Here is a 72089-nt window from a genome sequence, read left to right on the forward strand (position 1 = left end):
TTTCAGCGATCTCCGATGAATGGTCAATAGTAGCGGCTTCCATAAGGACAATGGAGATCAAATGCAAATTACCAAACAAGAGACCAAGGAAACATGCATGGTAGGTGATACTGAGGCATAGATAATATACAAATGTCTAATCCCATCCATTATGGAAAATGTCAAACAAAGCTTAGAACATGTATGCATCCACATCCACATCTTCAGTTCAACATCCACATCTTCAGTTCCATAAATATATGCAAATCTTATTTACATGGCCAAGGAAATCTAAGATTTTTGCCCTTAAATAATTCAGATCAACAAAACAAGAAGGGGCTCAAATTGCCACGATGATGTGCCTCTCCCATTCAATACGCATTTAGCAAGTGTTCACATCCGAAAGTTCAGTCAGAGATAACATGGAACCAACCTCTGAGAAAAGATAACAAGAAATCATTGTTTATTGGCTTCCGAATACATCCTCATGTCATTACTTTTGTGTGCCCAAGACATCATCCTTATGGTGAAGTTTGTATAATAATCTCTTTCAGCTATGACATGCTCCTGGAAAAACCCGCTTTGACTCTTCATATGCTGCAAGGAAATTCTCACTCTGGTCCAGCCAACACTAAGTTCAGACGAAACTGCATGGAGAGTCAAGATCCCAGATCCAAGAAGGTATATCCTTGACGCGCCATTTTAAGTTGCACCAGGGAGCAGCCACACACAAAACAGCCAGGGCCGAAAGGCAGAAAGGCATGACACAAAAAATCTCTTCCACAATCGCAAGAGAACCCAGTATACAAAGATCAAAGAAATAATCACATATGAATCATATGTAAAGATCCTATAGAAGCTACCACTGTTTTATCTTTTATATCTATTGGTGGAAGTGCTCTATAATAACATTGAACATGGCTGTCTACCCACTAGAGAAATAAGGGTGAAAAGGGGCTTTGAATAGAGAAACTAATCCCTTAGCCACTATGTGTCAACAGAAGAGGGGGAAAATTCAGGCAAAGATATACATATTGCCCCTTCCATTACTAGACTTTACAGTTTAAAGTTGGGCTAAACTCAGACACTGTTAGCACATGTTTTCCTTTTTCCACTGTTCGTGATTGGCCTCTATAGGAACCTTATAGGATGCAGTCAGAAAGAAAGAGGTGGGAAGTCTTCATCTTTCAGGTGATATGACTGCGGAGTCCTGCATTTCAAAATGGAAAATGTCAAACAGGTCCCCAGGTTAGGCAACAATTGAGAACCAAAGGAAAAATATAACGGATCTTGCACTTACCTTTCTTGGTTCACACCAAGCACTGGTCTCTGTGCAGATGAGATTGGTAACGTATCCCCAGAAGCCTGTTCCTGCTTTCTATTCTGTTCTCGATTTAGAGAACTCCAAGGTAGAGGACCTAAAGTCCCAAATTCAAGACCCTCAGTCGATGGAGGCAATCCATTTGTAGTGGAAAGATACCTCATAATTGGCCTACTGCTTGGGACTTCTGCTGTTACCAGCTTTCCCCGACCATTACCTGATGGATAAACTGGCCCTGTTGCTGGAGATGCCACTCTTGACCAACCAGTGGCATTTGGGGCACTGAATGCAGGATAAGATGATTTCGATGTTTCTTGCCTTGGGGACTCACTGTTAGCTTTTTCCTGTAAGCCTGAATCAATGCCTCGCCCAGTCAAGTTCATGTCAGATGGAGAGAATGCAGCACGTCCATTATTACGAGGCCTCTGAGACATGTGGTTGGGCATGACATTGTATCTACCTCTACCAGAGGGTTGCCGCTCCTTGTACATGCGTTGGTTCTGTACAAGTCCAAAGCATGAGAAAATAAAACTGTCAACTACTAAGAGTTGGACTCAATTTTCAGAGAGAACATACCATATTGGGGAAGTATGTGCCAGTTCCTCTTGGCTTTGGTAAATCCTCAATATTGAAGCCACCGGAAACGATGGGTGAATTTAAAGGATAATAGCTACCAGTTGGAGAGAAAAGAGGACCCATTGTCCCTCCATTTGTGGGAACATATTGAAAAATATGCTTTGATTGGGCAGGCCGATGTGCACCTTCATATGCCTGTCTATTGTGAATATAAGAATTTGATATTGCTGGGGAAGGAAGGACAGGCCCAAACAAGGTAGACTCATAGCACCAGCGACCACATGCTAGGCTTTGCATATGGCTTTCAAAATCACCAATTAAATCTGATAAGTGGTTGACAGCCTCATAATCTCCAGCAGCTCCAATTCTAAGACCAGCATCATTGTCAGCACCACCCGTACAAGGAACCATCCCACCAGAAAAAATTCCCTCTGACTGGCTGGTCTGACACACAATATCATCTGACGGATAGGACCCTAGATCAGGGAGCAAAAAACCATAGGAGCTCTCACTGCTAGTGCAAGGTTGAGGTGCATCACTTACTACAAATATACTTTTCTTTGTTCCCCCTGAGGAAAGGAAGACTTGCTCATTGGACATTTGCTGCAAAGAAGACACTTTCTTAAATACATTAGAGGGGAAAGCTCCACATTGATCAACATGAGCAGTTGCCATCTTCCCTGGGTAGGTATTGGACCGGGAAAAACGGTCAGGAACTCTCCCAGACGATGAAGCGCATGACTCATTGATGGACCCTGTGTCAATCTCTTTTCTAGAACTTGGAACCATCAGTCTGCTGATGGTAAGATCTTTTGCATCTCCCACCAAACAGCTTCCTGAAACGGGGGTTCCCCCAACAGATTCATCAAATTCTGAGATCATGGAATTGTGGTCCATCTTATAGCTGTTACGGGACAGACTCTGTAGATTGAATGATTTTATTCCTCTTTGAAGCTTAGTATCAGAATCACCTTCCTGGTCTTGTATCTGAAGCTTAGCAGTGCCATCACATAATGTGCTGCAACTATCAGATGTCTCTTCAGCAGCTGCACTACTTGTTTCAACGGATATCATTTGGGAGAACTGATCCTCCATATATCCTTCAGGATCAAAGTTAGATACAGCTCCATATGCACTGCCACCAAAAGAAGGTGTTTCAAGAAAACTAGGATTAGGATCTTGCACATCTGGTCGTTGCCCACTGCCATGCCTATCTAATGTGTTCATGAAGAATTTATTGATTTCCTTTGAAATGACCTCATCAGGAGAAAGAAGAATTCTCCCAAGCTTTCGAGCACCATATGTGAATGCACTTCGGATCCTGTAAAAATTTCCTGCAAGAGAATGGGAACTACATCAAGTACCAACCACTCAAAGGATAAAAGGCACAAGACAATGATTCACTTACCATTTCCAACCACTCAGAAATGAACCTTCCGGGAATAATGGAAATGAAACAATAAAGAATCTCCAAATCCAGTTAAACCAGAAATATTTGGGCCACTCGATAAAGCACATCATGCAAATGTGAAAACAGGCAATTAATCATATCTTCTTTGGCTTATCTATTTTTCTTGATAAACATACACAGTTGCGGTTGAAGGTAGGTAAAAGATGATTATATATTCTATTGGGTAGTTGTAATGCCAAATTATGTTTATTTGTGTTCTCACTGGTACATGCAGAAGAAGCACATGCAAACCAAGAAAAGGGTGAACAATGAAAAGAAGTAAACTAGGCTTGCTAACCTCTGCTGACACTGCGCCCAAGATTGTTGTTTTCTTTCAAAGGATCAACTATGTTTAGATGCTTTAAAGGAAATGGGCGTGAACTCTCTGACATTTTCGCTGGCACTGAATAAGTTTCCACACAACTTCTAAGAAAGTCTTTTGTGAGCAACAAATCAGCTCCATCTGTTTCAGGTGGCTCCACTGCCATCATACAGACAACAAAAGCAGATCAGATAATTCAAAAACTGAGATTGTACACTTTCTGCTGCCAACTATACATGTAACTGGGGCATTACGTCATGTATTGGCATGAGAGGTATATGTTAAGAATCTTAAGATATATCCAACACAAAGAGACACAGACACAGGCAACACACACATATGTATCCGTACATGCTTACATACACACATACAGTATATACATATATTTCTTCTCCATCTCTATTTTTGTATTTTTCATTCTTTATGTATTACACTTTTCTTTTATTTTGAATTTTCTAGCCATTGAGCTACCCAACAGCTAGTTTTCAAGCCATTAGACTAAATTAACAGCTAGCCCATTAAACACTTCTTTTGTATATGCAGGGGCAGATACCTATTTCCATTAATTGCAAGTAACAGTGCTGTCCATCAATTACTAAGGTTACTTTGTTCTTTCCTATTTACGAAATGAATTAGAATAGCAGGAATCTAAAGGGGAAGGAAAAACTATTATGAAGTAAAGACAACTCAGATGAAGAACATTATTTGAGTTTCTTCACAGAATTGACCTCAAACTCAACAAACTAGGGCATCTATTCTTTCATCATTGAGTAGGTCTCCCTTACATGAGATTCTCATGAAACCTAGTTGTGAAGAGACTAGAAGCAATGTTTAAAGACTCACTGAGTCAACAAACCGACTCGGTTTGACTCGGCCCTCTACCAGGTCAACCCAGTAGCTGGACTCGTTTTTTATTGAAACTCAGCGTGACTCGGTCGTGACTCAGCTTGACTTGGCTGAAACTCGGTTTGATTCGGCCAAAAAGTCATTTCACTTGGTGTAGTCTAGTGATAAATTTTGTATTTTGTAATTAACAATGTGATTTGTTTATTAATTATTTAATTTTTGACATTGGACTCCTTACTTTTGGAATTGTAATTTAACATAATATTAACATACATGTTGAGTTTGTTAACCTTTAGATAGTTGTAAATGTTGAATATATTAATCTTAATGTTTGACTTTTATTGACTTGTTTTTCATTGATATATATTGAAATATGCAATTATAAAGTAGGAACAGCAGCTTGATTGTCCAATTTCTTATTATCAAAAGAGAAAATATAACTTTGACTACTTAGTTATTATCTGATGTTATGAATTATACATGTATCCAAGTCATTTTTCACAACTTTTTTATGTTTAAATGACAAGTTACATATATTTTTCTTTCAAAAACAATAGTTAACAAAACCCAGCCTCAGTCACCGAGTTGATCCACCAAGTCATGAGTCAAGAATAGATAAGCTAAGTCCCAAGTCACTCGGTTTTAAAACACTGAATAGAAGTATGCTAAAAAAGAAAGCAAAAGAGTCCTTAATTAACCAAGACCAAAATGATTCCAAGAATACAAATGGGAGCACATTTGTTGCATCGAAACCTGGAAACAAGGTGAGGTTTTACAAGTCTCCAGGCTTTGGAAGACCATATAATGGAGAAAATAGAAAAATTATCCTCCTCCTTCGCAATGAGACTGGACAAGTCAAAACCAAATATCCAAACTTTAAGAGAAGGGTGTCGATCATTGAAGCACCAAGTAAATCATCAAAGAAAGCAAATGACTTTGAAGGATTTTTCCATCACTGAACATGTCAAAGCATTCCAACGATTTTCAAAGACATCCTTTTCAACAGCAGGAACCATGGTTTCAAAATCTACATATCTGGGTATGCTGCCTTGAATCCTTTGACTCTGGAACCTCTTCTCATCCTAACAAATGCCTTATTACTGAATGTATTTCAAATGATGAAAAATTCTTTTCTATCAGCTGCGGATGGAACATCAGCCAAAAAAATATACTTTCATGAAGGAAAAAAAAATAAAATCCAATACAGAAAAGGAAGTGGCTCACACACTGAAAGACAAAGCTCATAAGTGCAACACCAGAATCATAAGTGCACTAAGGCACAAGAACATAGAAAAAAACTTCTACAGATAAAATGAAAAGCATGTAAGCAGCGTATCACAACTAAACACCAGCTCTCATACATACATATACATATGTACATGCGTACATACATACATACAGCATACACTTAGATGGATAAACAAAAAGCATGTAACCAGCATATTACAAATTTACAAGTAAACACCAGCTCTTATACATATCAAACAAATAGTCAATACACTCACAAATTATAAAATTGCTTATTTGTTTTACTAATTATTAGCATAATAATAAAAAACCCTCGTTGTTCACATTCACAATTATGAACTCATTCTCAGACAATACATTGAAACAACAAACAAGTCTTGTAACAAAAAGTTATTTTGTACTTCTATTGTTTCAATGACTAAGATAAAAGACTCTTTTCCAAACTAACAAGGCAAACTAAAATTGGTCTTAAAAGAAATTTTATTTTCACTTTACAAACAAAATTAGACTGGGTAGAAACTAACCACATGAAAAATGGACCAAAATAGAATGAGTGTGTTGACTGCACCCAATACCTACCTCACACAGATTGTTCAAAAGGGGATCCGCACCCACGTTGATGCAATGTGGGAGTGGTTGTGGATGTGGGTGTGGCTCCGACACATAGGGATGTTCAATGAGTCAAGCCAACTCGGGCTCGACTCTAACTCAACCAGTTAAGATGGACCTGAGCTTGGCTAGTTAAATAAATGAGTCGAGTTCAAGTTGAGAAATGAACTTAATGAAACAAGCGAGTCAAGCTCGAGTTAGGCAAACTCGACTTGCTATAACTCGCTTAAACTTGCAGTATAACATATGCAAAAAATTGTAACCTTTATGTCAACAAAAAAAAAGTGTTCTCAAGGTTGCCCTTGCACCTAACAAAAGGCAGGTTTAAAATTCAAATCCCCTTGTAGCCTACTAATTTTAAAAAAAAATATATTCTTTAATTAATGACTTGGCTATAAGCTCCAGCCAAAAGTTGGCTCATGCTTAGCCGAGCGAGCTCGAGCTGGCCCAGCTTGGCTCGAGGATGCTGACCTCTCTCTCTTCTATATTTGAAAAGGACAACTACATCTAGTCATCCTTTTTAAAAGGACAACAGACGGTCATCCTTTAAAAAGGGCAACAGGGTCTGCCAATATTTAAAAAAAAAAAAACTTATTTTTATTCAACGTAGAATTTTAAGAATGGACTAAAATAACCTTCGAATAAAATTTGATTTTCAGAAAAAGTGTATGACGTTATTAATTATACACTGACACACACACATATGAACTCTTGCTGCAGTTACACTTTAAGTTTTTAATTAAACATGCTTCCACACATGCATATGCAACCTGCACCCATGTGACGTAGTGTTGTTTTGATGATATCCAATAGAAAAGCTAAAAAGAAGACACTCCTACCCTTGTGAGACATGGTCCTTCCAATAGGTTTTGAAGAACTTCTATAAATGCTTCTAATGGTGTTGATTTCTTTGCTAGATAACTTCAATGACTTCTTATCCTCTCTTTCCAACTTTGAATATAAAGGCATTATGTTCCCAAGTTCATTACAATAATGACATACTATCTAACAAGCCCCTCCTTGACTTGGACAATTTTGCAAAACTAGGTGGCTTATATGACTTAATGTGAGACCTAGGACTCATGACAACAAGGACACTATCACTGTGTTTCTCACTTGGATCCATGGATGAGGCCGTAAGTTCCCTCTTTGTTCAAGTTGTCTCATCACTACACCACCAAGGCTAATAAGTACACTTTCATGTGGTGGAGGTGCAAACAACAGGAGAAGTGAAGTGTTTGCCAAAATTTGGGCATATTGCCCAACAAGAAAATTAAAGAAGTGTTCTTTCACTTGCCTCATCTATATAGTACTCCCTTCCAATTTTGTACAAGTGGCTCATCCCAAACAATGAAGAGCTTGGAGTATAATTCCTTATGCTTCTTTTTTTTTTTTCTTTTTGCTTGGAATACTTGGTTTTCTTTGAAGGCAATGCCAAACATATCTTCTCAAGTTTTATCAGAGGAGGTTCTTTTTCAAGTAACAACGAAAAGGTTTGTTTTTCTCAGAAAATCTCAGAAACTCAAAATATTAAACAATATAAATTTTATTACAAATTTTATGAAAATTTTATTTTATTGCCAATTTTCTTACAAAAAAAATTGACAAATATTGACAGTAGTTACTAAGACGTTAAAGGAGACTGCGAAGAAAAATAAACATATAAAATAATATTTTGTTAAAAAAACGTAAAACAGTGTGAAAAGAAACATAGTATTTTCTAGTGAAAAGCAAACAATAAAATTTTTTGAGGACACAAGTGTCTATCTAAATTCCCCATCAAGGCACCATGGCAATAATAAGGTTATATCTGTATTGGAAGCAGCAAATACTTGCTACGAACAAACCACACATATACAAGGAACCAAGCATATAAAGATGGATTCGAAGTTTGTTCAAGAAGAATATTTGAGAAGACACATTGACTTATGGCCGAATATCAAGTTGCAGACTTCTTCACGAAAGCTCTACCATCTATTTGCTTTCAGTTTCTAAACAAACTTTCATTGGTGACACCATAAGTTTAAAGCGGAATGTTATGATATATCGAATAACACAGACACGGGTTACAGGTAAGAGTTAAGACACTTATTTTTATTTTCTCCATCTGTGTTTTTTCATTTTATATTCTTCATGTATTCTACATGTTTCGTAGTTCTCTATCTGCTAGTATGGGCTTCTTTTATTATACTGAGGGGCTGAAGACCCATTCTGTTTGTTGAACTAATAGCAGTGTTGTACATCAGTTATTAAAGATTACTTTTGCAGTTTTGTTATATCTCAGATGTTATGCAATTTGTGCAATTGGGAGCTGTTTGTTAAAGACTTGAACTCCCCTATGCTTCATCTTTCTTCAATTGGTGACTGTGAAATATTGAGGCTGGAGATTTTGTCAATACAGATGTAATACAGATAAGCCAAGACAACCAAGAGGAAAGCTATTTCCTAGTTTTCATCCTCAAACAGCACGTAGACTCTGTCACTTGTTCTAGCCGGTATGGGCACAGACATGGGTTTGGGTGCAGACAATGGTGTGTGTGTGTATGTGAGTCAACAATAAGCTTTTAAATGAACAAATATATATTCATTATTTATATTCATAAAATATAAATTATTAAATGAAAAGTAGCAAAATATACCCCAAAACATTGTCAAAAATTGTTTTTAGGTATTAAACGGCGAGGTTTTTCTCAGGTATAATATAATAGAGTTGTTTTTCTCAAGAAAATATTAGGAAAATCTCGGGCAAGTTTTTAAAAAGTTAAAAAACGAAAGATCCTAAAAATAGTATGTTTAAAATGTGAAAAAAAAAATCTGATAACTAAAAAATGTAAAAATGCAAAAAAAAAAATCAGAAAAATGAAAGAAACTCCAAAAAATGTAATTTTTGTGTTTTTTCATTTTGACTTTTTTTTCAAAAAAACGCATTTTTCCTTTTTTGGCTGACCTAGTTTTAACATTTTTTTTCACGTTTTTTTCGAACAAAGCAGGTTTTCTGTCAGAGTGCCAAAAAAAAATACAAAATATGAGTCTTCCATGTCCATGTCGTATCCTGCTCCTGTACTTGTGTCCAATGTTGACACAGGCACAACACCCTTCCAAGAGTGTCCATGTGACATAGCATCTAGACACAATTGCATGTCTGAAGGCCATTTTTTACCTGTCAATTCTGGAAGAGAAGATATTGGAACAGGACCATTTAAACTGACACAGTATTTGTCCCAATCAAATTTACTAAAATAGTCCAGGAACCTGTACAGAACCTGCAATAATTGCAACTTTCATAAGTATCATGCCTGTAATATGTACCATAGATATGCATCAATTAGTCGTTCATAAGTTGCTTTACCTCTAAAGGTCCATGCAAGGAGGAATAGAAGTGATGGAAAATATACAGGACCAGTGTTTCCAATGCATATGTAGAAATAAGGCCATGGTGAGCACCAAGGATGCGGCTCTCATAGTAACACCAAGCCTTAATCAAAATGATACTTCGCTTGAACAAATGTTCCTTAGCAATTAATCGATCGACCTGAGTAAGCAATATATCATCAAGTGCCTCAATGCCAATTAAGTATCACAAGGAAAATCTCAAGATCCCTTGCCTGCTCAAGAAAGCATAGAGTGCATAGCCCTCCTAGCTGATTAAAAGAGATGTCAACAACAATGTTCTGAACAAGGCATTTCACTAGCTTGACCTGCAATCAGGCATAAAAAGAATCAAACAAAAGTTATGAGAAGTAATAACATCACAAAAAGGTTTAGTAATATCATTATCTGAAAACCAAAAGATTCCAGACAAATGTGACATGCAGTGTCTGTTCAGATTCATCAAAGACAGGGTAAAGTTGGACAAAAGCAAAACCATTCTCAAGTTTTTTTTTTCTTCGAGGAAAGCGGAAAGTCTCCTAAAACGAAAGATAAAATAATCTAATAGGGAAAATATGAAGATCATACTCAATGAGGTGTCTTAGAGTCATCTGATCATGCATCTCTTAACACTGTCCATAAAGGAGAACCTTTCTAACACTATGTATGACTCATCTAGATGGAAGAATAACTAATAGTATGCTTAATTCTACATTCATTTGGAACTTGAATATAAAGTCATGAGACATATAAAACCCTCCCATCATCATCATTGTATGCCTAGGACATACAAAGGTGAGACACATCAGTAGTCTATGACACACTCTGGCTCAAAACCTACCATCTTCAGCGGAAAGCATTACAAACTGTTCAAGTAGGTCCCAAAAGCACACTAAACAGTCAGGGAAGGTCTGTATCAGCAGAAAAACTTTTTATTGGAATTAGGAAATCAGAAGCTATTCAAGTGAACCTTCTTTAAGATTATTCTTGCCTGCTTGGTTTAACAAGTCTCTCAACAGCTGTGTAAAGATATATTTAAAAGCACAAAGCAATAGATTATGGCTTAAAAGTGCTGAAAATCTTAAGTCAGATTAAGGATGCCTTGCAAGAAAGTAGTTACATGTAGAATTTATGAAAATGGATATACTGCTATGTTGCATTCAAACAACATTAATACTTGCAGAAATCATATACATTGTCAACCCAAATCTACTAAGGTTTGGAAAATTTTGACAAAATCTAAATGCACAAACCAAATTTTATGAGAGTTTTAGGATCTACAGCTTTTGACTGATTGAAAATTGGAGGGACTATAAGACCTAATATGTGCATCAGATTGCAGTGATCAATGTGAATCAAAACAGAAAAAATGGCTGGAATCCAGCCAAACTGGCTGGACAGCCATAATATTAGTTGGTAAATTTCACAAATTCCATATATATAGAGTTACCAAGTTCTAAAATGATAAACCTTCATCAAAAATGGATAATCCTCGAATTCCTTCACACCTATGTCAGATGGGTGCAGGAATGGTATGGGTTCAGTATGGCGGTATGGGTTCGGACACAGCAATTTTGAAAATTGTGGGTACGCACGTACGGAAAATTTTATATTCTCAAAAATGATAAAATGAAAAAAAAAACATTAGAATCGACAAAAAATCTCAAAATTAAAGAAAAACGGGAGGAAAATACAGAATCTTAGTGGAAGGGAAATATAAAAGAAGAGAAAAATCAAAATTAGAGAAAAAAATTAAGTTTGAAAATATAATTTTAAATGTTTTAAAATGCAGCCATACCCAGCCGTATCCATGTACCGACACGGGTACCTGGGCACATTATATGTACCCGTGTCACATAGCTTCACACAAAAGGATCATGGTGGAAATGAAGAGCCCTTGACAGAAACTAAAGGACTCTTCACGTTCTCTGCAGTTTGACTGAACCTGTTCAGCAGGACTTTTTGGTGAGTTTTTCAGCCAAATTTTGTTTCTTCAATAGAACATTCTATATTTTTTTGTTTGTTTGAAGTCTTACTTTCTCTGTACCCAAATTTTTTGAAAGTGCTCCACACCCGTACCCATCCTGATATCCATATTGGCACCCATATCTATACCTATGTAACATAGATCACAACATTTTGTTGATATTACACGCCGGCTTTGAAACAACATCAGAATATGTTCAACTAATGAGATATCTGTGACTATGAATAAGGGGAATTAGAACCACACGCTATGATGCAAAAATAAAGTAACAGTTTTAATTCACTAATCAATGGGTCAATGTAGCTAAATCAAAACTGAATCTGAGAACTTCGATATTACAGTTGAAAAATCAGAAAACATGAACAACCAATCAGTCAATTATGTAAAAATAAATTAGTGAAACAACTGAGCTTATGACTCGTTTAGGTGGACCCAACTTGGGTAAACTGAGTCCTCTGTGCAACCAGATGTCAATAGATTGGGGTGGGTATGCTTGATTACATCCAATAAATCTATAATAATCCTATAATGAAGAAATTTCCAATGCTCAACGAGCATCTCATGACACACGCTAATTAACAGTTCTTCTGCAAATTAAAAAAAAAGTCAAATGAATGCACTTGTGATCATTAAAACGTTAGAAGTTAGAACCAACTTAACTATAGACACAAATAGAAAAACAGAAAAATTGAAGTAAACATGACCCACAATGAACACAACAAAGCACCTTAAGAGGACCATGAACATACAAGGTAGCTTATAAAGAAAAAGAATGCAAACCTCAGCATGAATGTACTGAACATCCCTTACTTCAAATTCTGAAGCTTTATTTTGTTCTTCTCCTTCAAGGACAATACGAACATCATTCGCTAAAGCATCCTCAACATTATGAAAAGGGCTAAATGCACTCAGGTCAATATCCCCATCTGGAAGATAGGTTTTCAATGGTACTGAACCAAATGGAAACACCTAAAAAAATATTGGCAGCATGAGCATATTTTCAAAAGCAAAAGGATTTATTATTGAATCTAGAAAATAAGCACCTTAAAAACCTATTGCTTCCCCTCTAGGAGCATTGGTTCTGAAACTCCCTGGCATTTATGTCTGAGACCTCCAAAGGGAGTTGCAGAGCAAAAACAAACAAATTCTAATATAGAAGAATGACGGAAAGAGAGAGGGTGAAGAGGTACTTAAGCTGGATGGTACACTCATTAGGTAACCAATTAGAACAAAGGAACTACCCAAATGTATCCATGCCATATCACAGTAAGAGACTATGTCTATATTAGCATTTTTTGAATCAGTGATCCATGAATCAACTTAAAGCTTTGAATCAAAGTGAAAGATTCAAGCATTGTTCGCTGAAATAGAAACATGAAGGGATAAAGGAAAATGTTCTTGAACTTCAATGGGCTATGCACAACATTTATGCAGCATCTCATGGTAGAACAGCCATATATATCAATTTATGATACTTAGCTCATCAGGATAGATAGCAACTTCTCAGGACAGTCAGGAAATGTACGTTTAACTATAAGATGGACTCCACTCTCCATGCCACGCTGAAGAAAAATGGTGAACCAGAAGGACAGATACATCACGTTCCAATCCTTTCTTCCCAAGCTCGTCCTACTCAGAAAAACCCAAAAGGGGCTGGTTTGCATATGTTATCTGCATATGCATATGTTAAATCTGCATATTGAACTTCATCATTGCTTAACCTAAACGTCATCTTAGACACTGTCAATCTAAATGCAACAACAACCATGCAATGATGTGACATAAACTGTTGAGTACTCAGAAACAAGAAAGAATCGCCGCCGCTTATCGATTCTCACATGCTCCAACGAAAATCCAAATTGAACACCAACAACCAAACTGAAATTCTATGCAGAAGTTAGAGAACCATTTCAAATGGGTCGAAGTTGGCTTTGGCGGGATCATCGCAATCAAGCAAAACATATTAAAAAAGAACCCAAAAACCAATTCCGTTCTTGTTAGAGGAAAAAATAGAAGACGACCATGCATAAATACAAGACATAAGCGAAAAGGTAAAAACAAAAAGACGAGATAGTGAAAAGAAGAAAAATCTAACCTCGGCACCGAGGCATCCACGAAGAAGCCCCTGCATATAATCAACAACGGCCTTCCTCCTCATTTCCGAGACCGCCGTCGGCTGAATCCGGCATATTATCTCCAAAGCCCGGTCCTCCGCTCGGTTCCACCCATCACGAGTGATTGCGGAGGGATTGGGGTTTGCACTGCTCGGGTTCTCCTCTGCCAATCCGCCATTAGGCTGCCCCCAAGCTTGGTAATCGCCCATGCAATTTCACCAACAATTAGAAAATAACCTAAAAGCCGTTAGATATCAAGAAAACCCTCCTCTTTCCAGGCTAAAATTCCTTCGGCCTACTCCTCGAATAACCGAGAGCGCGGACAAACACCACCACAAAGGTGGCTTCGTCTACTGGGCAGTGCACAATTGGAAACCAAAATGGGCCTTTTGGCACAGAAAAGAACTGCCCATAAGCAACTGCCCGATCGATTGAGAGACCCCAATTCAATTCGACAACAAAGCAGAAAATACCCCTCGGATTTCTATTAAGAGCCGCTCCTGCTGGAGATGGTAACGCAGGGCTCTTTAGGAGGTGTAATCAATATCCAAAATCTTGTCATGACATGGCATCTTCCTTTCCCAGACGGCCTCCTGCGCTTCCCACACCTCTCTCTCTCTCTTCCCCCTCTCTCTGAATCTTCTAAGCTGAAAAGTAGGACCGAGTTTTACCTCCCCACTAAACCTTGGTCCATTTTTTTGTTTGTCCTGGCGTTACATGGCAATTGCAATTCTATCTTACAGGCTCCAGTGCAGCCATTCTCTCCCCCCTGCCTCTGTTTGCGTCAACCCGTTCTGACCAAACCGAACCCTGGATCTAGTTTCACCACATCTCTTTTTGTGACCTGACCTCACAGTAGGCCCTACGTCTCTGGCTTCTGCTTCCCGCCTGAAACTCTCTCAGAATAAGAAAGGAGCCCTTTAAGTGGCCATTCAAGGTCGAGACCTGCAGCTGCGATGACTCCCATCTGCCCTTCATATTCTCATCCTTTTGACATTTGCAAAGTCAAAGGGAGACGCCCTTTGCATTAAAGCACCAAACCGGTTATATTGCAATTTGAAGCAGAGCTAGAAAATTTTTGATAAGGGGAACTAAGTTTAAATTTCAAACTTTAAAAGACATTTATATGTAAAAAGCTGAAAATTAATAAAACTTCTATTTATAAATGCAGCTCTGCCACTGATTAGAAAGTGTATGGTAGAAAGGTTGTTTTTCGATTACTATGGTGCAGTTCTGGTTGAGCTAAAAATCATAGTTGGCAAACTCACTGGGCTGACTCGGCAATCACCTAAGTCAGCTCAGATCGCCAACAAATGTGGCCACAAGTCAAGGTTGGCCCGACTCACCTCTAACTCGGCCTGATTCGCCCCTGACTTACCTAATTCAGCCGTCATGATTTACATTATGATTATTTGAATACTCGATTAAGTCGACAAGTCAACTCGCTGACCTAGTGACCAAGTCATTTGTATATCCAAGTCTGAGTCACAGATTTGCCAACTATGGTAAAAATGTAAGTGGATGGTCAAGTTGTGTAGTGTGAAAAGTTTTTACTAGTATAGGTGTTTGTTACTTCAGTATATATGTTAGCCCGAACCTTTTGCCTAGTAAATGTTGAAGTTTAATTTTTCAAGCCCAGCTATTTTTATGTTAGTGTAATTGCATCTGTGTAGAGTTAGAGTGAATCGCTATTGTTAAGTTTGAATTGCTGTGAAGTGTACTTTATCGTTTGTATTTAGGTCTTTTGTTAATGGGGAATTATGCTTAAAATTGTCATCAGTTTGTGTTTATGGTTTTAGGGTTTGTATCAATTATTATAATAAACCTGAATTTTTGTAGTTATTCATTGCTTTTGGTTACATGTCTTAGTGGAAACTGTGATGGCTATGTGTCGTTGCTAGATAATATCTCAAGTGAGACATTTGTCATTCCAAACCACAAATGTTTTATGGGTTGGGTGGCTTTAATATTATAATTGATAAATTGCTATATAGCTCATGTTTGTAAGTCATAATAGGTCAAGCACCATATTGGTTACATTAGTATGGTGGAAAGCTGAAGCACTTGCGTATACTAATGTCACAAATCAGTTAAGCCATTAGCCGTTGGCTACATGTTGAAACCTTTTGTATAACTATTTGTATATGTTGTGATGATATTTTGTTTGTTGGGTAATGCAAGAGAATTTGCACTGGTTCACATAAAAAATGTTTGGAAAAAGCCTGCAAAAGCAATCATCTAGTAACTATAGGCATGCTAAAAGAGAGTGAGGGAACTCCAAAGGATTTGAAAATTATATCCAACCTTGTTGTTGCAAAATAACCACATAAGAAAGGAAGGGGAAGAAGAAGAGAAGTGCTTCTCTGCAATACACGCCTATGTAGTGGAAAAACCATTTCCTAAGCTTTGGATGTCAGACTACTATTAGTATATAGCAAGCAAAGTCTAAAGGTAAATATGTTATATCAAATATAACGATTTGGTTTGGTTAAGAACAAATAATAGGAAAACAAAGTGGAAAGCATGTTGAATAGTTAGAAGAAGGATGAAACAGAGAGAAAGTGGAGGGAATGAAGCAAAAAGAAAAAGAAGAACAAAAAAGGTGGTAGGAAGAGAGATAGGAAAAAATTCAAAAAAATGATAGAGAACATAAAAAGGAGATAAATGCTAAGAGATGGAAAATTAATATGAAAAGTAGGTCAAAGAAGAGACAACAAAATTGGTCAAAAGAGAAGGAGAGAGAAATTATTAGAGAACAAAATGTGGTTTAGAGAAGAGATGTAAGTGTAATGTTGAATTCTAATTTTTTGCTTGTTTGTTCAAATATTGCTTGTCAGTTAATTAAATATTAGTTGCATATATTATAAAAAATGTATTTTGAGAGCTTAGACATTGTTAGGATTTGTGTTATAGGAGAGAGGTACTCCTACAAAGATTGTGCATAGTAGTTGACCTATGGTAATGAACATGAGTTGTTAACTAACTTTTATAAGAAAAAATTGCATAAAATTTACTTTGACAACATGTTGGACTAGATGTCAATCGAAGAAGAGGAGTGGTTTGATTGAAGTCATAAAAAATTGCATAAAATTTACTTTGACAACATGTTGGACTAGATGTCAATCGAAGAAGAGGAGTGGTTTGATTTAAGTCATATGTGATTACAAATACATTATACTTTGATCATTTCAAATTGACAATCAGATTGGAAGGTAAGGCACAATTACTAGTCTTAAGTCCTATGGCTAGGTTATTCTATGAGCTATATCATACCCTTGCCAAGAAGACACATGTTACATTTAGAGGTCGTTTGATGGCCACTGGACATGCGGCACGTGTCTTGTCTAATCAAATTTTTCATCAAACAGCGTCCACAGGACAGGCTGGACACGACAAACGACTAGACAAGAGTATAAATCATTTTTTTGTTCCATTATGTTCCGAAACTAACCCTCAAAACAGACTGAACTCTCTCCCGCCCCCAACGCGAGCCCCCGACCCCCGTCTCCGCCCCCGTCTCTTCTTCTCCTCTGTCGCCCTTCCTGTTTCTCTTCTTCTCCTCTGTCGCCCAAGCCTTTCTGTTTCTCTCCCTCGTCTCTTCTTCTCCTTCGTTGTCTACACGGATTCTATTTGTTTCCTCTTGCAGCATTGCTTGCAACCCATTAGCGGGCGTCCTCAAGCAGCTCCTCAGTAGGGCGTCTTCCAGCAGCTCTTGGGTTGTGGCTTGCGGTGGTGATAGGTAAACTCAATCTCTCTCTCTCTCTCTCTCTCTCTCTGCTCATTTATTCCGTCCCCTGTCTCTCCCTCGGCCCATTTTCAGCACGCATTTCCAGCTGCAGCAAAGGGGTTTTATGGTGTTCTTCTTCTTTGTGAACAGATGCAGCATCTCCTACAAGCGTTGCATGTTCTCCTTCTTTTCCTTCCTTCTTTGGCGTCTTCTTTGTCCTCTGTGGTTCAAGGGTTTTCTTTGAAGAGGGATGTAGATTTGTTTGAAAGGGGATACCGAATCAGGCATGGTTGGAGGAAAAAAAAAAGTTATTTCCAGCATGTTTAGGATAAAACATGCTTCTTTTGATTTCAAGGAGGGTCATGAGTAGGTTCGGTCAGGCTTTGGAGGTCTTAAATATAAGTCCGTCCTTTTGTTATTGTGATTCTGAAGGCTTATTGTTCATTACACACAATCAACCTTTCAAATTTCTGCAGGTTTACAAAGTATTGCAGAAGGTTTACTGAAAGAACTGAGAATCTACTGTTAATCTCTCATTTTCCTTTGGGATTATTTGCAACAAATTTTTAATTTTTACTGCTTCTTACGTATCTGAGTCACATGCCAATACTTGGGCCAGAATATAACTGCTGCACTAAGCTCTTGTCACTTTATGTGAGATCACATCATTCCGTTGTGATAGGTTTAGTGTGTTGATAACATGGGATCCTCCATATGGCTACTTCAACGAGGGTAAAGGATACTGTGAAAGAATACCTAGTGGCATGTGGAAGGAATAAATTTTCTCTGTTGTGTCCTTTCATGTCATGTATTTCTATCTTTTTCTTTGTTCGGTCCGAAATTGTAGCCATTAAATGTTGGGCATAACTGGAAAATACTGTGACACTGTAGTTGGATGAATGAAAAGTCCTGTCAAAATTTGCCTCGTATTATTTTGTCCATTTTCCTGAGAGAATGGCATACAAAACACATTCTTTGTGTTCACATTTTTGTCTTGTGAGGAGGACAATGAGGATCCAGAAACCAATCACAAAACATCCTCTCTAGAGGCTTCTTAGAAAGGAGACGGGAAGATGAGAACATCATCTCATGCTCCATCAAAAAAGAAAGAGACTGCTTTTAATTTTTTAATATTATAAAAGAAATAGAAATTTGATGTTGCAAAATTGTAGCTTATAAATTGTCTGAGGGTATGCTGATGAAATATGTGAGCTTATAACTTGAGAATGCCCCCTGTCAAAGTTGAGTATGCGATTAAAATATTTTCATAGTTTGCCTTATGACTTGTTGGCATTATTTACATGTATGTCCATGAGGACATGACAGTAGTGTAATGGACAGGACGTCCTGTCTATCCTATCCCAATGGACAACAATCAAACAACCTCTTAAGACTTAGCGCTGATGAATATGAGTACATAGCTAAGAGATAAATGGAATCTTGGCATGAAACATCTTGGTGAAGTTATGCATCAAGGAATTGTATGTCATCATTCCCTTCATGTGAGGATGTTCCTTGTTAAATGGTGTTTCTAGTGCAAAGGTAAATGCACATTGTAGTTTTATAAAGAACTGAAGCATGCAAGTAATTATTCCTAGAGTGTTATTGTCATGTCATTTATAATTTCTTAAAGAACTAGAGCATCCAAATGACTAAGTTTGGGTTCTGACTACCCTTGCCCACCTATAGAATCAATTGTACAAGCTGAGGTAAACATGGTTGCCTAAAGGTTACTCACCTATTACTTAGTTCAACACTATGTCATAAATGATTTTTTTACTAGACATGCATAAGCATATAAATGTTTTTTTACAGGTGTGGTTGTGAGAGAAAATTACTATTATTTTTCTTATTTTAAGATAATAAATTCATTAGCATTCCCTAAGTCAGTAAGCGAGAAATGACTCAGCATGGAACAGGCTAATGGAAATGTAGTTGCACCAGTGCTATATGGTTTGTCACTACAAATGATAAATTGTATATTATTCATTGTGGCAGTTTATAGCCAATAGTTTTTTATATGAACTACATTTAAATTATTGCTTCTTATATAAATATTTTTTTAATACAGTGTGGAGGCATACATGGTGACAGAGAAATGGAAAAAGAAATTGTTGTTGAAGAAACAAATTATTTACTACAGATAGTTTATTAATGTACATGAATGGGCTAGAGGGCACAACCTGGTAGCAAAGTCACGATGTAAGCTAAACTACATTTGTTCCCAAGATGTCCACTTAAATAGTTTGGAAAATGATTGATTGAGCATGAATTTACGTTTAGATCATAGATAGCCAAGTTGATAAACAACTAAAACATGGGAGAGAAAGAATTGTTCTATGTTAAGTATTTGGTTGTGCAACAAGTTATGTTCTATGTTAAGTATTTGGTTGTGCAACAAGTTATGTAAAGATGTATAGTGGCATGTAGAGCATAGTAGAACAAGTGCAAAGTCAATGCCTAAACACACAAAATTGTTTACTATAGAATTTTAAAAACACATTATTAAAAGTAAAAAAATGTTTTGATATAAAATGAAAATAAAATTTGAATATTATGAGAGGATATGCAAGTAAAAGACACTTAGGCAAATGTTGTGCTGACTAATGACATAGAAGAGTGGAGAAAATAATGATCAATGTAGAAGCTTATTGTAGAAGATTGGAATAATCTAGTTGTGAAAAAAGAAGAAGAGTTAATTGAGAACTCTACACAATTTAGTACTTTTTTCCTATAAAATGCTCATACAATTAGTTTGTAGAAAAATGCACTATGGAATTATTGTCATCTTACTAAGTACCAAAGGAAAGTAGCTCAACCTACCCTTCTTAACAAAAGGTGAATAACCCCCCACAACTTTCTCAGGGACTGGTGAGAAAGAGAAATTTTGGTTGATGTTATGCTGGGAATCCAACCCTAAGCATACCTTTGCAACCCACAACCTTACCTCAAAGTATTAAAATCTTACTTTGCTGTTGAAAAAGTACTTATAATGTGTTTCTAGATTAGCAAATAATACTTTTCATGAACGTAAGGCTGCAAGGTAGAGTTTTTGGTCAAAACCATTGAGATTTATTTAGAATCAAGCAAAAGAAAGGAACCCATGAGAGAACCAATGAGTAGATCATGGTCTAAAAGACAATGAGTGTTCCATGGGCCCCTATGTTATTGGTTGTGCTATGTAATAAGAACATATGTACTTATTGTTTATCACTTTTTAAAAATTATGTAATAAGTATTACATGTATATTATTATTGTATTTGTTGTACACGTAGTCTTGTTATATCTTAAAATTATTTACAGTGCTACAATTAATTGGTTGCCTACTTAAATGGAAACGTCGTATAAATGGAAACTCTAATCCAAAGGTCCAAGATGGTTTGCTAGATAATAGCATTATTTATTGTATAGTTAAATTACTACACAAATAGAATCACATAGAGAACCATATTATTATGGTCTTTTGTTTGCTTTGGATAAATCATTGTTTTAAATAGGTGAAATAGTTATATGGTTGAATATTTGTGTGGTTATAACATTTTCACAAATGATGTTCTTGGGATTATACTATTTAAGTTTTCTTTTGGTATTATTTGGCCATGCTTGTTTATTTAGGAAAATTTAGAAATTTATATGTAGAAAACAATAAAAAATAAATAATGAAGAAATAACGTAAAAGTAAAGAGGTTTAAAAATGTTAGAATAAATGAATAATTAACTTTTAAACTAATAAATAACAACTAGCCTAATATTCACAAACATTTGTCTCAATGATACATGAAATGCATTATTTAGTGAACATTATTTCCATGCATTTATCAGTGTTTTTATAGCTTGAAACTCATGCTTATGTTATTCAATGTATGAAGGAATGCTGGATTAAATTTGAGTGAAAACAAAACTGAAATTAGTACATTAGAGGCAATTTAGTGCTTTGGAGCATATTTCAATAGCAAAATTAGATCTAGGCCCATTCCACTTGAATACCTATTAGATCTTTTATTACACTAAACTCTCTAGCTTCTTCAGAATCAAATCCATCTAATTCTAAGTTTTAATAATTGCAAGATAGCTCAAAACAAGGAGCAACATATGTTATATGGGTATATAATTTGAGAATCCACTAGAATATGTTATATACTTTCAAGGAAACTCAACTAGAAGTCATGCAAAAATCGCATCTCATGTGCATTCTCCATCTCCCACACTCCCCCATCCTTCGTCCATCTCTCTTGATTCTACTAATTTGTTGGAGCATCAATGAAGAGCTGAAAAGCATGGGAAGCACCATCAATTCCTTAGATCATATGTTAGACTCACCAATAGCTTTGAGCAACTTTCTTCAAGTCTAAGACATACATTTTTAGAGATTTTATTGAAGATCTTATTGGATTCAATGTATGCATGTTCTTGACATGGAGAATGGACTCAAGCAACCTAGTTCAGGCATTTATATTTGTTCTTTTGATTCCATTATTTTATTACAACATTGTGAAATTGTCATTGCTTGAGTAATAATAAGGATAGTTATCCGCTTTAGATCTGGATCTTGATTATTTGAAATTCCATTCAATGTGGATTCCAGTCCAATCACACCAGTTGGTGGAAATCAAAAACTTAAAATTGGTGCATGATTTTCACTTGAACTAAAGTTTTGGATGAAAGTTAGAAGCTATCTTTGACTGTGTGTTGGAGACTATGGATCACCAGCAATAAATGCTTCCATGGAGATCTCAGTCCATCCATAACTAATCTAAAAGTTAAGATATAGAGAACCTGTATTGAGGCTTTCAACAACATTAAATGGCAGCAAGGTTGGGTGGATCTTGTTCATATTTGGATTGCAACTAGTTTATATTGTGAAGAGAAAAGGCATATTAATGTCAACCTACTGTTCACAAATATTACTACTATTAAGAGTAGGGGTGGATTTAACGTGGTGGGATTGAGCTATAAGGGACATGGGACGTTTGGGGCTACAAATATAATTTTAACAAGAAGTAGACAAGATGAAGGCTTTCAATGGAGTTTCTAATAAATATTCTCAAGTTTCATAAGGAGTATGGGCAGAAGGTTTGAATCTCTCCTCCTGGAACTAGTTTGATCAAGAGAATGGGATAGGTGCAAAAAGGAAGAAGGTTTAACGAAGAATGGTTTAGCACTCTGGCGATGGATAAAATCAGAGTGGAGAGGGCACCGGTGGGGGACCTTGTTCAATTTGTGAAGGAGAATATTATGGCTAACCATGATATTTTTGTAGCGTTTAACACTTATGTCCTTATCATGTTTTTTTTTTTCAATGATTGTTGTAAGGGTTGGTCAATCCTTTGTGCTTCACGATTAAGGTCAGTAATGCTGATCTTCCACCTCCCATATATATTTCATTTACTTTGATAAAGGCTATCCCACAGCAACTTTCCTCTTCAAATGTAGAATTTGGTTGTTCTTTTCCATATCTTGCATTTTTTCCTACAATAGCACTACAATCTTTTCGAACCAAAATAAACACAAGTAATTTAATGTTTGTGAAATTGACTTAAACCAAGAACAAAAAATAGGTCATCTTGCACATGCAAAACGTACACTTGATTTAGCAGGATAGAAAAGGTTTGATTAAGCAAACATGACAAGGAAAGTCAAGCATGAGCTAGAAGTTCACAATCAAGGACTTGACTCAACAAAATAGAAGTGCTAAAAACAACAATAGGAAAATATACTTGTGGGATATTCTATAGATTTACCATAGATTAATCTCATTCTCCATTGGACATTTTGCAAAAATTGTGTTTTTCATAATTCTATAAAAGAATTATCCCATCAAATTGTTCTTTCTTTTAAATTTATTGATTGATGTATGTAAGATAGGCAAATGTTTCTACTGGTCAGTTAATTTATGACATTTATGAAGGAAAAAATTTCACAGAAGATACAAGAAATTAACGTATGCTATGCTGAAAGGAGTTTTACAAATAGAATATTTTAAAAAGCAATCATTTTTTTTAATTCTAAATAATTAAGCAAAGCAATAGAAAACTAGTGGAGCCAATGAAAAGGTTTTTTTTTTTAATTAGGAAAAAAATCAGGCTCACAAAAATGTTGGAACTCAACAAATCATGAAGTTGTTCATAACATTCACTTTTCTATACTCTTCCTTTTCCCCTTCTATTTCCTTCCTCTTCCTTCCAAATCAATTTTACAACTTATAAAGGGGGCATCATATATTTCCATGTTGTTGTTGGAAGGGAGCCTAACCAAGTTTGGTAATTGTCAGGGAATGCAAAAGAGTCATCTCCAAACTCTAAGACCCTCCTAGAAACAATTGGTTTTCCTTTTTTCTATTCAAAAAGCTTTGAAACCCAATTTTATCCTTAGGTTTCAACTTTTTGAAACTTAAACTTGTGAGTACCACTTTTCCTTTTTAGAAGATGCCTAAATACAAAATAAGGATGACAATAACAATTAGTTTAAATTTTCCTTTTTTCTAAACTGTTTTGTGCTTTTTTTTATTTTTGCTTGTTTCCCATTTGTAATATGGTACTTTAAAGTATCACCAATATTTGTGACAACGGGTTATTCTATGGAGATCACTATATGATAAATCACTATAATGTATCATTTTTGTTCAACTTGCTTTTTGAGGTACTTTGGAATGATATTATCATTTAAAAGAGGAGAAAAATTACATCATTACTTTATGATAAAAATCCACATGGAGCAGGATTATAGATAACAAGATCCACATTCCAAGTGGATAAATATTCACATTATTACTTGATAATGCATGAAAACAATATATTTTAACACATTTTGCATCCATTTATCTATGATTATATATTTTAAAACCTGTGTTTGTATGCATGCTTTTGTAGATCGTGTGAGTCATCAAAATTTATGTTAAAATGGGGATTTTTTTTGCTTGTTTCACATTTCAGTTTGAATTTAGGGTAGACCTGAACCAAAGAGTTCTATAAGAAAGAAAACTTCAAATGTTTTTGCCTTGTCAAATTGTAATTTTTTTTAGTCTATAGGGAGAAGGAAGCATTTTAGAAAACTTCATGTGTGTTTGCTTTATTTGCTTTGTTTTTATGTGTTTATTGCTAAGAGGGGCGTCCTTTAGCACAATCTAAGCATTTGCTATCTATGGGTGTGATTGGTGATTTGACACACAATTAGATTGTATTTTAGGCAGGACAATTGTGCCTCTTTTAGGTAATATACTTATGTTTTGCCCAAGTGTATGCAAATGAGAAGTGCATTGAAAGAACCTTTATTTCCATTTGATCTCCAGCAAGAGCATTGTGTAAGGACCCAAATTTTCAAGCAATTTTTTAAAAATTCATTTAAATTAAATTATACTGCATCGGAAATAACTTTTGAAACCATCAATTATTCAAAGTAGGCACTGCTACTAATTAATTTTTAATTATCTACTATTTAATTATTAACTATAAATGCTTAAATAATAAATTAGATTACCTTTTCAAAGACAATGTTTCATAAAAGCACATAGTGCAAAAGATTGCTACAACCCAAAATCCTTACGTTACAAAGCCCATATCATGAAGAGGATCGGTTGGGCAACACCAGGCCATCATCACATCACAACAACATCATCACCATCTTTCTATTCGTGATACCTAAAAAGAGAAATTGAGGGTGAGAACTTGGACAAGTTATAAGTACGATGTCTACCATATTAAATGTTAAAAAATCAAACTTGCCTCAGGATGCACAAAATCAAGATAAGAAATGCATGATTTCAATATTAAACGTGCACATGGATAAAACATTTAATAGTACCAAGTACTTATAACAATTGTATCATTAATATAAGTACATACGCACGCAATGTTTATTATCTGTTGGCATGCTTGTGATCATAATTTAGTTTCTCTTGTCAATTAACCACATGCATTATGTGAGTGATGTTTGAAAATGACACCGGTATTTTTCGCACAATATTTTATATTCCAATGCTTAATAGAACAACTAATAACATTTACAATGTATCGACCTCAACACATGCAAGAAGTAGACTTACAAATCGGTTGTTGTCTTCCTTCATTGAACCGGTTCTTTAAAGGGACAAGTTGGTTGATGGCCCCCAAATCTTGTGATAGGGGAATGTGCCATGCCTAAAACACAGTAAAACTCATGGCAAAACAACCTGAATGGCGTTGGCCTGCTTGGCCCCCTCCAGGTGGAAGAGAAACCCCATGCGCCTTCCTCATGCCGCGAGAGACCGTGTCACCCTGCTCTATGAGCAGTTCAGACCAGGCATGTCAGGTTAGATTTTGCATTAACCATTATAAGAATTCATTGCTTAGTTCAGGAATTTGAGCATGCTTTCTAAATGTAATCATGTATCGCAGGTTTTTAGCATATATAAACATTTCAAATAGCATGCTTGATTTGCAATCGCTGGTATAATAAGGATCATCAGAATCAATGATTACTCACATGCAGCAATTGTTAGAGCCAACAATATGGATATCAAATATAAATTTAAACAAACCTTAATTTAGCAAGATCACAGTCAAATACACACATTTGTAAGTCCCAAACCAAGACAGATCCACATCCATGTCATTTTGCAGCCACAATTCATGCATAAATCTATCTGCAAACTAATGCAAATTGAATAGTATAACATTGTTATTATATTCATTATACATGCAATAATCCATCTCTGACTTAATATCAATTCAAAAAATATTCATCATTTTATGAATTCATAACTACATACAAGTACATGTTGCAATCATATATATAGTATAAATCAAGTTAGATCTAGATCCACTGACATGCAGACAAATATATTTGAAATTGACTTAGATTCAGATCAGTCATATTAAACACATGAGATATGTATACTTATCTATTGGTTTATGTCATTTTTTGCCTTATTTTCATAAAATTATCTTTTAATTTGAATGAATGTGCCCCTTCTACTTATTTTAATGAAAATATCTTTCTAAAAGTACTTCAAAGCAAAAGCTGCATCAACAACCATAATTTTAACTCTCTAAGTGTGTACATCCATGCATGTGTGTGTGTGTGTGCTCAAGAGAGAGAGAGAGAGATGGGCAATATATCTATTACTCAAAGGCATTTTTGAAGACCCTCTCAAAAATGTGACTTGACAAACAACCGGATCATCCACCCTGAAGGAAGTGGGGAGCAATGGTTCGCATGTACAATCAAATGATCTTACATTCATCCACACACTAGCGGGCAGTGGCGGGGATATATGGGGTCCCCTACCAGCCCATGAAAATTTGATTGGAAGAGCTTATCATTACATTGTGAAGAGTCAAAAATTACATAGAATGCACACATCCGATGTAGGCTTGTGACTTCAGTGCCCTTAGCCAAAAAATCCTGGTGCTGCCACTGCTAGTGGGGCACGCATATTCAAGTCTCTTTGGTATGCAGGCACTGCTAATTTGACATCCTCATGATCAACAACTCCATATGCTTAAAGTCCATCCCTGTATAACAGGTTAACCAATCTCAGGATCGCATTTTCCTCAATTGGTTATCTTATTCTAAAAAATATAACTTCGTTCAACACGGCCCCCACTCTTTATGGTTATGCTCAGGCAAAAATGTATAAATGAAACAATAATCAAACGCAAATTATTTCACAAATCAGATATATTTTTATAACTAGTTAGTCTTCCAAATTCTCGCTTGAAACTTTAAGGCCCGGTCAGCAAAAAATTAACATGTTTCCGTTATCAGCTTTGATGCCTACCAAAGTGGTCGTATATGATTCACAACCTAACCACGGTGACTCCTTTTGGTTTTTTCAAGTCAACATGTTACTTGTGAGTTCTCAAAAATAAGGGGTGAAAGGGACTGGATGCCCAGAGAGAAGCGAAGTGCCCACAAAGGAGAGAACTAATAGTCTACTGCTCACTACTTCAGACCATCCGTAGGACACGTCAATGGGCATTTCACTCTACTTCGAAAGCAAAAGATCCAGAAGATTGCTTTTTAAACCTACCATAAAGCGACGCTGGTCAACATCTACTACCGTTCCTTGCGCTGTCCAGCACTCTAAGAAGCAAATTGAAGTTAAACTTCTTGGTAAATATTACAGCTGGAGCCAGCCTCGTCTATGAAGCGTGTAATATAAATAACATACATTGCAATTATAGTTTATTTTGGGGGAGATATACACGAAAGTGGTAGAAACCCCTCTTCTTTTTCCCCGTAATCCCCGAGGTACAGAGTGCTTTGAGACCTAGGTGAGAAACGAGACACCCATCAATTTGAGAGTCGCACATCTACCGTTTGTAGTCCAAAAGAGTAGCACCCATAAGAATCGAACTGACCTTCGGACTTTCATCAGCCCACCATTTGTGCTACGCCCCTAGGAACATTTGCTTTGGGAACTTCATCTGTTAATGTGGTTGATAAATTAGTTGTATTCCCTTTGGAAATTTTGCGCTTATAGTAAATAACACCCATCAGATATTGATAGGAGCAATGATATGTGGCCATATCTTATGATACACATTGTAACTATTAATGTTTATGATAAGATAGTCCCACCGAGTTGGATATAGGTTGCATCCTACCTGTATCATTTGTATCTTACGGGCGGGCCTTGTATCGTGCCATGTGGTGTGGTACACCCTATATTTGTATTTAGGATACAGAGTTGGTAGGTGAAAACCCACTGAAACCCTTATTTTCTTCTTTTGGGTTTTGAAAACACTCCTCACCGGACTCATGTACACCCTTATGAGCTGAGTGAGAAGAAGATGTTTGATTTGATGTTAGTTTTGCCTGTGGATGTTTGATTTGCAGTTTAAGAAAGAGATGTTTTTGTCCCCGAATTTCCTGCAGTTGAAAATGTCTTACCATTTGTTATTTGCATTGAACAAGTTCACCCTGGGAATATAAGACTTAACATTAAGCTCATGTCACGTTAAATTGATGAATGGTCATTTCTACAAGCGTATCTTTGTGTTACATGTTTTTCTTCATTTTTCTCTATTTTACTTTTTTGTTAAATTTAAAAAAAATGCAATATGTTACGATAGACTGCCTCTGTTGGCCCGATCCATACGGATTAAGGTACCTTCTTTACAACATTGGACCAGAGGGAGAAATTTCAAAATTAAATGAACATGATTCAAAATTGTCTTCGTGAACAGTTTAATGTTGGCCAGCATGCTAAACCGATAGCAAGCAACTTCCCCGTCTAAAACATCGTGAACTCAAACCGTCTTTAGTAGAGTTTGAGAAGATATGAAATAGTAAAAACTATCAGAAGGGAAACTTGGTTATTGCACAAACAGTGCGGAATTCCAGAAGAACAGAAGGAACCTAATAGTGGATATAAGATTAACTACTTCACGATACGGGCCAACATCAGAAATAGATATTATTTCTGCTTTTGTAACTCTTATTTTGGAAATGTGAAACTAAAAACAAGGAAACTGAGTAGCACATCATGAAAATGCACCGTGTGCACCAGCTGCATTTTCTAGTACTCGCTGTAGACAACATCTGTTGGAAAATGTGATTTTATATCCCTTGGAGAAGACCATTGTTATGTTGCATGAGGACTGGAATCTACGGAGTATTTAACACATATGCAATGCATATTTTTTCGTGAAATTGACTTAAGTTGAATATAGACTATGTAACTTTATGCTTGGAGAGGCTCCTAGGCAATCTACTGATAATACTTTCATCCACCTTTCTGTAATGCTTTAAGATCTCTCTGTGCACCATTCCAGCATATCTACCAACATGATCCTCATACTTACTATACAATGCAGGTATTGTGACTGCAAATATAGTTCCTGCACCATCAAAATTTCAAGTGATGAAAGGCCATAGTACAAATATCACAAATATCCTCAGATAAGGCTGTCGATCTTTTCTACCAACTAAAGACTAGAAGCATATCCGACTGCACTAACCATACCAACATATGCACTGAAAAGGTAAATACTTAACATGCAATGGTTGATCAGCATACCTCTAAATAATACACACAATATGAATCGTAATTACACACACACACACAAAAACAAGGCAACCAGATCCTGACAGCCAACTATTTGGATAACTCAAACAACTGAAACTATGTTCTAATAGTGGTCATTCTAGTCAAGGGAGCAACATTTTTCACATAATCTATTCCATATTCTTGACTTGTGCATAATCTAACCTTGTATTCTTCCAATAACTTATTACTCTTGGCTTTTTACCTTATATAGCAATGTAGAACCAATGGTTTCCTTTACTATGAGTAAGTCTTAGAAGTTTAGAACCCTTATCTCTTAAGTTCATGCCTTCTCATTTCTTGATGACCCTTAGCTTCCATCATACAAGTTGGTTTAAGTAACAGCAAGTGGGAAGTAGAAAGCTCTACATCTACAGGTAAAGGGAATCATAAAGGACAAACTTATTAGGTACCCTGGCATTCTCCAATCTTCTAAGTTCTAAGAATAGTTTGGTAATTTTAAATCTAATTGTTGATTCTTTTTCTGTTTTCAGCTTTCTAAAGGATAATTTCAATCTCTTATAGTGTCAACAATTGGTTCTTCAATTTACTTGGTAAAATAAAATATGTGATTATTATTTTAGTAGCTAGAGAGAAATTCAAACAAAAAAATAATCAATTAACTCATTCTTATATTTTACATCCCCAAGGTCTATTTATTTTTTGAAACACTTGCATTCTCGAAATAATTAATGTCATTTTCTAACATTATAAGACTGATAACCCTTTTAAACTTCTGAATATCCAATAAAAGCCCATGGAATAAACTTTGGTGCAACTTATCTTCTTTGTTATTCAAAACGTAGCATCAGACCTAAAAACTTTAAGCCTTTGGTAATTAGGCTCATATTTAAGAGCTTTGGAAAGGATTTTCATTTTGAGAAACCCATTGTATGTTACTGAGTTGTCTTTAGAAATTAGGACCTAGAAAGCACCAATTTCTCATTTTGTTGCTATTATTATTACAAAGTTACTGCTATCTTGTATTCAAAATTAAAAAATACTTTCAAAAATCTCATTGTAAGTAAAAGAATAAATATCATACCTTCCAATGTTCAATAAATAAATTTTTACAAAATACATTAGTAAGTATACATTTTAAAACAAAAAACATATAAAAAAAGATTAAGCTAGAAAAATAAATAATAATAAATTTTGAAAGCTATATTAAACATTGTAAACATGTAATATTCATAAATATCATTATATATATGACAAGATTAGAAGCTTCTCTTTTGGAATACCTAAGTTTGATCAGAAGCTTGTGCCTCCCTCTCAAGAACGTTTATGTCTCACCACCCATTTATTTTCCTTTCTTTTGATATTGTTGTAGTTGTGCCGATAGGGTTCAATACAGCTTCCTTGCTTCAGTTGCACAAGAGTTTGCCTTCCTTATCTTTAGACAATGTAGTTAGCACGACTTGATTTAAAATGTTGATACCACTACTGCTGTTGCATCCCTTATGTAGTTAGAATGCCAGGCGATCTTAGAAACACTCAATCAAAAAAGGAAAAGGCCCTTCTCAATAGCCTTAATTTGCCAGCTATGTTGGAGGAGAGCTTATAGCCACTGCCCCTTCGTCTATCTTCTTAATCTATCAGTAGAGCTCCTTGAAAACCATCCTTCCTGTCCAATTCGGATATTCCTTGTCCTTGGTAAAAGAACTTTTGATATTGAATATCCAGCAAAGCTTCTTTTCCTGCTAACAATCATAGGTTTTAATAGCACTAGAGACCACAGCTCCTGCTTAGTGCCTTCATATATGCTCAAAACAAGGCATCCCTTGGTTTCCCAATCTATTGGAGCTAAAGGCTACCCAACATGCGTAGGAAGGGGGAGTTATCTTTTTCCTTTTTAAAGTTTAGCAGTGAACAGCCTTGACTTCCACTTTTAAAGGCTGTTCTGTGCAACAGAAACCTTCAGCATATTACCCAACTTTGATTTGCGACGTTAGGTGAGCAGCAGCATTCTCTGGCGAGACGGCAGCTCTTTCCAGTGAAGGCACTTTTCTCCAAACAGATTTGTCAGTTTTTTTTCCATTCTTTGATTGCCTATGCTCCAAAAAAAAATCCATTTGCTGTTTTCTTTTGTTTTCTCAGTTTTTTCCTTTTTCAAGATCCTTGTTTCTCTATATCTCTGCCTCATTCTCTTTCTCAGCATCTCCTCTTATTTTCCTAAGTTTCCTTCATAGTTTTGCAGTTTCACTAATCTTTCAGTTTGTTTTTTGTTTGAAAAGGACTACAAAGATCGCATGGGTTCTTTGTTTGTGTACATACATAAGTGTGGACTATGGAAGCATGGATAATTTTGTTTCAAATCTCATTGTTTGGTGCATGTAAATGTGTTTCACACTCGTACCAGTACCAGCACTCACACCAGCACCAGTACTGACCAGTACCCATGTGACAGTACTCCAAGTATCTTATCAGCTATGGTTTTTGGTGACAACACCTGGAGATATCCATGAAGCATAACAATCCAAGATGGTACATGGCTATAGTCGTCAAGACGGCTAACTCTACAAAAACAGCCAAGTATGTCAGGCAAAGAAAGGTGTCATGTAGTAACCGGTAGTCTTCTATCCAACAGCGCTTACCCTTGAACTGGTTATTCTTGTTGTGTTTATTTCATCAAGCATGGGTCACAAAAGCGAGGGTGTTAAAAGGCTTTCCTTTTCAGATGGCACATTTTCTGCTCCAATGGTCCAGTGTATTACTCCTAACACTTTTCTTAATGCATGATTTTTGCAGCACATTTCACTCAAAAAGCAAACAGTGAAGGGACTTGGAAAAAAAAAACTGTTTAATGAATACCAGTCCAAGAGAGGACTGTACTTACAAAGAAAAGAAGTGAGCCTTCGGCCTCAAGTTAACAACAGAACGTTTTCCTGGAGTGACATCAAACTCAGCTTCTCTCAAGACTTGTGCAGGTGAATAAGGCATGAATTAAGATGCCTAGTCTATTTGAGGCGCAATGCCTAAGAATAGAAGTGGCCATATGCCTCGTCCTTTTTTTTGTCAAGGAGAAATTGCCTACTCACTTCCGACAAGTGGGCATTCTCTTTCACTCATTCTAGCACAACCGCAAAATTGGGGCTAACAAGAGTCGAACCCGATGCCTCCATGATCCAATAAAAAAAAAAAAGATGATAGTTGAGCAAAGATAAGCCACTTGCATACATTAACACATTCCAAAATAATCCTTTTAGGAGGGATAATTCATTTCGGGCTTGGGAAAGGCACACTTTTATTCATTAAAGGCCATGCCTCTGCCCTATTAAATTTAGTGAGAATTTCATGACTATGTGGAAGTGAAAATTACAAATAAATGAAAAGCCCTAACTGGTTCAAACTCAAGTATGAATTCTTATAAAAAATGACGATTTTTCCTCAACTTGATTCTCGCTATCTCATTACAGTGGCAATTCACCCTCCCGCCCTGTTCCAATTTCCAAACCATTTGGCTCAAGTTGAAATGATTCATTCCAGATCAATGACAACTCCAAAAACTAGTCTCTCACACTTTTATTTTATTAATTTCTCTAGTATTTGGAGATATGATTTTGGGTGAACATATCCTTTAAACATTTCCAAGCCTCTAGCGTTTTTATAACAAATGAAACTAGAGAATTTTTTAAGTTCAATACAACTAATTGTGCAAGTTAAAATTTTTGGATTTTTCATTTCTTGCTCGTCAAAGATTTTTATAGTGATCAATCAATCACCTAGGGCATTTTGCCTTTCTTCTCCATCTAGGTACTTTCTGCTTCACTATCAACCTTGACTAATTTAAGTATAATTCAAAAATTGCACCTCATATGTATCCCCAAAGGCCTAGACGTATTATGTATGTCTGAAATGTACCACCTAAACAGTTTTATGTATGCCTGGAATGTTCCATCTAAACAGTCCAGTTGTTCCTACCAATCTTGAAGGTGGTGACAAAGTTGGTGTCATTGGAGTTTTATTGAATAAAATCACTTACTGAAGAAGCCCTTAAGAACTTGAACAATAGAGTATCTCAAACTAGAACTTCCTTCAATTAGCACGAACTTGTCAATACCTCTATAAACCGGACTAAGCTATGATACCATACAAAAAACCTCACAAGATAGGCCCAACAATAGATCAAAGACAAAGGGAGTAATAGCAGTCAAGGCCAATCCCTAATGCACTCTCACAATCTATGTAATATAGGTATGGGCATAGATGCTGGTATGAGTGCAGGTGCGAAGTACTTTAAAAAATATTGGGTACAAGAAGATACACACACACACACACACATGTATATATTAGATCTTAACAGAACGGAAAACAAATAGGTTAAAGAGGAGAATTGTACAAGCAGAGCAGCAAAAGGAACTGGCAGGACAAAGTATAGAAGATGTTGGGAAAACAGACCAAAAACCAGCATACATGCATAGTTTGTTCCAAAAAAAAAAAAAAAAAAAAAAAAACTAAAATTTGGACGATTTTGGACTCAGTCAACTTTGACCAAGACCAAAATTGGACAGATTTAACCTGAGGGGCATTGACTGCACCTGAAACGGTCAACCCTGCACCCAATCAGTGTCCGAGGCAGTACCATTACCTGTGCCAACTGGTGACGGCACTGGTACTTCACTCCAATAGGAGTGTCCGTGTGACATAGCTGATAATGTAGTACTAGTAAGGCACAATACAAAAGATAAAAAGTAATCAACAGGATTGATCATAAAATGTTTAGAAGACCATTCAAGTTAGAAGATGGTTCTGCCCCCTATATATACAACCAGCAAAGTAGGGAGCAAGCCATTGGCTAGCTCCCAACAACTTGAAATGGAGCAGTTGGGGCTAGACAATTGCTAGTCAACCATGGTCAAGATCCAATATTGAACAAAACAAAATCAGAAAATAATACAAAAACAAAATCTAAAAACAGAAGTAAAAAATAAACACACATTTAACCTATACACAATATATGAATATATTATTGTTCACATACGTATATGTAATAATCTTCATAAACATAAACTTGGTATGTACATATGAACACCAGCTGCTTTTTAGGCACGTCTGTGTAATATTAATAGGAAATACGACTCCTTAAAACCAGCTCCATGCGGTTGCAATTAGGCTCCACGATGATTACAATGAACCCAAAAAACACAGAAAGGCAAGAGTCCCTAGATTACTTCAAAGTTCAAACATGCTCAAAAGTATGCCCATTTCTCATTGAGTAGGGAAGTGTATTTGTGATGCTGGAAAGTCTATTGCTGGGACAAACTCATCAAATATTCACTAAATTTCAGCATCATCTAGAACATTATTCTGACCTCTTTGAAAAACATAGATGGCACTGAATGCATGATTTAACAGATATCCTTTCATAAGTAGTCCATCATGAATGCATCCAAAAATTTAAAGCATGGCAAGAAAGAAACAAGCAAGTCTTTCTACACAGGCCAGTCTTGCTTCTCCTTTGCTATTGCTTTTCATGCTATTATCAGAACAACTGAAACCAAATATGAGCAATGAAAGATAATAGAACAAAAAGATTGCAAGACAAGACAACCATAGAAAATAAAACATAAGGTAATATACTAAGATTTTTCCATATCACATGGTAGATTTACTTCCACCAAACCAAACTGAGTTAATGACCACATTCACATTCCTATTTTGATGCATGGAATGTAGAGACAAACCAATCTGACCAATTCCTTTAAGAAGATAACACAAAATTTAAAATTTAAAATTGAAGAATAGGAAATGAGAAAAAGGAAAATAATAACAGGAAAAATTTTTGAACAAGCAATGGATGTTCCTTACCAATGTATGCCAAGGTAAAGAAAGAAAAAGAGCCCCCAAGAATTGACAGTAGCCACAGGCAGAATACCACCTACCAGATAATAAATATCTACCATTAGTAAGAAACTACACATATAAACAACAAAATATTGAAAAAAAATAAAAAAATATTTGTGAGCTGTGTCTAGTTGCTAAATACCTTGAAAAAGATCTTGAAATCCTTTCCAAGAGTAATATCATGGGCCATTAAACACATATAGTTTATTTTAACACGAAAAAAAGCAGCGGCATTATTCACCATGTCTTCTGATAAGACTAATTCTGGCAGTGGCTGAAGTTGTCTGTCAAGGAGAAATGACAAAGGAAGAGAAAAGAAACATCAATAATACATAATGCCAAGAAACACACGGAACCAAGAGTAATCAATGTCAAAGCCCTACTTGTTCAAGAGAACAGCACCGTTTGCTCGTATAAAGAGGACCACAACTAAAACCAATAGAACATCAGAGCAAACTGATACAAAAGACAATCCTGAACGTTCAAAAAGTAACCAAGCAATTGTTGCTACAATTATGATGGCAAATGGTACCCCCCTCCATTTCCAAAATATAACATCTGCACCTAAACAAAAAACAGGTACAATCAGAAAATTATATCTCAGAAAACAGTTAGCTGAATACTACATTAAACTAAAAATAATGCAGGAAAACCAAAGGAGTTGAACAAAATGTTGGCACATTAAATTTATTTCATCAAGAAAAAAATGACCTTGTAAATCAGTTTTTAAATTCAAGATGTCTCACAACATTCAAGCAACAGAACAAAAAGGATCATGACTTCTGCTCTTACTTCCAGATGACTAAATAATCTGTCACTGACTAATCTCTGTACTTGGATGACACCAAAAACCCCAGGTTTTAAACCTGATTTTGGATATCAAACCAGGTTTAGCTCCGAAACTTAGTTTCATTAATTGACTGTTAAAAATATCCTAGTTGATATTATGTTATGACACAATATATCCTGATTTGGCACTGCAAAGTAATGATTGAAACCATTATTACCAACTAAAAAATAAAGCAAAAAACAATTTCTGAGCTGCTATTGGTATGCCGTTTATGGCTTAAAACTTGAAGATATACAACTGATGCATCATAATTAAAGAAATACAACTTGCGCTTAGAGAGCTACTATCTCATTATTTGTGTACCATATAAAATATTGAACCAACAAAAGTTTCTTAAACTTTTTCAGATTCTATTTGTCTTACAAGAGATAGTCCAAAATCGTTTTGGTATTTTGATGAAGCATAGAATTAATGCAAGCAATAATATGACATGCTCATCAAGGAGGGTTTTGGATATGCAGATCAACCAGCCAAAAAAGTCAAGTGTTCTTTAACCAGAAACCTCATGCACAAAAACGTTCAAGACCAGCTTCTATTCCAATAAGAATATAAATTGCAGTACCAATAGTATGTGTGCACAACATATGCACCTACAGATCTCACCCACTAAGATATGCATTTTTTCTTCTTCTTTTGTGTTTTGGCATTGGTTTTGAGCAGCTCTTTATTGGATGGGTATCAGATGGTTGTATGGTGCTCTGAAAGCAACCAGTGACTATTGATTTAGGTAGTGAGGTGGTCAACCAGCTAGGTGAATGGGCAGCTAGGGGGGTTGCTTTAAGAATGGTGGAACTGTGTCATTTGCCCCAAAAGTACCCTTATGAGAGAAGAAAAAAAACTTAATTAATGGACAAAAATGGACTTGGTGAACTTTGAGTCTAAAAAAGGATGGATATGGCCATGGTGCATTGACCGCATCCGATGTAGGTTGACCATGTTCAGGCTGTGTCAAGGACACAACCTACCCAGCTGCATTTCCTATTCAGGAAAGCAACAACATCACTCATGCGATGGTGCACCCATTAAGAAGAAGCAAATGAAAGCATTTCCTATTCAAATCAGATTTTCCTGAAGCCAAGTCAGGGATGATTGGTCTTTCCTCGGCCATACTTGGCAAGCCTGTCAATGGACTCAGATCACCTGACTACTATTTCATGGATCAACGAGTTGACTAGGCCAACTCCTATGGGTCAACCCCAGGTGATAAATTCTTATGGTATGTCTTTTGCTATAAAATGATGATGTAGTTGTATAAAATAACAAGCAAGTAGTCAAGTAAATACAATCAAATAACAATAGTTTACAAAACATAATTCCAAAACATTGTCAAAAATATGGTCCGCGAGAAAGTATCAGTGAGGTTTTTCTCAGGTATTTTTCAATGAAGTCTTTCTTGGGGAAATTATGGGAAAAATATCGACAAATTTGTGAAAAATAAAAATCATAAAAATTAGAGAAAATAAAATAAATGAAAAAAAATAATAAGTTTGCCAAAAAAATCATAGAAAAATTATGAAAAAAAACACAAAAAAATGCAAGATTCATTTTTGCCAAGATCATAAAAATCTCGTGAGGTTTTCTCGATATTTCTGTTTTACTTGTTTTTCTTGTAAATATCGTGAGATTTTCGATGATCCCTTGATATCTGTGACAGACTGACGGTGCTCCAAAGCAAGAACAACTCAAAAAAACATGCATTAAATTAATTTTTTTTTATTATACAACTATAGTTTATTTGTCAGTGATATTGAGTTGAGTTTGAATTGATGTTGAAGGCCAATGTGGAGCAGATTCAACTGATTTGGCTGATCCAGATCAAGTCCTCTAGGATTCGGTTGCATTTGGGTCAATAAATGACATATGACCCAATCCCTTGGCAATTGACTCCCTTGAAAATCTAAGTTGATGAGGGCAACTCGTGAGTGAATTCACCAAGTTTTCCAACTATATTCCCAACTTCTCACTTTTTCTGGTTTTTTAGAAGTGGCAAGACCACATTATAGAATGTGCTTGTACAGTGGACTTCTTTGTGGCTATCAATGGAAAAACAAGTAACCCGTTTAGGAGCTCGAGACCGATTAGATAAGGGAATCTAATTTTCTACTTACTCATTCCTGCCAGTGATGGAGAGGCTATGTAGATGGTTGAAATTGGTGTGGTCAGAGGCAAAATTATTCTGCTCTCAGGATTGTTAGGTTACAAGGACTTGGCATAGGCACCACAATCGAGTGGACAAAATTCAGGTGCAAGTGTGCATTTAGTGTAGCCTTGACTTAGTCAAGACGAGTCTGATGCTTGACTAAGTCCATAGGCATAATCATCCAAAATTTAGGGCTTTTTTTTTAGTTCATTGTGTACAAATATGGTAAACAGCCTTCAAGAGTCAAAGACCATTCTCCTATTGCCTGCAAAATCCTCCGGCATCTAAGCTATCTTTGATTTCCAGCAACCTTCTCCATCAAGGCAGCAACTTTCTCTAACAAGCACACTCATCCCAGGTAACCTTTTTAATTTTTCTTTCTTTCTTCAATTGTGTGTGCTCCAAGAGAAAAGCAACAATGTTGACTTGTTGTTCTTCTTCTCCTGTAGTGATTTCTCGTTTTGCATTTCTTCTCCATGTTCTCTGCTTCATTTGTTTAGGTGTTCTTTATAGAGCAGTGGAGATGTCAATCATTTGTTTGTTCAACATGAATTTGCTATTTCTATTTGGTGAAAGGTGTGCTCCTTTTTCAGATGTCTGCTAAAGAGCTGAAAAAGTAAGAGGAAGCTTCTAATCTAATTAAACAAAAAAAAAAATTGCTGGCTGTTTTTCAGAGTACTGTAAGAAAATTTTGGGAGTTGTTTGAAAATGTTTGCACAAATAAGGTTCATGCATATGATATCACCAATCGGGTTAAGCATCGCTTCATGACTCACTTAAGTCTTTAAAACATAGCTTTCTTGCATTCAATTAATGCAGTTTGTTGAGAATTGATGCCGCTTGACATTTTCAGAAAATAGGAGAAACGGATGAGCAGTTTCACTATCAGGATTGTTGCAACTCAATTTTGATTTATGTTGGATCCCTCCTCAAAGAAGATTCTAATCTTCTATGATTCTACGAATAATAGGAACTGGAGTGCCTGATAAGATCTTAAAGCTGCTCAACGCCAACAATCTATTCCCATTCTAAATGTCCCAAAAGGATCAGGCTGAAGGAAGACAAGCTTCAGAGGGTACTATATCTGACTTATTTGAGAAGCTGATCAAGCTTGGAGGTGTAATGTAAAGCTACTTACAAGCAAAACAACATGATGGCAGAGAAGCATGCATGTGTTGGCATGATTGCCGTTCCAAGAAGTTGGAGGGACAAACTCCCAGACTGGCTACCATCTAGTCTAGATTTGTAATACCATGAAATGTTCAGGTCAAGGTGTGCCTAACCCCATCTTGCCAGTCAAAATACAAGATAGAGAAAGCTAAAACATTCTACTCATTGTCATTCACTAAAATGGGTTCAACATCTAAGGGGATGGTGGAGGAAAGAAGGGGCTGAAGAGAATGCAGAAGAGGGTCGACCATGAATGTGGAGAGAACTTGGGGAGAGAGGGGACCAGTTTGTCGTCGACCCTTTCTTTTTGCCTTCACTTTTGTGTCATTTAGCAATTCTAACCTTTTTAACTCTCCGACTTATGCCAATCAAACACAATGGCCATTCTAGGTTTCCAAGGCTCATACAATCTGGAAGTTAAGCAGGCCTATATATATATATATATATATATATATACACACACACACACACACTCTTGGGTTCAGATGGTTGAACCCTTCTGATGCTGTGGATCATCTCCCAGATTATGCTGTTGCTTCTCTTTCAGATGGGGATCCTTCATCATGAATTATGTTGGTTGAATGCCCTCGTATAGGACCGTGAAAAACTTTTGTTTTCGTGGTTCGAGCAGAAGATTTGGTATCCCCGGATTACAACAAGAACAATTACTCAACCTGATGAGCCTGTAAAAGGAATTATAGCATTGCTGAGGTCGCTAGAACATGAATAAAGCGAATTCTCAATAGAGAAATTACAACGTCGAGGAGCGAGCTTGAAAAAGTATCTGCGCACGTAAACAAAAAGGAAAGGGTAGCTTATAGTTGACTAGTTCATATAGGCAAACAACTGTGACTGGGCAGGCCTCAGTGAATTAGACCAAGAGTAACAAAGCAATCTTGCTATTGTCTAAGTCAAAAGCGTGAACGAGTTACAACCAAACACACCATGCACTAATGCAGCAGAACACCAAAGGGTTAAAAAATGAAAAGGTTCTCCCGAAAGCCCCGTCAAGCAAGAGGACCCATCAAAACAAAAGAATTAGAAGAAAGAACCCAACGACGCAGAAAAACAGTTCGCAGAGTACCTTTTCCACCGCCAACAACTGCACGTGTAGACCGCTGTCTGTAGCCTCCTGCAGATGACTGGTCATTCGCCTCCGAACTGACCGTGGTTGAAGAGCAACACGGCTCCATTATTTTATCCTTTCGCCAATGAAGATTTGCTTCGCTGTTGGACAAATCTTGCGAGCTCTCCATCGCTCACTGTTGCAATGTTTTACCAAAGGAAAAAAACAAGTCAACGATTATGCAGGAAAAAAGCGAAATATAAAAGAATCTTCGATCAGAAATGAGCACCGGCAACAAAAAAGCACCCTGGGAAATGAAAATCCCAGATCCACCAAGAATGGAAGAGAATGATTAGCCGGAGAGATGCACTAAAAAGGGACAAGGGATTTTGTGCAGAAACAATTTTTAGGAAAGCGAACGAGATCAGGCATTTGAAACCGATAATGAGAAGTCAAACAGCAAAAGGGAAACTTCACCATTTCCGCTCAAAAGTGCGATTAGTTCCAGTTGCAGCGGAAATCTCGAAATTCTGAAAACTACACGAAAGAGCGAAGCGATTAGCGATTCTTCTTCATGAAACCTCTCGGGCTTATTCAAAAAGTAAAGAGAGGGCATTAGAGTGGACAATGACGGAGGGTAGACTAACAGCAAGAGCGCGACGATTGAGGCCACGGAAGGGGCACAATCTTGAGGCCAAAGCCGAACAAGGGAGACCAAGTTGCGTGTTTGACTCCAGTGCAAGAACAGGTCGGTCGACCCGCAGTTTGGCCTCCCATGTTTGAGCGTCATCCTCGCGCATTAAGTGTGTGCGCATTAAGTGTGTGTAGGCCAAACTCCTCATCCAACCCTTATCATTTGTGATATACTATTTACTTTGGTGTTTGAGTGTCTCACGTTACTTTCATTATGCTTCAACTTACATGTTGGTGGCCTTTCAACCTGCTCATTGTACCAACCCCCTTCGTGATCCTCCTCTTGCTTTCCTTTTTAAAAGATTTCTGTGGTCTTTTCTAACATCTTCATTTGTCGACACATTCAGCTTATTTCCAATCATATTTATGATTAACTTGTCTCGAAGATATCGAGTGTCTTCATTGGTGGAGAGTCGACTTGCATTGGTGAAAATAAAAACAAAGTTTCAAGACGCCTTGGTCTACTCAACTTGGCCTTCATTGGGGAAGCCATGAAAAACAATAGTATTACCAAAAAAATATGTTGAAGAAACAAACAGTCATAAGATCATACGAATTTGTGAGTAGATCTCCATGCCCCCGTGCTTTTGTTTAAAATTGAGTGAGATTTACAATGTCATATTTTTTATTGCGAATAACTTCATTCGAATGCTTGGACATTTGAAGGTGTTGCATAAATGTTCCTATTGACAAGCCATTTTTTAGTGAGATTTACAATGTCATATTTTTGTTGAAAATAACTTCATTCCAATGGTTGGACATTTGAAGATGTTGCATAAATGATCCTACTGGCAAGCTCGTTTGTTTATGGGCATAACAAGAGAAGTTATAACAATAGGCACATCACCATGTAGTGTGATGTAATTTAAATCACACAGTAAAATAAGATCTTGCACTTGTTTTTATCCACTATGAAAAAAATTACGTGTTTAAAACAAACTTGATACCCAAATCACCCTTAAACTAGCTATCTATTTTCGCTTCATGAAATTAATTCAGCCATCTATTTTCGCTTAAATGACCTATGTTTCATCTATATGACTTAACCACTCACTATAACTAATTGTGCATTCTTTTTTGATAAAATTGAGTACCAAAAACAAAATCCTCTCTTGGAAAATTGAACTTCATACTAAACTCAATTACCAATATATTTTCTTGAATTATGTCAGATCCTTTGGGCTTACACACGCACACACATATTTGGTAAATTCGTTGACAGATGAACTATCAGAATAAATGTACAACAGGTTTATAGCAAGTTGTTTTACATTTTGTTTAAGAATTAATATTCTTTTGTTTGATTGAACGTTATGCTGAGTAGTTGTAGTAAATTACCTACATATGTTGATGATTGTGCTTGAAACATGCAATTATTCGCAGGAAATATTGATTGTTCTTTAAATAAGAAAGGTTACTTCATGTGTAGTTTGTGCCTAACACACTGTACCAAGTTAAAAATGACTGCCAAGAAAGAAGGATTAAAATTTGAAGTTATTTTTTATTGAATGTGCATGAGACACATGTTAAAGTGACAACACAAAGCAAGTATCTTTTGTCGTGCATAGATTACTTGTTTGATCAGCTTAAAGGTGTTTGTGTTTTCTCTAAAATATTTGAGGTCCATGTATCATCAATTGAAGAATATGGAGATAGGTGTGCCTAAAACTGCTCTCCAAATAGACATTACAAATATCACTAGTTGATTTGACAAATTTTCATGTAGCCTTTGTGGACTTAATGAATAGGGTATTCAAATTATACTTGGATCAATATATAATTCCTCCCATTGATGATATTGTAATCTCTACTCCAAAAGTAGGGAGAAATATAAAAAACACCTCAAGCTAATATTTATCTTTATTAAGAGAAAATAAATTGTATGCCAAGCTCAATAAACGTGAATTTTGGTTTGAAAAATTTATCTTTTTAGGGCACATTATTTTAGGTGAAGGCAGCGATGTGGACTTATCAAAGTGGAAGCAGTACTTAATTGGGAGAGTCCTACTTCTGTTATGGAGATTTGTTGCTTCTTGGGTTAAGCAGGATATTAAAGAAGATTTATTTAAGATTTTTTCGTCGTTGTCTCTATAACTAAAAATAATGTCAAGTTTGAGTAAAATTCAACTTCTGAAAAAAGCTTTAAAAAACTGAAAAGGAAACCCACATAGGCTCTGATGCTTGCCTTGCCTAAAGAAGGGTTTGAATTTATTATTTACAATGATGCTTCTCATAAAGGATTAGGTTGCATTTTAATCCAGAATGATAAGATAATTACATATGCATCTTGAAAACTAAAAAGACATGAACAAAATTGTCCTAAATATGGCTTGAAATTGGCAGCCATAGTTTCTGCCTTGAAGATATAGAGACATTATCTATAAGGAGAAAAATTCATCACAAGAGCTTAAGGTACTTAGCTAGAAAGAATTAAATATGAGACAAAGAAGATGGTTAGAACCAATCAAAGATTATGATTGTACCATTGATTACCACTTTGAAAAGGTTAACCAAGGGACAGATGCATTGAGTAGGAAGAGTTCATTTACTATTTGCTCACATAAAAGCTACGCTACTTGTGCTCCTTTTGGAGATGTGAGCCTTGAGGATCAAATTGAAATAGATAGTGTGGAGTCTTATGTGCACAAGTGTAAGTTCAACTTGTCCTCTATGGATGGATAAGAAAATTCCAAGCCCATGATGAGAATTTGCAAATGATTGTTCATGCAGTAAAAAGAGGGGAAAAAGGAAGTTAAGGTAACCAATGACAATATTTTGATGTTTAGAAATAGAGTGTGTGTACCTGATAACATAGAACTTGAACAATATTTATGAGAAAAACACATACTTCTAAATATGCAACACACCTAGGCAGTGCAAAGATTTATCGAACTCTTAAGAAAAACTACTAGCGGCCTAGTATTAGAGCAAGGTTTAGAACCTTAAGGGTCTAGATACATGCATGCATGTAACAAAGTTTAATATTTACGGTGGGCACTCATAATTGATGGCTTGACTTGTAGGACAATGTCTCCTCATCATAAAGGCCATGGTCATGGCCACATAGTTGAGGCACCAAAGGTCAGTTTTTCTAAGGAAATGTCTCAAGAAAGTGCAACTAGAGATTCCTATAGAAACTAGAGAAGTAAAGTCGGGATGCTTAAAACAAGCATGTAAATTGGGTGTGAAATCCTTTTCAAGTATAGAAGATCTCGTAGTGGCAGAATTGTGGCTGCATGAAATAATGAAAAATTTCAAGTGTCTAACAACACCAATGATGATAAACTTGTTCATATAACATTCATATTACACACTACTATGGTCTAGTGGGAAACCATCTATGGGACATACCCAAATTAGAACCCAATAACATGGGTTGATTTTTTAAAACAATTTGAATAAAATATTATCCAGCTCCCTATTTAGACACTAAGCTGTAGGAGTTCTTTCAAATTATGTAGGGAACTATGTCAATTAATGAGTGTGAGCGTAAGTTTAACAGAATGTTAAATTCCTTGACTAGGGTAACTTTGTGTGAGGTATAAAGGTGCAAGAGGCTTGAGCATGGATTAAATCTAGGGATTAAGAGACAAGTAGGGTTAGAAGACACAAGGTATTTTAACAGTTGGTAGAGACAGCTCAATTAGCAAAAACAGTTATACATGAGAAATGAGAAGCTCAAGGCAAACACAAATGAAGAAGTGATATTGAGCCAGTGCCAAGTAGTAGTAATCAACCAATGTAACCATCTCAATGACAACACAAGCTTATACTAAAGGGAAGTAATTCTACAACAACCCATACAACAAATTATCTATGAGTAGAGAAAGTGATTATGCTACATTAGGCACATGATCAACTGGAGGATTACCAAGATCCATGGGACCTTGCCACAAAATATGTGGCGAAGACATCTAGAAGAATGTCAATGAGCATTCAGATGTTGTTATGAATGTGGACAGATGGGGCATCTTAGAATAGTGTTATCACCCCAATTTTTTTCAAAAATACTATATTCGGATTTAATCTTAGACCCAAAACAAATTTGCAACTATTCGATCTAAAATGAACTTTTAAACCCAAGTTTAGATCCAAATCAAGCATTTCAAACCCAAAATTCGAAATCGAATTCGAAATGACAAAATTTGAGCGTCACGCATGGGCGGACCTTCCCTTTGTTTTAAGGTTTCGTTCTTACACCAAAACATGTTTTTAAACCTTTATCGTGCGCTAGAATGTATCGGCGAGCAATTGAACCTAGTCCAAATTTAAAACGAGTCCGGAGTCACTCGAAACGAAGTCGACCACCCATTTAAAACAAAAAACCAATTTTATACACTTTATAAATAAATTAAACAAAAAAAAGGAAAAAGGAGTTTTATGCTCATTTTATCTTATTTTTTATTTTCATATCATTTTATTAAATTTAAAAAAACAAAAAAAAGGAGAAAGAAGGGGTTTTGTGTGCCACGCACAGTCGCGCGACCGCGCGTTGCGGGATAGTGCGTGCCTGTTCCGTGATCATGCGATCGTGCGACGCACAACACGCAACCGCGTGTGCGTGACGCGCAACCGCGTGTGCGTGACGCGCAACGCACGATCGCATGTGCGGTTGCGTCTGTGCATGTGTGTTTTTCGGTGCCAACACATGAACCCCATTTTTCTTCAAAAATCGACCGTCAAGGGTGATTTTGGGCATTTTAATTGGCCACTAGCCCCGTCTAAACCTCAAAAATGGATTTGCAGGCCTAATGGCCAATCATACTCATTTCAAACCCATTTCTTTTCAAAATTATTTGAAATTCATAAGAAAACCTTGTCAAATTAAAAAAAAATTGAATTTTGAGTTTTGGCTCCAAAACTCTCTATAAAAACCCTCATTTTCCTCCCTCTTGAGGAATGAGCCAACCATGGAGGAACCACTTGTGCTTCTTCACTTGTAATTCTAAATTTTCATTTGCTCTCTCTTTCCATTTCTCTCTTCTTCTCTAACCTTAGGAGCAAGCTTTATCAAGCTACAACTCTTCAAAGGAGCACAAAGAGATCTCTTGGAGGTTCATCATTTTGAAGTTTCATCTTAGGCGATTCCAATATCATTCAAAAGAGAAGACTCATTTCCAATATCATTCATATTCGAGGTATGTAATCTTCCTTTCATTTTCATCTATTTCCTCTTTTCCTCTTCTCACCTCCCTATGGCCGTGCAAGAAACCTCAAATGATTTTTTATCAGGAATCGAGAACTAGAACTTGAGTGCACGGGGAGTATGAGCAAGACGGAATAAATTTCGTTTCTTCATTTTATTTTCAAAAATATGCTTGTAATATTGTCTTACTCATCATATATGTTTGATATGATGTTCATGCATGATATTCTAATTTTTCCTTAATTAATGAGCAAATGCACGGTGATAATGAGTGCTTGGGTTGAGATTTCTATATTTTTATGCTGATTTTTTAGGTTGGTACTTGTCCAACCTCGAAAAACCGTTCACGAATTTGTACATGTTAAAGTGCATCTTTATGTCATTTTCATGCTTAGTTTATTTCTTAATAAGCCGATATTTTCATGCTTAGTTTATTTCTTAATAAGCCGATTAGGAACACTAATGAGTGCTTCGTTATTCCCCATTTTATGTATTTTTGATTTTCTTTCATACCCAATGATGAGAGAAATCAATTTTCTTGTAATAGTTGTGATTTTTTATTCACACATAGAAATATTCATAATTATATTTTCTAAAATATTTTCAAAACCAAATACCCTCTCTAATGTGGGCTTGGAGACTTAGCTTAGGCTCTTGCATGACCCCAACTTTCCCTCCGGCCTACATCAAAAATCGAAGTCAGATATTTTCAATTCATTTCTTGATTTTAACTCTCACGATAGCATATACTTATATATGTGTTATATATGTATACGTGCACATGAATATCTTTCTTTGTTTTTCTCTCTTTATAATTTAACATATTTTTACAAACTCTCATATACGTATATATGAATATATATATGTGTGTATTCAATTTTAAAATATCTCTCTCTCTTGCTAAAATGATCTTCTCTTCTCTACTTGATTTAAACCTCATTTTTATAAGCTTTCATATATATATATATATATATATATATATATATATATATCTTTTTCTTTTAAATCTTTGATTTTGTGATTTTCAAGAGCTCTTTCTCTCTCTTCTCATCTATATTTCTCTTGTGATCAAGTCTTTATCTTTTATATTCTTTTGAACATTTTTCTTTGAAGATATTTTTTATCTACCGATTTCACTAAGACCAAAACTCAAAGCAATGACTCAATATTGGAATCATGCTTGAGGATCTACAACCCCATTTCATTTTAAAAAACTTTTTTCTTTTCATCAAAAATATTTATTATAAAAATATTAGATGTATGCGATGGTAGGAATGTCTTTAGATGAATGTTGTGGTAGGAATGACTAATGTAGGATCAATGCATTCATGCATCCACATTCACTTAACATCACAAATGAGCATAATCACATTCCTAAAAGAACTTAAGTAAGATGAGATAGAGTTATAATTAGGTAGTGACCGAATTAGAACAAAATCTCAAACCTACTCAAAGTCTTAAGAGAGCACTAAAGTGACTTTAAAAATGATTTCCCAAGCTTTCTAAATGATATTTCCCAATTATAGTTTTCTCCAAAATGTTTCACATTCTCAAGTAATTCTTTCAAAATCTTTTCAAAAGTTTGAAACATCAAACTTTTAATATTTTTCTCAAACACTACACCAGATATAGAATGAAAGGGATGTTCAAGCGAAAACGAAATGCATCAAGGATAAACATAGCCCTTGGATTAATTAACCCCGGTAAAGGCATCAGGAACAGTCGATCCTCGTACCGATGGGTGAGTCCCTTTCTCTCTCATTTCAAAAAAAAAAAAACATCATTTTTCTAAAACATTCGAAAAAACCAAAACCAAAAGAAATTTTTGAGATGCAAACAAATAGATTATCCACTTCACTTCTCCAAGAAGATAGATTGGGGCCTCAACCTTCAAGCATTGGGGGTATATCTGCATCAGGTTCTAATGACAAATGAGTCGAGATTGAGCAAGTACAACTCAAGGCAAAACTCGTGGACAAAGAAAAGTTTTGTAGTGCCAATTTAAGAAGATGTGGTAGTTTCTGATGTAATTGTAGGTAAATGTTTTCTTTTTAATAAGGAGGTATATGTTTTTATTGATACTAGATCGAATTACTTTTTTGTATCACTTAGAGTTGCTATATGGTTAAATAGCAGTGTTTGGTATCTATGTTTAGTAGCAATCACACCCTTGGGGGATGTTGTAAAGGTTAAAGAAGTATATCATGCTTGCATTATATCATGAGACGTATTTCAAATACTTGTAGACTTATTACCTATGGAAATGCAAAAATTTGAAATGATTTTAGGCATGGATTGTTTAGAAGATATCATATATTGGGGGATTGTAACAGAAAAGAAGTCATATTTCATATTTCAGATGATGTCAAAGCTATATTCCAAGGGAAAAGCATAATCCTACATGTGTAAATTATTTCTTGTCATATTACTTAGTAAATGCTAATGTACATCATTCTCTAAGCATGAGACGAGAGACATCCCTATAGTATGCAAGTATCTAGATGCATTTCTAGATGAACTGCTGAACTTGTTGTTTGATCATGATATTGAGTTTACTACTGAGCTCACCCCAGGAACTTAGCTCATCGTTGTTACCTCCCTACAGGATGGTCCCTATAGAATTAAAAGAATTAATAATCCAATTATAGGAATTGGTAGATAATAAGTTCATTTGGCCCAGTCCATCTCCTTGAGGTGTGCCTCTTTCTATTTGTCAAGAAAAAGGATGGGAATCTTAGGTTATGTATTAATTATAAGTAGTTAAATAAAGTAGTTAGGGAGTCCTTTCAAAAAATTTGCATTTTTCTCCCTTTGTTGTTTGGAAGAACAGAGGGAGAGAGAGTGCGAGAAAGGAAGTGCATTGAGAAAATGAGGGACAAAGAGCTTGAGAGAAAGAGGTTAGGGGACGCATGAAGGAGAAGGGAAGATACAAGGGAGGTAGAGAGCTGACATGAGAAAGGTTGAGAAGGAAGAAGCAGGCAACAATGAGGTAAAACCACTTTGGATATCTGATTTTTCTCTATAACTTCTAATCTTTACTTTTTGGATTAGATGATTATCTTGATAACAAGTTGAGGAATATCATTTTTAACAATTCTTAGCATGAGTTTCATGTTGTAGTGATATTTTCTTGGTTTAGAGATGCTTCATGAGGTAATTTTTTGGGATTTTCTTAGATTTTGATATGAATTTAATTAGACAAGGAGAAAGTGAACTAAGTATGGAGGATTTTATCTTCAACATGTTTTAAATGGGGGACACTTTCTTAAACTCAAAGGGGGTTGTGGTGCATATGGTCAGCCTTTGGGAGTTCAATTAGCATTAGTTTAAATCTGAAAAAATAGAAATTAATAAGCAACACTTAGTCAAATCAGGTTTTGGTTTATGACTGGACCAAACGGAGGGATTGGATCTAAAATGTAAAACTTGTGACTACGCTAATATGTTGTTGATTACAATAAGTGGGCATGCAAAACCGCACCTGAGGGTGTGCTCAAAGATTATGTTAAACAAAACTCCTTCTTGTTGAGCATAATTTTGCATGCCTCAATCTAAGTACATATTTTTATTGTTTAGTTTGATGATGCATGGACAATTATATTCAAACATGTAGTAGGATTGTAAGTACAACTGATTTAATGTTTGTCTGAATTATTTAATTATGTGGTGGATGAATCATGAAAATAGATAAGTAGAACAAATTGAACATAATTGATCTCTTGCTTAACCTTGTTTTGTTCATTTATATGCTATACAAATTAGAGTTTAGATGCTTATAGCTTATTGAAGTTGCTTAAATTATCTTTTATAACTACTTCATTATCTCATGTACAATTGAGATGCTTGAAGAGAAAGTCTAATTAATGTTACAAGTTGGGTTAGAAATATGGTTAAAATTGTCAATTATGTCATAACTTAGAGATTGACTTGTCAAAAATTAGAGTTTTAGGAATTGAGATAGAAGCGTAGTGGTGAAAACAATCACTTAAGGAGGAATCGTCATCTCGTATAGCATATAAATGCTCAAGGATTAGCATTAGTCATATGTACACTTAGATTCACAACCAAAATAACGCGAGGATTAGCATTAGTCACACTGCTCAAGGATCACCCTCTATCTTGACAGCATCGTCATCTCGAGGTGATCCTCTCCTTAAGGTGAGTACTAAAAAATAAAACAACAATGAGCATCAAAGATAACTTTGAATATGGCTTATCCCTAATGCCCACACATACATCATGTATTTAGACATAAATACCATAGGTAGAACAACAAAGACACCAATGCATCAGGTATTGTATCTAAGCAATAAATAGTCATTGCAACATAGGGTGTTCAATTCAAAAGGACTGCTTTGAGCATTAAGCTATGATATAGCTCTCTAATGGAATGTATAGGACTTCACAAGACCGTCGCACAGTTTACAATCATCACACATAACACATAAGTCGCCTGGAATAGTAGAATATAGGGTAGCCCCGCTATGACTCTGATACGGGCCAGACTAGGAGCCCGCCGTCCTACCAGACTCCCACCTAGGTTGAGCTCAGCTATACCTTCAATAGTTGTGTGTCCCATATTCTACACAAGAACGGGTTAGTGAGAAGCACTTCACAATATGGTCTATTCTCTATAAGTCCGCTCTCAGAACCTAGCTCCTACTCTACACACCTAACCCCTTTCATAACGGGCTTGACTTATGTCCAGTCAATGTAGTTCATTCATGATAAATCTGGCCGTAGGCCATCGTTCGATGTCCAGCTCACGCTTATGCTCTCAATAGCAGAACATTAATCATAAACCAGCAAAACATAATAGTACGTAAAAAACAACACATATTCAAACTATGTATATATTACACAATTAGGCTCGTATGCTAAGGGTAATTAGATCAACCAGACTAAATATTTAGATCTTGACATGCCCCAAATGTCAAAAAAAATGAGATTTTGGAATATCTAAGTGAATCATAAAAAATTGGAGTACATGAACCGAATAAATAAACATTTGGATCTCATGGATGCAGTTCCTGATCCGTGTTATCATTGATCCATGTAATGATTCCTAGATCTAATATGAATGCATGAAAACTGAGTCCAGATAGAGTTGATATCTGGTTTTTAAGGCTTTGGGACATGGGCATAAAGTGAACTTGATCTGAAATCCAAAGCATTGAGATCTTAATATGAATTCAGGATCTGATTAAGGAAATTCAAATTTATACTTTATGATCCAATTTGAAGATCTAAATCTGAAAGTTTAATGCTAGGGTTTGGACCCAGGGTCAACTAAGGTTGAGATTTAGGTTTAATTTTGAAATCCAAACTTGGAAATTTTGATATCTTGATCCAAATAATGTTGAGATTTGAAATCCAAAGTTCAAATTAGGATCTAAGTCTATAAGGCCTGAAATTATAAACCAAATTCTAACATCTAAGATCCAAAGTTCTAGATAAAAATCCAAATTGAAATATAGTTTTATGTAAGATCCAAAATCATGATCCAGATTACTTGAAATATAGATCTGATGCTGCTAATGTAATATCCAAATTAAGATCCAATTTTTTAGAATTCAAATTTAATTAGATCCAAATTCAAATTCAATAAAATCCACTTCACAAGGTTGGTATCCATTATAGGCTCACATGACTCATCTGGGTTCAAAGAGGTAGCTTAGGTGAAACTTGTTGGGATTGGGGTTTCAATTGAGCTTCAACATGGGTTAATAATGGGTTTGGTGTTGAGTACTTGACTAAGGCATCAAGTGAACATAATGTAGTTGTATGTAGGTTCAACCTAGGGTTTAGATCTCAATCATGTTTAAACCTAGTATTTTGACCAATGGGTTTGAAACAAGTTCAATTGTGAAATTATGCAGTTCAAGACTACATTTTTGAAAATGTGTATTGTTATGAAAGTTAGTTTAGATCAAGTGCATGTAAGGACTATTATCGCATGTGTGTATCTAATAACCTGACTTGATTCTCATATGGACCTAATTGTAAGTGCATAATTTGAAATTAAATGCATGATTTAAAGCCAAAGCAAATTACATATGAATGTACATCAAACATTATGGAACATTTGATTGTAAGATGCAGTATTTTGAAAACTGAACTCACATAAAAGCCAAGCATGATCATGAATGCACGTGCAAGGACTATTGTTTTGAGGCACATGTTGAACTAGCTTGAACTTAGTGAATTCGAATGCAAATTTGAAATCAAACTATCATTATAATGTTAAACTCAAACTCGATATGCATAATAACAAGAATATAAACTAACATGTTACATGATAATGTGCTATAGCAGTGGTGAATGAAATGTAAGCTATCTATATCGGTGATTCTAAGCACCGGTATACCTTGGCTAGGGCAGCACATTTTCACCGCAAAAGCTATAGCAACGGAAGCAATACTTCGGCAATCTAAGAGGTGGAAAAAGTTCGCCGGTATAGAGCTATAGCAGTGGCAATACCGGTGAATTGTCACTGCTATAGGCCTATTTTTCCGGTTGTCTAGTCACCTTAGCCTAGATTTAGGACGTTACAAAACTCAAATTGTATTTAAAACATAAGAGAAACCAAAGTTAATATTAAAATGAGATTGAATCTAGGTTAACAAGCTAAAACATGAAAATGTGGGTAAGTTTGGAAAACCAAACAACTTGACTAGGTAGTGGAATTTAATGAATTCAAAAACTATGTTAACTATGTTGGATTGACACAAAATTTGGTAAAAAGACTCTCTACATATGAGACAATCAATGCCAAGTAATATATTTGAAAAACCTTTTAAAATTTAAAAGATATTGAACCAAAAAATTGTAAGATATAAATGAGAAATTGTAGAAAAGAAAGTCTGAAAAACAGGCTAAAGAGGTGTATTTGGTCTAAGAAAAACCCTATCAAAATAATCTAGATTGATCTAAAAATTAGTATGTAGGCTCTTTGCATAAACGAGAATCAATGAGATTTTACAGATTAGAAAAACATGCACTTGATAAAAAGTTATTCCTTTGGAAACTTGGTGCAGAAATATGAACATCAGGAATTAACATAAACAGAACTAACTTCATGACTGCTTAACTACATTTGGAATGATGAAAAATTTAACAAATCAACTTATTTTTTTCTAAATAGTGGTATGTAGATTGTTTGTATAAAAAGAATCAACAGGAGTTGAAAGTTTAAAAAAATATTAATGGAGAGAGAGGAATGACATCATGAAATTAGCTAAAATATGATTAAGTAGGATTCTATAACAAGTTGTAGAAAACCAGTTCAACTAAATTACTTAATTCAGTGGTCAAATCAACTTCGAATTGGTTGAAACTTGATGGATAGAAACTTTTAGCTTTTATAGAATGCAAATCAAAATGCCCAATCAAAAGTTATAAAATTTGCAAATTAGACAAATTTCAGGACCTGATTTTTGTATTTTGAAAGTTGTAGAAAATAATCTTGCGAAAAAGGCTAAATGTAGGGCCAAACAAGCTTAAAATTTAAATAAATTTGGAAAAAACAAACTATACGTATAAGAGAAACGTGTACTTTTTATGGATTGTCAATATAATTCATAGTTAGAGAGATATATCTTTTTGAAATTGGGCAAAAATCTGAAATTTTTACAATTTTCAATTTTGCATGAACTCAGAAAGTTGTGTCTCTAAGGTTAGAAAACATATAAAAATTTTAAACATCATTACCTAAAGCTTGAAAATCAATAATTTAGATATCTTTACACTCAACATAAAGAAAAATAACAGAAATCACACATGTATATGATGGAAGAAAAACAGAGATCCTACCTCAACTTCTTCTCATTCTTCTTTTTCTAGCTTAGTTTGAACATGGGCAGCAATGGAGGTACCTTCTGACATTGATACAGACTCTAAGGGGTAGAGAGAGGGTCCTTAGAGGGAACATTCCCCTTTAGGGCTTCTCTATTTTAATAGAGAATCAGAGAGGCCTAAATGTGATGGGGTTTCCAAGATTGTGACAATAAGAGTGGAAGAGTCTCAAATGCAGTGGACTCTTACAATTGTGTCATGTGCCCTTTGAGGGTAAGAGATCCAATGGGATGATGACACATGTTCTTGAGAGTGGAAGATTAACTTGAGTTGTAACACGTGTTAGCATCTAGTCATTTGGATCTAAACCTCGGATTCAAATGTCCAATTGCTATATGGATTTGGAGAGATCTAGATTGAGATCTAAATAAAAATTTGGGTCTAAGACTTGCATCAAAGTCTAGATTCAAGATATGGATTGAGAAATTTAGATCTGGAGAACTGAAATTAAGATTTGGATATGAACTAAAGCAGATTATAGATCTAACTTCTTATTTTGTGACTTGGGTCAAGGATTTGAGGTTTGGGTGCTCAAACTAGGCTCAGGTCTTGTGGTCTCAAACTCAATGTTTAGGAGGTGGACTTGGGCTTGATCTAGGTTGGGACTCAGCAGGACGTAGGTCATACTGGATTCAGGTCAAATTGGGTTCAGTTCTAGTCAAACAGGTTTAGTTAGGTTTGAACTTGGTTGACTTCAATTCCAATCTAGCTCAAACCTTGCATGAGCCTTACTGCGCTCAAGTCTAGTGCAGGAATGTCCTTGGCTTGGTTCTTGTACTCCAAACTTATGTTTATACAAAAATGCATTACATATACAAGGAAAATTTTAACCCTTGGGCACAAAATTGGACTATGCAAAGGCTGGGTATGCAACCTGACCACACTGGGACGTGGGTTAGGCTTAGTCCTAGGGGCGTGCCAAGTTTGGGTTTCATGTTTTAGGTACCCATGTTCTAATTTTCAATAAGACATATGTGTTATGTAATTTTCATAATTTCACCTATGTTCGGGAATTCATTTCTCCCAAACAGTGGATCATTTAGATGAACTGTAAAAAGAAAAAAGCTAGTTTGATCCACATGTCAATTAGTTCCCAAGAAATTTCATAGAAAACTGAATTGTTTTGGTCCCACATTTAGTCAGTTTTTAGGAACCAGTTTTCTACAATTTACGTGTAGTTCTCCAGATCTTTGGATTCCTCTTTGTTATGATCATCAGGGTCCTTCAAGATCCACTGCCACTCGTTTTCCAAAACATCATCAATTTGGGAACTCAACAATTCGAATTCTATGAGTTCTTTTTCAAAGTCGTAAAAGAAAGTAGATTCATACACATGTCTAATTTACCCCTTATCAATTTTCAGCCTAATATGAGGTGTCTAGCCTAGTGTTGAGTCAATTTAGTAACGTCAACATTTTGCTAAATTTCCTTCAGTTTTCTGCAAAATGTGATTTCTATCATAGGTTTAGCCTTTTTGATCTCTTGTTTTAAGCATCATGTCCCAGGACTTCAGTTTAATGAATCGTAGTTCATGTGCCAAGAGTCTTCCCATGTAATTTTACGTCCATCGAAACCCGTTAAAGTAGTTTTGCATTATCCCAAAGTTGGTCATTCCATCAGGTTTACTATGTTATCTATGTGATAGTTTTGTTTAGTATGTTCATGTCACGTAGCTGTATCACTTGGAGTTAGTTTTATGATACATGTAGAATATCCATACCAAATTCTAGAGAAAACCAAGTTCATTAGCTAGGGTGCGCATGTGTGTGTGTGTCTATATATATATATATATATATTATATATGAGAGAGAGAGAGAGAGGGAGAGAGAGATTGAATTGAGACTCTAGGTTTTTAAAGTCACCCAATAATCTAACCAAGGGTGTCTGATTCATCATGATGACTGATTAAGAAAAAAACAATGAGAAAAATGTGATGGACATTTTATCATTTAGTATTAGTTTCCATATTTTTTTTCATGTTTTTCTATCAACCATCCATCTGTATAAGATGGATGGCCTTAGTTAGATTTTGCTAGGTGACATTGGATAGCTAGAGTCATCATTCAATAACTTATTGTGTGCGCATGTGTGTATGTACACGCGAGCTTTCAAATAGGTTTTACCACACCTTATATGTTCAAAAGCTTTTTAAAACATAATTATGCAAATGCAGGCAAGTTAAAAATATGTATGGACGGGTATCTGTTTTTTCACCATGTATAATGAGTTTTAAAATCACAAAAAATTCACAATGTTCATTTCAAGATCCTATTCACACACTTCAAGGACATTATGTTTTATAGAGTCTCATGTTTTGGATGTAGAGATCACATCTATCATATTAAAAAGGGGGTGGGGGTGGGGAGGGGAGATTGATGTTTAAAATTAATGTTATAGTAAAATCAGTTTCACTCGATGCATTTCTCTTATTTATCTATATACACATAGGGATGTCAATAAATCCGATTTGAATCGGATATCTGCGAACCAATAAAAAAAATCGAGATATGGAAAAAAAAAATAATTTCTGATTGACAAATCAGATCTGATTCAGATTCAATAAATGACATCCAATCAGATTTGGATATACATAAATATCTGCTCGGATTCATTTTTAAACAAATATTATGTATCTAATGCTATTACATTTTGAAAATTGGCAAAATATGGTTCAAAACTTAGATTTGGATTGGAATATAAAAATTGGATTCAGATCAGATTCGGATTGTAAAATCAAATTTTGGATTTGGATTCAGATATGACTTTTCTTTATTTGTATTCGAATCTGAATTCAAAACCAAATATCTGAAAACCAGATATCATTAAAGATATATCCGATCTGTTGACATACCTATATACACATACATACACATACAGGTTAAGATGGATGGGATGAGCTTTGCCTGTCAACAAGCAATCTTAGATTTAAATCTTGTGTGACACTCCTACCTCATGAGTTACGGAGGGCATGGACAGTTTCCTCCACTACTCCAGGCTCTAGGTTTACTTTTTGCCCTCCTAACTTCCCAAAAGCAATGTGTATGTCATGTTTCAATCTGTGAGGCACAACAAGAACCTATTTGCCGTCAGCTTTTAAGCCATCGAAAGGGGGCGCAAAGATTGTTTTGGAAAGCAAAGTGCATAAAGAAAACAAAGTATGAATAAAGAAAACTTGCAATGTATTCATCTTAGAAAACTTACGAGGGAGGTAACAAAGGAAAATAATCACAACTTGCTTACATAGGGTTGGCTGAAGCTACATACAATGATTCAAATGCCGACCACCCAAAACATAGAATCCCAAACATGCCGCTTAGACGTGTGAGATGGTACTTCTTTACAGGTGAACAAGTATAAGCAAAGATCAACATAAGCAAATGAAGTACATAGCAAAACAAAGGACTGTACAAACTCTAAACACGAGGGAACAATGCAAATGCAGTTATTAATATTTATTTATCACATAACACACTCGTTCAAGCTGACTTTACAAAAACACTCCAATTTTTTGTGCTCAGATTTTTTTTATATTGGAAAAGTCATCATTTCACGATGACTCAAGATGCATCTAAACCTGAAAATTGGCTGCAGTAATATGTATTTCCCACTAAACTAATTTAAGATAACGTACAAGGAAAGATTACACAATTAGGTCAATTCCCTCTAATCCCTTTTCCCATTAAATACACAATAGGTCAACATTTAACGAGGAAAAGAGAATTCTCCAAATTCTTCCATCTGGTGTTGTTAGTGTGTGTATATATATATATAACTAAATATTTAAAAATTATAGCTAAATATACCATAAACTAGTTGTGCAACACACCTTCAACTGTCGCTTATACTATAGACAGTTGGTAATGCTTCTATTGCATGGCAATCTTAAATATCTTGTCATCTGACAGCCGACTGATTTCAAGTGAACACAATGAGACACAGTGCCCCATAGATAGGTTCGATGTCAGCCACGTTCACATTGTCGGGTCCTCAAATAGGATAAGACAACAGAAAAAGGGAAGAGAAGGACTTGAACTCAATAACCAACCAGTTACGTCAGAGAAGATTACACTGGATGGGAATACCCAATCCAGTATTGATATAGTTTCCAAGTGAGCGGATCTAGGCTTAAAATGACCTGCTTTTCTCAGAGGACGGAAAAGGATGGCGTGTCGATTCGTTTCTGGAAAGTATGGGGCACTTGTGTTAAGCCAGACCCTTGGCCATCAATTGGCAATGTAAAATACGTGCTACAGTCCATTAACCAGGTCTCAAAGAGTATGCAGAAACTGACCATGGTGATAAAAAAAATGTGATGGTAAGGTGGTGCAATGAAGCATTACATACTTCCAAGTTAAATACAATTGGGAGGCTGAAGATTTCTTAGAAAACATTGCTGTGGTATTTCAATCTGCAGAAGAAAGGTTGTTGTTGTTGGACCTTATGTGTGGAGGACCTTAACTGTAAAGGAATGGGTAATTTTTTTTCTTGCATCAGCACTGCCATGTATTTATAATTGCTGATCATAATCCTGTACACATGAAGCTATTGAGCTGTTAAACGAGAGGGCGAAACCTAATTCTTTTCAGTCCTGGAATCATCTTCTTGCTCCTGAATTTTTCGATTCCTAGAGATTTATTTTGTACATTCTTGTATATTCCTATTCTCTCTATTTTTTTGCCTAATAATAGGGCCAGGGACCCTCATTCAACAAAGCCACTGCATTGGAAATCGAACAGTGTCACGTTATAAGCACTTAAAAGCGACTGTTTTGTGCAATCACGAGCAAAGCTCACATGCTTTGTGGGTGCACTTTTGTATGTCATGAGCAAAAACAGATTTTAGTGTTTTCATTGTGTTGCACATTTTTCGACAGAGCTTAGCAATTTATCATGCACCAGCAACATAAAACTTGCTTAATCACTATTCATTCAATTTCTCATGACTAGGCATTTTACTGATAAATTAGTCTGCTAGTCATGAATATATGCAACTTAGTCAATCATACATAACAGTCCTTTGTTATATAATATTTTTTTTATAATCTAAAATACATCAACTTTTTGGAGAATCTGCAGTTTTTTTCACTTGGCTTGCAAATCTGTCCAGACCACGCTGAAGCAGACTCTCCATAAATGGTCTAAGTGCCTGGAGATGTGCAAAACATACCATTAATGACAAAAAAGGAGATGACCTCTCAGGAAATAATTTGGTGTGTGAAACCACGGGAAGCACCGAACACACTGGAAGTCTGGAACTTATGTGCTTGTATTACGTGATTTTGACATCAACGACTTAATGTGTTAGCAAAGATAATAAGAGCAAAAAATCCATCACATACCATCGCAAAAGGAGATAGCACTTGAGGAACTTCATATGAAACAGTGAGCTGTAAGCCAAAAAACCACAGCAGTAAGGAAGAGATTGACAGGAAGAAACATGCTTTTGTTAGGCAAGCAGAGAAACATCCTGATCAAGATGCAGGTTTCTGATAAGAGGACTAAAACCTCAGCACCTTTAGATGGCATTATGGAAACAAAACAGAGCAATATATCCTCATGCTCTTATATCAGAATGTCTGTTTCACAAATTCAAGGATGACAACAGGAATATCACTTCTTCCAAGTTCTTGTATTTTAGGTTCCAGCATCTCATCTACCTCTTTCATTAGAAAAGTTTAGCACAATTTGTTTTTCCTTTTAACCCTGGCATTGATTGCCATTGCAATGAAGAATAATACTTAGTTTCAAGTTTCAACTCTTATTACTTGAAGCGATCATCTATTCATGGAAATGGCAACCCATTGAGATATTTCACATTGTGTACTCCTTTATGCATGCTTCCTTCATATGGTGCGATATGAAGAAAGTCCCTTGAATGCCTAATAATAAAATATAATTACAAATGAATGGAAAACTCACCTCAACTTTGCACGAAGATGGACCTCTTGGAAAAAACCGAACAGCTCCTCTGCATTGAAGAAGACATTGTTATTTGTTGCTTTTAGTCAGGACAATGTATTGCTAACTGATCCATTAAGTAGAAGAAAAGAGCATTAATGACATTTATCAATTTAATATAAAGATAGTACAACATTAAAATTCACACCAACAAATCCTTGTGTTATTGACAAAGCGCAAAAAAAGTTGGACATACACTAGAACTGTAGAAAAGTTGCAGTCAGTCACAAAAACAAACCCTTGAAAGAAGAGAAAAACAATCGACCATAAAAGTAAACTGCAACAATTGGAAAGATAAATGAGATAAGGAGAAAATCGGAAACACAAAAGTGCAATGTCAAAACTCCAAACCCATCTTATATAGAAATCATTTTCTACCAATGACATCGACCAGCAATTTCTTTGTTAAGATTCTCTGAAGTATCAATGTCTTAAATCTTTAATCTCGATATGTCATTACAATCTGATCCTAGCACCTCTGAGAAGTTGATCATGTCATGAAATGATACATATGTGAGCGCACATGTAAGCACTGGAACATTTGAAGTTGACGAATGGAACTCCCAAGCTACATTAGGCCCAAAAGGTAGAAATTAGTATTATCTGATTCTCAAGTTTGTTTCAGTTAATTATGCACATATTGAAGCTTTTTGAGTTTACAAGGCATTAGATCTAAAATCTAGATAAGAACCTACATCAAAATCCGCAATGTACGAATCTAATTTGATAAATTACATTTAAGTACTTAGGAGACAGGAGTTCTTCAAGTCAGATTACTAAGACCAGAAGTGCAGTTACTAGTTCTTAATGATTTAATGAAGGTAGATGACTAAGCATGCAATCAGATAGTAAGCAAAGTGTGCAGGACGAGTTAAAAGAAAAGGAGAGAAGTTTGAAAGTGTATTAACAGACAAGAAAGGTGAATGCATGGTTCAATGCAATGATCCAAGATGATGAAGTATGTAAGGAAGCTCTAGAGCTCACAACCCATGACAGACACAGGTTTCGATTTGACTTGCAGGTTAACCTTTTGACCGATCTCATTGCCACTTTAAATTTTAGTTTGATTCATGTACTTAAATTCATTGATAAGCTTGATGAAATTCAACCTCGAAGATATACAAAAAATACTTGCAGAAACTGAATCTAAACTGAGCAAGAAAAAAAAAATTGGGGAATTAAGATTTGCGAGGAGATGAATGAGAAAAAGCTCTAACATATACCACATATATATATATATATATGTGTGTGTGTGTGTGTGTGTGTGTGTGTGTGCAGACATTCTTATATAGTTGTACAGGGTTTCTAGATGTTGGGTGCTCGCCAACAGCTACCTCAGCCTTCCATTGCTTTTTGCTCATGTATATGTGGCAAGAGAGGATCGCTTCTTCAATGGAAAAGCTAGTGCTAGGCCTTCATCAATAAATATTATTTACTTTTATATGTATTGGTGCATATATGCACATTTGGGTGAAGTCTTCATGTTTTCTATATGTGAGATCTTCTACGAGTTAAGCCTTGTGTTGTGGCTTACACGCTACACTCCATTTTTCCACTTGAGGTGTGTATCTGGGTAGGGTGGGGAAAGAGAAAAGAGATAAGGAGAAGGAAAGAACTGACTCTAACCCTAAGACAAAGAGAAAAGGGCAAAGAAAGTAACTGACTGTAATCTCTGTAATTCAGCTAAAATAAGAGCCCTCATTTGTAATAGTTAGAAAGGTAAAACGTCCTAGGTGGTGTCTTCTCCAGAAAACACCTCAAACAGCCCATATCCCATGTCCAATCATGGGATCCTTTTCAGTGAAAGGCAGAATGTATAGATTCTATGGCCAGTGCAAGAGCTGTTCCAATCATGGGATCCTTTTTATTCTCTATGATGATGCAGTTAGAAAAATTGTCCGAATCAAATAAAATTTGTAGATCACATCCATGTAATTTCTTTAAAGTTTACCCTACAGTTACCCAATTAGTCACAGTAGAACTTGCACTAGATCACCTCTCTCTCTAACACATACACATATAAAATGTAACAGGATATCTGATTCGTCAGTTTAAGTGGCAAGCACATACTTTTACATTATCAAAGTTATCAAACTAATAACTTTACCTGTTCGGAAGACCATCAAGGGAACGCCAGTGAATTTTCTGGTTGGGAATTGGCTGCAAAATACAACACAACTCTTGGCACAAGACAAAACTTTGAGGTATTACACCAAAATATAATTTAGTCTAAGTGATATAAAGGAAAAGGTTCAAGATAGTTTCACCTGTAAATTACGGGCAAGCCATGAGAATGAATAATCACGCCCAAAAAATTCATATGCCAATGTCCATTCTGATAAATCAGGTTTATCCTTTAAGACCTGCTCAGTGTTAAGGATCATGCATCATGATCAAATTCAACAGAATCTCACAAATATATTGACCATATATTGTACAGGAAAAAAAAACACACTGAAAGGATGCCTAAACAGAGAAAAGGTTTTTTTCTACTCATCATGAGACATTTCTAGCATCAAACTCTGGATGCATTTCCCAGAAACTCTTATGAGAACCTTTTATAAGAAATAGAAGGAGATCACCTGAAGGTAGTCACAGGCTTTCTGCAGCCAATGGCAAAGGCAATTAGTAGTATGCAGTTCTTGATAAGGCATGCTTGTTTCATGTTGTTTTTGTATTCAGTTCGGATCTGAGTCAGATATGGTATTGTATATTTATAATCCTACATGTGCATGCCCCTCTTTCGTCTTGCCTCCAGGGTCTAGGGCTGCATCAGTGCCTAAAGTAATTATGGTGTACCGTCAACTGGGTACCATGATCCAACCCATAAGGCACAATCTGTTATTTTATATTCTATTATGTATTCTTAAGTCAGCATAAAATAAACTCAATGATGTGAACAACTCTGGACATCAAGACTTAACATGGTGTCAAAGCCATAGATCAAGGGCAGTCTTCTTCCCAAGGTGTGGCACTGTAGATCACTCGTCTCTCTCAAGTTGCAGTTTTTGTTAATTCTCACCTCTACATATTCCGGTCGGTTTTTCTTTTCCATTCTTCTTCTAAATTTCTGGACATGTTTTTCCCCCTTCCTCTTTAATTTCTTCTTTCTGGTTGATGTCTCCAAATACCCACACCCACTTTTTCTTCATGTCAGTTTCTTCTTCTTTTATTTCCCCTTTGAGCTATACTTCCGCTTCAGATTATAACCAGCTTCTCTTATTTCCTGCTTCAATATGACACCACCTTTATTCTGTTATCTTGTTTCCTGCATTCATATTTTCTCCCTTTCCTTCTGCCATAATTATCTATCTTTGTTTTTCCTTTGCTACATCCTTTATATTTCTCTCTATTCAATCTGCTTAAGGCATATCACAACTCTTGCATCTGCCTTACATTCAGGTATCTGACATGAAATCAGAAGTTTGCAATATTGCAGCTAATGTCCTTCGACATCCCCACATATCTGAAACCATCCTTCCAATTCCAGATCTCTTTTCTGGTCATTTTCTTCTGTTTTGCCCCAGCAGCCCATTGATGACCCTCTCATAAGAAAACAGAAAGCAGACAACAAAAGAGCAAGGAAAAGGGTGAAGAGAAAAAAAAAAGGCAAAATAAACAAAGCAAAGGATGGAGCAAGATGCTAGACAAGATTTGGATGCATTGCTTTGCTATCGTCAGACTAGACTTGGCCGTGCATTTCTTTCGTTTTCTTTGTGTATATTTATTGGCTGAACTCAGATTTCTATCTCTCTTCTAATATTCACTTGCTTGTACTTGTTTCCTTTCCTTCCTCCCGATATTTCTGCTCAGATGAATTTCAATACTTATCATTTTGGCATCTAATCCAACTTCATCGGTCACCTAGTTTCTAAGGAATTAAAAAAATTTAATTTTTTTATTTGGAACAGACACATTATTCTTCTCATAAGGAAATATGGTCTCCTAGGCCATCTGGACGGAAGCATTGCAATCTCACCACTATTTATTGCTTGTGAGGAAAAGAATGACATAGATGTAACCTCAAAAGTATATGTCAAAAATCCTGATCATCTCAATAGAGAGAAAAAGGATCAATCTGTGTTCTCCTTCATTACCTGGAGACTGTCACAGGAGGCCTTAGTGTCAAAACCAGATGACTGTTTTGCCACACCGCCTTGGGACTGTTAGGTTTTATGTAACTACGTATATATGTACACACAATCATATATTACAAACACATACAATTGATTGTTGGATATATGATTTGCATGTATACACATATATATACATATATTAGTTTCTCTGTCTTTGCTGTTTTTCCTTTTTCTTTTTTATATTTTTGGTATGCTATATTTTTTTGTCATTTCGGCCATAGCACAGCTGAATGGGCTAACCGCTGGCTAGCTCCAACAGCTAGTTTTCTAACCATTGCAGCTACCTCAAACCTCACTTTTTCCTTCCTTTTTGTTGCCTATAAATAAGGGAATTTTCTCCATTATAAGCCATGGCCTGAGTGCCATATGTATTTTTTTTCCCATTAATACAATTATGTTTTTCAGTGTCCCATTGACTATAAAAGACATTGTATAAGATTTTCAAAGCTACAAGTATAATATCCTTCTAGGAACGTGAACATAATAAATAAAAATATGAGAAATACTCTGGAACAAGAGAAGCAGGTGCTTATGGAAAACGCTTTCTATAGGAAGCATTAAGTACCTTTACAGATGATATCATTGGCATCCAAGTTGGAAAGGCTTCACGATCAGAATAAAAGTCATAGGCTACTGAACAAGGAACATCAACTTCCACTGATGCCCTGCGTAAATGCAGGTCCAATTTGTAAGCTTTCTTCAAAGGACATGATAGCCAATAGTAGTTGGATCTTACATTTCACAAATAAAGTCTAGTGCCAGTCTCTTCTCCTTTCTCCTATATTCTTTGTTTTTTTTTTTTTCCCCCTTCTTCTTTTGGGCTGCTGATAGAACAACTTGGCTCACTCCCATACCAAGCTCAGCTCCCAATTTGGTGGATCCCAACCCACCCTGTAGCAGCTTCAGTTCTAGCCTCAAAAAGGATAGGAATCAGACCATTTAACCATTTGGCCAGTCTCATTATAAATCTCATAAAATTCCTCACAATCTTACGCACGAGACTAAACTTCTTAAAGCGAGAGCATTACAATCTATCCCCTTTTAGGCACATGGATCCACGTGTGTGAAACACTAGGTCTAAGTGTTAAACTGGCTTTGGCACCACTATAACAGCCCAGCCACTCCCACATTAGATTCAGGCTTCCACTAGTTTGGCAGATCCTAACCCACCCCCTCACAGCTTTGGTTTCAGCCTCAAAAAGGTTAGAAACCAGGACCCTTAACCATTTGGCCAGCCCCCACATAAATATTCCATGATTTCTCACAATCGTAGATACGAGACTAAATTTCCCAAAGTAGGGTGTTACAACTTATGTTGGTAGTGAAGAATCATACTCTTGCTAGTCGGCAACATGAATGGTCTTTTTCCGAATTGACATACTCTCTTTTTCATTAGGGATAAAATGGTCTTTAAAGTACATTTTGATTTTTTTATTCATGAGGAATATATTTATGAATATTTCTCTGAATTTATGCAGTTTTTGTAATTTTTTGAAAGCTATGTAATTTCTCAAAAGCTAGGAAGTTCCATGTAAGTACATCAAAAATTGAGCAGTTTTTTTAAACTGATCCTTTTTATTTAGAAAGAAAAAAAAATGTAACAAGCAATCTTTCAATGGGCAAAAAAAAAAAATTAAAGTCATCAAAATTTTCTGCTTTAAGAAAACTCATCAGATTAAAAAAATCAAATAGCCTATGGTTCCTACCAATATATGACCTATACTAGCTCTCTCTCTCTTGTGCTCTCTCGCTCCACCTTCACGTACACATGTATATTGATATACATACAAATTTTTTACAAAAGCATGCTCAAGTTTGGTGCTATAACAGGGAAGTGCTTTAAGTATGGATTCGTTTGTCTACCCACCTACCTTGGAGTCATTTAGACAGTTAAATGAAAGAAACCAAACTGCAGTAGTTTTTTGTTATACCACTGAAACTTGGGTTTGTTTTGTTAAACACATGCATAATTTCACTAAATTGACATTGTTAAAACTTCTCATATACGTAAATTTCAATATATTGTTGATTTTTGTCATCCTTCCATGACAATATTTCAGTTGCAAAGTTTTTCTCTTATGATTATATGCTTAAGAAAAAAGACGGAAAATAAAGGAAAGAAAAAAATACCAATGTTGATCACTCCCCACAAAATAACATCTTGCGAACTCCAAATCTGAAGTAACAATTTCCCAATAGCTTCTGCTATGATTAACGGCACCAAGTTCAGCGCCTTTTAGCCAATAAAGAGGGAATGACTATACTTGCAAAAAGGGTCCGAGGCCAATCAAGAAGCGACACAACTCCATAGTTGTTGTTGAAGTGGTTAATCACTCTCCACAACATAACATCTTGTGAGCACCAAATCTGAAGTAAAAAATTTCCTAATGGTCTTCGGTATAATTAATTGGCCAAGTTTAGCATTTTTTAGCCAAGAAAGAGGGAATGGCTATATCTGCAAAGGGGTCCGATGCCAATCAAGAAACGACACAACTCCACAATTTTTGTTGAACTGGTTGATCACTCCACACCATAACATCTTGTGAGCTACAAATTCCCAAGTAAACAACTTCTACTAGTCTTCGGTATAATTAATGGCCCCAAGTTCAGCATTTTCTTAACCAAAAAAGGGAATGGTTATATCCGCAAAAGAGGGTCCAAGACAACCAAGAAGGGACTCAAGCCTACACTTCTGCCATGCCCAAACCATAATCCTTCATAACCAAGCAAAAACGAACCAACGAAAATTACTTCCAGGAAAATGTGCAGTAAAATATACATGGAACTCAAAACATGCACATCTAGCACGCCAGTGACGGTACAAAAATCAATTTCAGTCCACTACGAATCTATCAGTTCATCACTGGTATAACTGGTACTTTTGGTATCAAAGGACATAGGGCGAAATGCCGAAACACTCAAAACGCTGAACATCAAAAGGAATTGACCAACATGAAGTTCTCCAGACACTACAAGAAAGTGAGGGAAAAAGGGACATAGGAGGGGAAAACCAAAGCACCTGCAATCCTGCCATTCCATAACAGGTTTAGGCGTGAAGCCTGTAAGGATGTGTCTTCTATTAACCCTTACTGGATTCCTCACGCATACTTCATGCAAGGGCGACCTCTTGAGGCACCTGCCCGCGAGGAAGGGCTTCACAGTCAGGCCATGGCTTGCTTTCACACCTCTGGGAAGGGAAGTCAGCTTTGTGAACAACGCAGGAGAAGCTGACATGGCTTAAGGACAGACGGAACTCTGTAACCCGCAGCAAGTCAGCAACTTATCGGGAAGTGAGAAGAGGAGGACAAAAGCCACTCGTAAACTTGGGATCCAGCCCGATACCTGGCCCGTTTAATCTTGGGCCGAAGGGCCGGAATTAAACGGGTAGCGGGCCGGGCAGGGCCTTCTGTCCAGTACCCGGCAAGTATAATTATAAACAAATTATATATTATTAAATAAATAATAAAGTAATTTAATATTTTGTGGTCACATGAACCACATATAAAATATTAAATTAATAACGTTGTATATAACACTTTAGCTAAAATATATAAAATTATGCTCTAGAATGAGCTATCTGATCCATTTTTATAGTTTCTAATTCCTCAATATAAAACTAATAAATCAGAAGTGTAATTTATTCCTTCTTCCTCCTTGTTTCTTTTTAGTCATACGTTGGTGAAGAATTAGTCGAGGCTTGAAAGGGCTAAAAAAGGGGAGGTGGAGGTTGTGTCTATGGTGCCAATAATGCAACAGAAAATTGCCGGTTGCTAGATGTTACCGATCCATAGCTGAAAATTTAAAAGGTGCTGCTAAAAAATAATCGCCATGAAAGTATAAACGGTAATTTATAGTATAGTCACAATTTATAATACAGTTCATTTTTTTCCATTTGATGTTTAATCTTTGAGATTTCACGACACATGTAGCCTGCATATTTCAATTCTCTATATAGACTAGGCAACTGAAACCTGTATTTCACCAATGACTAAAAATTTAAGTGTCTAATCACCATGAAGGTCTTAGTGACACAATGGTTTATGTTTTTTCAGTCATGGTTTTTAAATTTTTTACCGTTTGCAACATCCGGTAGCTGGTAAAATTCAATTCTCCATATAGGGCAATTGAAAATTTGCCAAGGCAAGGCATGCCGAGCACGATTAATTTGGGCCCATTGGCCACAAAAGCAACTCAAGTACGGCTGGTTACAGGTCCTCATAAACATCCAAATATTTCACAAATCAAAATTACCATTTGCCCCTTGACCTACATGTTCTCAAATGGTGTGGTCCTTAACTCGATATCATTGTCAAATTACACCCTTCCATCTTTCATGAGGCTTCTAGTACCCAAAACATAAAAAGTCTTTACTTCCTTAGGGCGATCCTAGGACAGTTTACCCTCAAACCCTTGGAAAAACCGTAGAAATAAACTAACTTGTTTATGCTGACCTCAACCAATCATGTTTCAATAAAAAACACTTGCAACTTCAAATTGTTGAAGCTTCTGAATGGAATTGCTGAAGCTTCTAAAGCTGACTTATTAAGGTCAAAGCAAAGTCAGGCTAGTGCAAAGCCCTCTTGTTAAAATAATATTGAGCAAAGCACTCCCAACTTTCAAACAAGGTCATTCCATTCCCTATTGATCTGCAATCTATTTGATTGTATCAAAAAGCCTAACCAATTTTGATTTTTCTATTGGCTCAGGTTATTTCGGGGCATGCAAACACTGGGGAGATAGGTTCCCCAATTTTATTGATATATATATATATATATATATATATATATATATATATATATATATATATATATATATATATATATATATAAAAGACACAACATAAGATGTTAGGCACAAACATCACATGCACAAAACCCAACTACTGCAACTTAGCAGCTCAAGAAGAACACAAAAGTATGCCATAAATGCAGAACAACAAGCAAGATGGCATCTCTACTTACTATATAAAACCAATATCAACCTGCATTGAATTTCCCATCTTGTTTTTTATATCCCTTACAGAGTAACCTTGCATTTATAGTAATAGGAATATTAAAAATATGCATTTTATTCCCATGGTTCTTGAATTTCTGCATTTATTTGAAATGCTTTTTCTGCCTCTCATCATTCCTTTTAGCCTTCATTTCTAGCCCTTTGTTTGATATAATCATCCTTCTTCATCTTCCTTTAGTTGACAACAACAATTCTCTAAGGCCTTGATCTCTCGATAATCACTTCTTTCCTTACCTTCAAGGGTTTTCCACTTTAAGTTGTCTCTCTTTGACTATCCCCATACAGCAATAATAGTGATGTTCTCTCTTTGATGATCGGTCATGACTTGCAAAACTTCTCCATGTTTCTAATCCTCATTTTTCCTACACACATACCTATTGTCTATCCTCCTCGCCCCAATACATGTTCCTACCATGCATGCTCTCTAGACTACGTTCCTCACCTCTATATCTAAGAGTGAACCATCTTCTCTATGATAGGCTTTCTTATAGAATCAAATCTTTTAGCATACAATTTGAAAGCGTGGCATCCAATATGTCCTCATTCAAAGAGACTCTAACTTGGCTTGTGCCAAACATGAAACTCAATGCATGTGTTTCCAATGGATTCTAGATTTGCCAATTTTTTTTACTTCAAAATACCATGTTTTTTTTTTTGGAAACTCTACACTCCATAAGAATATGACAATTTGATTCCTTTGCCTACTAACAAAATGGACATATGTTAGTTAGAATTATGCCCCACTTCTTCACTCTATCTTTGAGTTAAGAATCTTCCTTGGTAGGCTACATATAAGAACCACGCAGCCCTTAGAAGGGCATGATTTTCTCATATCAAAAATTTCCATCATTGTCTCTTCCTATTGGTTTCATGGCTTGCCATATTTCTCCTCCACTCATCTTCCTAAGCTCCCTAGAGATCCATACAAGTTGATATCTAGCATTGGCTCAACTGAATTTCATTGAGTTTAATGAGTACACCCATGTCACTAGCATAGAGAATTTTCTTTTTGTCTCACATAATGTGACAGTTCTCTCATGACCATATCTCAAAGGCTTCTTCATTGAGATTAAAATAGAGAAAATACTTTTTCCATCTATCAGACCAGAGGTTTATCTTGTTGTCATTCCTAGCCTTCCAAGTGATTCTACTCTTTATTGAGCTCTATTCCCAATCAAGGCTTTGCCAATACCACGATCCCTTCTAAGGTTTGGGTATGGTCCACAGATTCTTATGAGGGTGCAAATACCTCATTCTCAGCCATTCATCAATTAGAGCCTCCTTGTCAAAGATATTATATATCCAACTAGTCAAGAGAAACTTGTTCACTTCCTCCAATGGTTTTAGGCTGGCTCCTCTTTCTTCTCTAGGTTTGTAGAGTATCTTCCATGGGGCAAGGTAAAGTCCTCTCTTTTTTTGAGTGGTATCCATAGGAATCTCACCATGATCTTCTAAATTTTCCTTCGCACATTTTTTGTAATTTGTAAGCCATCATCCAAAGGGTGGGAAGTGCAGCCACTATGTGCTACTTAAGCAAAGCATGCCCGTATAAGACAATAGGTTTGCCTTCCATGCAGCCAACTTGTTCTCCACATTTTACACTAATTTCTTACATAAGGCCTCTTCCAATGTGCTAGCGTAAAGGGAAACTCTAAGCTAAGTGGCGATCAACGATGCTTCACTTCATCTCATATGGCTAACCAAGATATCTCTCCTGATATCTTTACTGACATTAAAGAAGATCGTAGAATATTTTGCCTTGTTGATTTCAAGGCATGCATGCTCCTCCAAGTTCTTTAGAAGCGATTGGATCCCTTTATGCAATTTCACTGCAGCTTTACTATATAACAACACATCATCTACAAAAACTAAAGAACATTTTATTGGATGCTTAATAGAAGGAGAGGGAGCCATGACAAGAAAATGAACATTCAGACACACATCATTCTTGTTAATAAATATTTACAATAGCAAAGCCCACTTGACAAGTTTGATTACTAAAAGTCTCAACACTAAATCCATTAATTACAAAAATAACATTTGTTATCATCATATTGGTAACAAAAGCTTTTCACTATTAATAATGTATGAAAACAAAATAACATGTCACAAACTCTCAGTCACCACCTTTATATGTGAAGGTATGTTTGTGTTTTTAGTAACAAAATATTGTTACAATTAGTTAAGAGAATGTTAACACCCCAAATTTTTTCACATCAAAATTGAAGCAATGTGAAAATTTCACAAAAGAATTGTGAAAATTTGCAATTTCAAAGCCAATTTCGAATCTAAAGAACAATTAGATTCAAATCGTGAATTTAACCCGATACACGAATCCCAATGTAGGATTACGAGTCCAAATTCAATTACAAATGTCATTTGAAATCCAAATCCAATTGCAAAATGCAAATTTTGACTTAGATCCAAGAATTAGATCTAATTCAGTCTAAAATGCTACGTGGGACCCACGTGTGGGCCCCACCTAGCCCGTGTGGTCAAGAGCCCCCCCAGGGGCCATGCCCCCTCCATGTCAAAAAAATAATAAATAAATATTTTCTCTCAAATTAATTGAAGAAAAGTCATTTTCAAGAAGAAATAAAGGAGAAACCTAGGAAAAGAGAGACATTTATGTCTCTCTCT

The 72089-nt window shown here is 35.9% G+C and overlaps 3 protein-coding genes across 7 annotated transcripts; all 3 read right to left on the bottom strand.

Annotated features, from left to right (window-relative positions):
• Positions 1-122: 122 nt before the first annotated feature.
• On the bottom strand, positions 123-14574 carry LOC116253867 (uncharacterized). The gene is made up of 9 exons (XM_031628836.2): positions 13803-14574; positions 12488-12676; positions 9957-10049; positions 9701-9883; positions 9512-9614; positions 3625-3807; positions 1877-3210; positions 1280-1800; positions 123-1189 (listed from the first exon to the last, which is right to left on the bottom strand). Exons 1-9 carry the CDS (start codon positions 14028-14030, stop codon positions 1135-1137), a joined length of 2889 nt encoding a protein of 962 aa, XP_031484696.1. The 5' UTR covers positions 14031-14574; the 3' UTR covers positions 123-1134.
• A 14311-nt stretch (positions 14575-28885) lies between these two features.
• Positions 28886-41392, bottom strand: LOC116255037 (reticulon-like protein B16). Of its 4 annotated transcripts, XM_031630752.2 has the most exons (7): positions 41298-41392; positions 41128-41187; positions 40669-40846; positions 35808-35988; positions 35567-35708; positions 35389-35458; positions 28886-29371 (listed from the first exon to the last, which is right to left on the bottom strand). In XM_031630752.2, exons 3-7 carry the CDS (start codon positions 40838-40840, stop codon positions 29205-29207), a joined length of 732 nt encoding a protein of 243 aa, XP_031486612.1. In that variant the 5' UTR covers positions 40841-40846; positions 41128-41187; positions 41298-41392; the 3' UTR covers positions 28886-29204. The 4 variants fall into 4 exon arrangements, with proteins under 4 accessions (XP_031486612.1, XP_031486614.1, XP_031486611.1 ...); XM_031630754.2 differs by lacking the exon at positions 41298-41392 and having other exon boundaries at positions 35808-35982; positions 41128-41291; XM_031630751.2 differs by lacking the exon at positions 41298-41392 and having other exon boundaries at positions 41128-41291.
• A 17860-nt stretch (positions 41393-59252) lies between these two features.
• Positions 59253-67757, bottom strand: LOC116255328 (uncharacterized). Of its 2 annotated transcripts, none has more exons than XM_031631133.2 (7): positions 67456-67757; positions 65002-65101; positions 62568-62663; positions 62408-62480; positions 60262-60310; positions 59682-59729; positions 59253-59488 (listed from the first exon to the last, which is right to left on the bottom strand). In XM_031631133.2, the coding sequence occupies exons 1-7, from the start codon at positions 67668-67670 to the stop codon at positions 59425-59427; spliced, it is 645 nt and encodes a 214-aa protein (XP_031486993.1). In that variant the 5' UTR covers positions 67671-67757; the 3' UTR covers positions 59253-59424. The 2 variants fall into 2 exon arrangements, with proteins under 2 accessions (XP_031486993.1, XP_031486992.1); XM_031631132.2 differs by having other exon boundaries at positions 62408-62460; positions 67456-67753.
• Between the last annotated feature and the right edge of the window lie 4332 nt (positions 67758-72089).

Source organism: Nymphaea colorata, chromosome 5 (assembly GCF_008831285.2).
Source record: "Nymphaea colorata isolate Beijing-Zhang1983 chromosome 5, ASM883128v2, whole genome shotgun sequence".
Taxonomy (NCBI): domain Eukaryota; kingdom Viridiplantae; phylum Streptophyta; class Magnoliopsida; order Nymphaeales; family Nymphaeaceae; genus Nymphaea; species Nymphaea colorata.

Excerpts from the sequence above, each read along its gene's own strand:
- LOC116253867 (XM_031628836.2), bottom strand. The coding sequence starts at position 14,030 with ATGGGCGATTACCAAGCTTGGGGGCAGCCTAATGGCGGATTGGCAGAG. Across the intron at positions 9,884-9,956 it reads CTCTATGCTTTCTTGAGCAG|GTCGATCGATTAATTGCTAA; the intron begins GCAAGGGATCTT and ends TTGCTTACTCAG. Across the intron at positions 1,190-1,279 it reads CTTGGTGTGAACCAAGAAAG|GACTCCGCAGTCATATCACC; the intron begins GTAAGTGCAAGA and ends TTTGAAATGCAG.
- LOC116255037 (XM_031630752.2), bottom strand. The coding sequence starts at position 40,840 with ATGGAGAGCTCGCAAGATTTGTCCAACAGCGAAGCAAATCTTCATTGG. Across the intron at positions 35,459-35,566 it reads ATTTCAAGATCTTTTTCAAG|GTGGTATTCTGCCTGTGGCT; the intron begins GTATTTAGCAAC and ends ATTATCTGGTAG. Across the intron at positions 29,372-35,388 it reads CTTTACCTTGGCATACATTG|GAACTATATTTGCAGTCACA; the intron begins GTAAGGAACATC and ends TTGATGGTGCAG.
- LOC116255328 (XM_031631132.2), bottom strand. The coding sequence starts at position 67,670 with ATGTCAGCTTCTCCTGCGTTGTTCACAAAGCTGACTTCCCTTCCCAGA. Across the intron at positions 60,311-62,407 it reads CTTGATGGTCTTCCGAACAG|AGGAGCTGTTCGGTTTTTTC; the intron begins GTAAAGTTATTA and ends TCTTCAATGCAG. Across the intron at positions 59,730-60,261 it reads CATCTTCGTGCAAAGTTGAG|CTCACTGTTTCATATGAAGT; the intron begins GTGAGTTTTCCA and ends TTTGGCTTACAG.